Raw genomic sequence first — 72,089 nt, 5'->3', positions numbered from 1 at the left:
CCACACCCGACACAAGCCTTGTTTTGTGTTAAAAAAACATGTATATAATTATCCTTCTGTACAAAATACACGGGATTAATGGGGTCACACTGTCAGCGAGTCCGTTCGGCCGTTTGCCTTCTGTCCATCATGTCCCTGGGAAATTTAAAAAAATGGGTTCATTTAATTTTGCCTAAAAAAAAATGTTCGGGCACAACCCCAAATTCCAGGCCCAGGGCAGTATTTCTGTTGGAGGACAAAATCAAATAACTTTAATTGGCCGCTCCATATTGTCTTAACTGCAAAAGAAATTTGGGGAACATTTTTACGACTGCCCGCCCTTGGGGCACTGAAAACCCTTTCATTCAGGGTTAAAAATTGTATAGTTTCAAATCAGATTTTTTCTTAAATATGCCCCTAATTCTCAAACTTTACATTTGTTGATTGTGGTAAAACGCAGACATTATTTGTTAGGGGGAAGCACCAAAAAGTCAAAGAAAAATTCATATTTTGAATTTTCGGTTAAATCTTAGAATTTTTTCTTTTAACTTTCATTCACCCCCCCCCCTACCCCTATCTTACCCCCAAAAAGGAAAAGTCTTATTCATCACTCACGCTTATTATATCCTATAGCAGTAAAATATTTGGGCACATTTTCCCAAAGTCACCGGGCTTTCTTACAACAGTTCTTGAATAAAATTAGGATTAGTAAAAAGTGTAAGCCTCACAACCAGTCTTCGGTCAAAGGTCAAATCGACTTAAAAGACCGCACCATAGGGGCTAATCTAATAAATAACATAACTGTCAGTCCTCAGCCACTGGTTAAAAGGCAGTGTGAACATATGAGGTCAAAAGGGCAAATACTTTGTGCTGCACTATCTTTTAAACCCCCTTTTCCCTACACCATAAACTGCAAAAAATTTAAGAAAAACCCGTATAGAACCCAGATTATTAGATCCAAGGTCAGTCGCCCCTTTAATGCCAAAAAGATGTCAACATGACACTCTCATCAAAAAGGGGTCGGGGGGAACAATAGCTCTAGTTTATCATTTTTAGCGGGCTAAATTTTTAATTATATCAACCCTTGACAAATATTTTTCCCAAACTTTTGGAAAAATATTTTAAACAAAAATCGGAAAAATTTTTTGGTTTTTTTAACACTGATACAGTCGGCTATTTTTTTGACACAGCGAATATTTTTAGCTTATTTGGTTTCAGCTGATTTAGCAAAGGGATTTTTCTAAATAATTTTTATTACAAATACAAAAAGTAGCACTTTTAATTAATTTAAAAAGCAGGACAGGAATTTTTTAAGAAAAAAAAATTTGTTTGGTTAAATTTCAAAAAATTTTCTCAAACTTTTGCTCTTTTGAACATTTTCTTTTAATGGGCGGGGATTGTTTCAAAAAAAATACAATGTATGCGATTAGTTTATGTATAAAAAGCTACATTTGCAACTTTTCTTTTGGGAGTGGGGGCAAATTTTAAACCCCCACGTTTAAACAAAAAGGACATTCCTTTCTTCAGTGTAAGCTCGAAACAGAAAATTTTAGTGTTCCCACACGGAAAAATTTTTAAAAAAATAACAAAAATTTTATTCAATGATTTTATTTTTTTTATTTCTTTTTATTTTCTGCCAACGAACCCCATACCTAGTCAACGTTACCTACATTTATGGGAATCTTAGTTGGAAAAAATGACATAGTCAATTTCAATCTACAGTATTATGTTTTAGTTAAAAAGATATCCCCATTCTACTTTTTTTCATTTCTTGCGTTAAACTGTGGTTTCAACAAGTGAAAATTTTTTATTTTGATTTTCACCTTTTTTAAAAGCGGGTTTTTCAGGTAAAATGAATGCGCGAAATCTTCTCAAAATAGGGGATTAAATTTCCTATGCTAGTAACTGCAATGACCGATAAGACCTTATTCTTTCATTGAAATCCGATTCTAGTCCTTTTTTGGGTCATTTTAAGTTTTTTTAAAAACATTTTTGGCCCCCTTTTTTTCACTGAATTTTACACCTGTTTGGCATAATTTAACCAAAACCTAACTTGAGCCTAAACCCTTTAAACCCTTCGGGGCTGAAAGGGCTGTTTAAAACAACTTTTTCTTTTTTGGGAAAAGACTAGCATATCTTTTAAGAGGGTGAAAAATTGTTGGCAAACTTTTAGGTTTTTTTTCTACGTTTTTTGAAGTACTGAAAAAACGTTAGTTATAACTGAAAATTCATTGTTTTAAACAGAGAAAATTTGATGTTCACTAGAACGGAAATACCTTTCCAAAGATATGAATTGTAAGGGCGTGAAAATCTTAAAGTAACAAAACTGTTATAATGCTTTTAAAAAAACAAAAAAAACCCCCCAAATACACGAAAAAATCATTAAATATAAAAGATTTTTATCATCTTTTAAATCTTTGAACTGATTTTAAACATAAGCATTGTGAGTCAAAAAATATGCTTTAGTTCCCCCGGGACGAAATCCCTTTTCCTATGAAAAGTAAAGATAATAGGGAAAAATAATTAGTTTAACTCAACAAAATAAAGCAATTCAACATTTAGGGGTAAATTTGGTTAAAATTTTGTTAATTTTTAAGAATTGATATGAACGTTTCTTTAATAAAATTATTTTCACTTGGAACCCCAAATTTATGTTCCTCGGTGTGAAATAAACAAATGTCTTCTATCCTTTTACAATAGCAAAGTGACAGAAATAAGTAAAACCCCCTTCCCTTTTTTTAAATGACAAAATTTCATTTTTGGTGCAAATTTGTCTTTTATATGATTTTTAATTTATATTTTTTGTCCCTTGATTTTAGTAATAGATATTTTTAAAATAATTCCAACTTACCTTTTCTAAAAATTTGAATTTTAATGAATTTCGTACATATCTTTTTAAAATGAAATAATATTTTTTTAGAATTTTTTTATTTTTTTACACGGGTTTTTATGTTTTTTTTTAAAATGTTATTTGTGATTAGTTTTACATTTTATTTCTGCTTAAAAAAAGAAAAAAATGCCAACAGTGTGTTGATTATTTTTTTTTTAAGAATTAAAGGTCATTCAGTTGCTTGGTTTTGCTGTTTCAACCAAAATGATTTCTTTAATATCTCTAAGTATTTCATCCCCCGTACGCAAAAGCGGGTTTCAATTGGGTCAGCTTTACCAGAGATTTTCCTTATTGATATGCTTTTGTCAACCCCCAAATGATTTTTCCCCTTGACGCCATTTGCAAAAAAAACGATTATTAAGCACTATTTCGTCCTTCATTTACCCCCTAAAACCCCATCTCAAAATAAGGGTCAGTCGACTTTTCCCCCCAAAGGTATTGCCCCCCCCCCCTTTGGCGCCTTTTTAAAATACGGGGGGGAGGTCACTCTTACACCCTTTTATCACCCGTTATAGCCACTTCCCCTGACGAAATTTGAAATATAAAGGGGGGGTCATTTTTAATCTTCTTTCCAATCAGTTATTGCCCTTTCCCCCTTTGACCCCTTTTTTGAAATAAAGAGGGGGGGGCACTTTTACGACTTTCCCTTTTTTACGCCCCTTTCCCTTTTTGACGTCTTTGAAAAACGAAGGAAAGGTCACTCTTGCCACCTTTTAAAAACCCAGTTTTTGGCTTCCCCCTTTGACCCTTTTGCAATAAAAGGGGGAGGTTACTTACACCTCCTTTTCCCCATCGTTTTTGCCCAACCCTTTTGACCCATTTGCAAACAAAGGTCACCTTCCCCATTTTTTCCCCTACCCATTTTTTGCCCCCTTCCCTATACGCCATTTCCAAATACAAAAAGGGAGGTCAGTCAAACGCCCTTCCCCCTATTATTACCCCCCTTCCCCCTGGACGCGTTTTGCAATACAAGGGGGAGGTCACTAACCACCTTTTTCCCTACCATTTTTGCGCCTTCCCCCTTTTTACGCCATTGCAATACAAGAGGTTATTACTTTTTTCCCTGTCCAGTTATTCCCCATCCCCCTTTAAAGCCTTTTGCAATACGGGGGGGAGGTACTTAACAACCTTTTCCACCCGGTTATTCCCCTTTTCTCCCTTTGACGCCTTTTTGTATACGAAAGGGGGTCACTTGCATCCTTTTCCTCCCCCCCCTCAATAAAAATGCGTCGAGGCGGCAGGGGGGTAACCTTGGTAGCCCAAAAAAAAGGGTTTTGGTTAGAGTGCCCCCCCTAAAAAAGAAAAGGGCTCGAGGCGGCAAGGGGGGGTAATTTTGGATGGAAAAAAAGGGGTCGGTTGAGGACCTCCCCTGAAAATTGCAAAGGGCGTCAGGGGGGAAAGGGGGGTAACCTTAAAGGGAAAAAAGAACAAGGTGGGTTTGGGGGGGCCTTTTCCCCTGTAAATTGCAAAGGGCGTCAGGCGAAGGGGGGAATAACCTTTGGGAAGGGAAAAAAATTTTATCGGTTGGAGTGGCCCCCCCTGAAAATTAAAATGGCGTCGAGGCGGCAAGGGGGGGAAACCCCGGGATGGACAAAAAAAAAGGTCGGTTAGAGTGACCTCCCTAAAAATTGAAATGGCGTCGAAGGAAAGGGGGGAAACCCTTTGGGAAGGGAAAAAAAAACAAGGGGGTTAGAGTGACCGCCCCGAAAATTAAAAAGGGCGCGAGGGGGCAAGGGGGGTCCCCTTGGGAAAGGGAAAAAGATCGGTTAAAGTGGCCTCCCCTGGAATTGCAAATGGCTCGAGGCGGAAAGGGGGGGTAACCTGGAGGACAAAAAGGGTCGATTAGAGTGACCTCCCCTGGAAATTACAAAGGGCTCGGGGAGGCAAGGGGAGGTAACCTGGAAGGAAAAAAGAACAAGTGGGTTTGGAGTGGCCTTTCCCTGGAAATGAAAAGGGGCGTCAAAGGCGGAAAGAAGAAGAAACCTTTGGGAAAAGGGGGAAATTATCGGTTGGATGGCCTCCCCGGGAAAATTGCAAAGGGCGGGGGGCCAAGGGGGGGTAACCCGAATGGAAAAAAAAAGGGTGGGTTAGAGGCCCCCCCTAAAAATTGCAAATGGGTCAAAGGGGGCAAGGGGGGGTAACCTTTGGGAAAGGGGCAAAAAAAAAATCGGTTGAGGGGCCCTTTTCCCGTAAATTGCAATGGCGTCGAGGGGGGAAAAAGAAGTAACCTTGGGAAAGAAAAAGTTAGTCGGTTGGATGGCCTCCCCTGAAAATTGCAAAGGGCGTCGGGGCCCAAAGGGGGGGAACCCTGATGGAGAAAAAAGTGGGTTAGAGTGCCCTCCCTGAAAATGAAATGCGTCGAAGCGGAAAGGGGGAGGTAACCTGGAAGGACAAAAGACAAGGTGGGTTGGGAGTGCCTCCCCTGAAATTGCAAAGGGCGTCGGGCGGCAAGGGGGGGAAACCCTAAATGAAAAAAAAAGGGTCTTTTAGGGACCCCCCCTAAAAATTTTGAAAGGGCGTAACGGCAAGGGGGGGTAACCTTTAAAAGGGCAAAAAAAAAAAAAAAAAAAGAAAAACAAAGTCGGTTAGGGACCCCCCCTGAAAATTGCAAAGGGCGTCGAGGGGGCAAGGGGATCCTTGAAGGAAAAAAAGTCGTTAAAAAGTGGCCCCCCTGAAAATTGCAAATGGTGTGGGGCGGAAAGGGGGGTAACCTTTGGAAGAAAAAAAAGGCGGTTAGAGGATTTTCCCCTAAAATTGCAAATGGCGTCGGGGGCGGAAAGGGAAGTAAAAACCTTTGGAAGGGAAAGTTCGGCGGTTGGAGGGGCCTCCCGGGAAAAATTGCAATGGCGTCGGGGGCGGCAAGGGGGAGGTGACCTTGGAAGGAAAAAGGGGGTTAAAAGTGGCCCCCCCGGGAAATTGAAAATGGCGTCGTTTGGGTTGAAAAAAAGGGCGAACCTTTGGGAATAAAAAGGACGTGCCCCCGTGCACTGTGCAAAAGGGCGTTAAAGGAAAGAGGGGGTAACCAAACGGCTCAAAGGAAAGGGGGGGAACTTTGGACAGGAATAAGTTGTGTGTGTTTCGGGTTTAAGTCTTTTTCAACAATTTTTTTAGTCATTAAACGACGGGGGCGATTTGCAGTGGGACAATGCCCAACTTTTTGTGCTGCCTCACTGGGAAATTTTTCCCCCGTAACACTGGCATATCCCCCCCTCCATTTAAGACCCGGGGGGACCGTCCTACACTATCCTCTTAATGCGGGCCCCACGGGAAAGGCTAGTACCATTTTTTTTCTCTTTGTAGACGCGGCGGGGCGAACCCCCGACCCCCCGCACTCGAAGCGAACGCTCTACCACTAGGCTACCGAGGCGGTTTTGGACACGAATAAGGTCGGTTAGGGTGACCTCCCATTTTGGAAATGGCGTCTAGGAGAAGAGGTGAGTTTTGGATGGAAAAAGAAACCGAGTTGGTAAAGGTGACCTGCCCTGCATTTTCAAATGACGTCAAGGGTTTTGGATGGAGAAAGAAACAAGTTGATTTGGCTGACCTCCCCTTCCTCCTGCAAATGGCGTCAAGAGGAGAGGAGAGTAACTTTGAAAGGAAAAAAAATCGTGTCGGTTAGCCTGACCTTCACTGCATAGTGAAAATGGCACCAAGGAGGGGAAGGGAGGTAACTTGGGTGGAAATATATAGATTATATGATTTTTTATCTTCAAATAAAAATAATCAACAAAACTGTAATGCCTTTTATTCAATGTTCAAGGAGCAATAAATAGCAAAAATAGTCTTTATAACCATGGTCCTTTTAACATGCAAATAAAATGTTAATGTTCTGGATATATGAAAGATGACTATGTTCGAACTGAATATGATCTATAAATATCTCTAGTCCTGTCAATCCTAAAAGTGACCTGGCATTGAATTGTATCGTAAATGTTAAATGACAGTTCTGTTAAGCAGGGATGTGCCTAATTATTTTCAAAAATAATTAATTCCAATTACATTGAGAAAATTGCTAATTAAATTAAATTAAATTACAAGCCATTTTCAAAAAGTAATTAATTAATTACAATTATTTTGCCAAAAGTAATTAATTATAATTAATTATTTTATCTCTAACAATTCAGTTATTTGCAAAACAATTTTTCAGAATATTTTTCATGAATTAACTTTTGTGTTAATACTTTTCTTGATGGAATGCTGTACTTTGGATGGAGCTTCTCCAGAAGATTTTTGAAATTATCACTTTCAACGACAGAGAGTGATATCAAATCCCCGGCTATGAATGATACCAAAGCATCATTCAACTGAAGTTGTCTAGAATCTGACGGCATGTACTTCTGTGTACCAGTCATGTAACCATCCATGGAGGCCTGTCCAGAGCTTGATGGTGTGGTACATTCAACTAGTACCTCACGGTGCTTTTTCTGAAAATAAAATAAACCAGAAATAAACAAGTGCCATTAACCAAACAAATTAAGATCTTTAAGCATAAAACCTCTTATAAAGATGTTTCCTACATAACAATATTTATTGGTAATTATACTACAACATTTTGTAGTACAAATTTAAAAAATCTAGCTATCTTTGTCATAATAGAATCTGAACTTTCAAACTCAAGTGTTTATTTTGTAAATCTTAAAACAAAATTAATCAAATCAAATGTTAAAAACTTACCCTCAGATGAGTGATAAAATTTGAAGTGACTTGTAGACTGCCCTTGTATTTCCTTGAGCAGTGTCTGCATTTTGCTTGAAAATTTCCTCTAGTATCATTTGGAAAGATAAAATGTTTGAGAGCTGATGAATTCATGATGTGCACTATGTGTAATACCACGACAGAATGACAAGTTTCAATAACAGTTTTTCTGTACATTTCTAATTATTAGGTTTAGTGACTAAAATGTTCACCCAGTTATCACACTTAACAGAACTGAATAGGGATTAACACCTCTAACACCTGATTGTTGATACAACAATACCAATTCCAACAAAAACAATACCTGTCAGCTATTTACTGTCACTGTGAAGATTTCACACGCCCATTGATCAGTAAAAAAGCCAAAGTAATTGAAAGTAGTTAGATTTAATTGACAATTACAACCCAAATCTAAGTCAGTAATTCATTAATTTCAATTACTTTAATTTAGTTTGTCCTTAATTATTCATTATTTTCAATTAGATCAAAATTTGTAATTAATTATAATTAATTAAATTACAATTATAATTAGGCACAACCCTGCTGTTAAGGTATATGTTGTTATTGAAGAATCTGAATGATGCCCAGCTGGCATCATTAAACGTTTTGAGAAATTTAAGATGGCGTCCAACATGGCCGCCAAAATCAGATAAAATATATCAGTGGTGCAAGAAATGTTACAAATTGCTGTTTGCAGATTGATTGTACTTTAAATGTTTCAAACATATCTATATACATTTATTTATTAATTTAGTTAATCTAAGCTAAAATGGCAGCCACAATTGCCTTTTTGGCGTATTGTATTAACAAATCAAGTATGGTTATCAAATTTGTTGATATTAGTGTTGCATTATGTAAGAACTATTTAAATAAAATAACAATTTTAATCATTTAGCAGATCATAAATGTCTTCCAAAATGGCCGTCTAACTTTAAAGAAGTTTTGGAAACAATGCTGAATATTGGTATTATTTCATTGGTCTATTAGTATATAAGAAGAAAATCATCTATGTATATATAATTTTAAAAATTAATCATCAAGAACGTTTTAAAGACATGTTTTTATTTATACTAGCTTATTTTACAAAGAATATGTTTTACAATATGGCTGCTATTATTAAGGAACATTAAATGCAAACTCAAAAAAACGTATTTGTAAAGGTTATGCATAAAGGTATGTTAATGTGCGAAATGCAATAAAATTGCCAGAATAATTATATGACGTTCTTTTCACCTAACTACCTAACGTACTTTCTTTGCTCATTGTTGCATTGATCAGCTTGGCAAGATATTATGCCCATTAACATTGTCAACAAGTTTGGTTAAGATCGGATGAAAACTGTATAACTTAGAGGGCGGACAAGGCTAAATTTGCAGATTTTCAAGTAATTCAAGGGCCATAACTCAAGAGTGCATGGGGAATTTTGCTGGTTATCGAACTTGGCCAAGATATTATGCCCATAAACATTGTCACAAAGTTTGGTGACGATCAGATGAAAACTGATTGACTTTGAGGGCGGACAAGGCTAACATTGCAGATTTCGAGTAATTCAATGGTCATAACTGAAGAGTGCCTAGGGCGATTTTGCTGGTTATCAAATTTGGCCGAGATATTATGCCTACAAACATTGTTACCAAGTTTGGAGAAGATCAGATGAAAACTGTTTGACTTAGAGAGCGGACATAATTTTGGACGCCGACCGCCCGCCATGGGTGTTCGCATAATACGCCCCGCGCTTTCAGAGACGGGCGTATAAAAAGGTCATTCACAGCTAATGTTTGATCTCTTGTAAAGTTAAATGAATTTATCTCATTCAATCGCGCAGTTTAATGACGTCACAATACCTATGTTTATAAGTTTACAGATACATATGTTTCTCTTTGGTGTGTATTTTAGTGTTTTTTGCAAGCAATTATACAGCTCTGTCTTTCAATAAAATTATCCGCTTCTTACTAATTTATTATTCCGCTTAACCGTCTAAAGGTTAAACGCTTTATTCGGCAAAAATGACATCATTTATGGTCACGTGACCTGCTAAGTATAGCTCCTATATAAGCGGGTGATTCTCGCACCTTCGTTCTTTTCCACACTGATTCTCAGAGAGAGAGGTACAAAGCAGTTTCTTACTTTAATTCAAACATTTACCAAGAATTTCTTTAAATATTTCTTTAAAACAATTTCTAATAACTTCAAGATATCCTCACAATATTAGACGACAAAATTAGTTTATTAATAATGTATAAATTTTGCAGGTTTAAATAGAAATACTTTGAATTGTCTAAAAATATCTTACGTCCACGTGGCCAGCACCTGAAAGAATTTATGAATACACTGTATATTTTACATCTATTGATTTAGCATAAAGAAAATCATAACAAATTTGCTGATTTTAATCTTTAATTTTTAATTCAAATAAATTTGTAATGACGTTTTTCATTTTATTACGTCACCAACACGTGGATATCATAGTGCAAGTAAGTACATTTACATGTTATTTTGACAAGATGAAATGCTATATAAACTAGCCGCAAATAATGTGAATCATTTCGAACCTTTAGTGATGCTACATGTTTTGAAATAAGTTTATTGTATGTTGATCTTTGTGATATCTGCATATCTCATAAACATGGCTTTCTAGGATGTCATATCTGTCTTAAACAGCCAGTCACGAATATTTTAGAGGCCACTAATAAATAGCAGATGATTGATCCCGTCCGTTACTTCTGTATTCGGACAGTGCGCAATTCGGATGACCATTGCATATAAGTCAATATAGTATCTTTATAGCTTCTATACAACTAGATATATTTTCATTTGTAATTTAATCAAAGAAGGCACTGTGTGTACAAGTAGAGCTGTGGACTCCTAACCCGGAGTTGCGGATTTCGTATGCCGCTACTGTTTTTAAGGGTAATTTCAAATTTCCATATTACAGTAAAGTCTGTCCTATTATTGTTAAATGGTGACATTTCGAAACAAGTTTATAGCTGTGTCTTTATTCGGAGGTGGTTTTTAGCACAGGTTGATTATAAATCGCTATATTTCTTTGTTTTAGCGCGATTAATGGTTTTTATTTTATTGTAAACTGTATAAAAAGCAGGTAATTATATAAGCCCAAAATACGCAAAAATGACAACTTTTGAGGTTTTTCTTAAATTTGGATGCGGTGTAGGGTGAAATAGGTGGACATGGAAAAATGTGGACACCAGGTCATGTACGCATGCGCTAACCTAAATATAGTTTATGGGCGGAACGCGCTAAATATAATCTCAGGGTACATCTCTAAACCTAAAATCACTGGTTCGCCGATTGATAAAAATGGCCAGTAACAAATAGATATCCTATAGATTCAAGACATTTAAGTTTCCGTGTATAAACTGGGCTAATATACTATATATAGAGGATATTACATGAGTGTCTTTTCATACTGAATTTAAACGAGTTGAATAAATTAATAAAATGCGAGGCTCTGCCAAGCGTTTTATCAATTTTATTCAACGAGTTTAATAAATTCAATGTGGAAAGTCACAAATGTAATATTCTTTTTATCACATGTTAGCTTTTCTTGTCGAAACATAAAAAAAATCGACTTTCTTTTACCATATAAACAAGACAATTTGACCGACGTCGCCGTCAAAGCTTTATTACATAGAGGATATTACATAAGTGCCTTCTCATATTGAATTTATTAAACGAGTTGAATAAAATGATAAAATGCGAGGCTCTGCCGAGCATTTTATCAATTTTAATCAACGAGTTTAATAAATTCAATCTGGAAAGTCACAAATGTAATATTCGTTTTATCACATGTTATCCTTTCCTGTCGAAACATCAACAAATCTACTTTCGTTTACTATATAAACAAGTCAATTTGACCAACGTCTCCTATACTGTAAATGACGTCGACGTCAAAGCTTTATTACACTAGTGTATTATCATTTTTATTTAATGGCTTTATTACACTCCCGCGACGTCAAACATGTGATAAACTAGTGTATTATCATTTTTATTTAATGGCTTTATTACACTCCCGCGACGTCAAACATGTGATAAACTAGTGTATTATCATTTTTATTTAATGGCTTTATTACACTCCCGCGACGTCAAACATGTGATAAACTAGTGTATTATCATTTTTATTTAATGGCTTTATTACACTCCCGCGACGTCAAACATGTGATAAACTAGTGTATTATCATTTTTATTTAATGGCTTTATTACACTCCCGCGACGTCAAACATGTGATAAACTAGTGTATTATCATTTTTATTTAATGGCTTTATTACACTCCCGCGACGTCAAACATGTGATAAACTAGTGTATTATCATTTTTATTTAATGGCTTTATTACACTCCCGCGACGTCAAACATGTGATAAACTAGTGTATTATCATTTTTATTTAATGGCTTTATTACACTCCCGCGACGTCAAAAATGTGATAAAGCTGACTAATCTTAATACGATGGACATGGATATCATCATAAGGTCTAAAAACAGTTTCTGAGTTTTCCAGGTTATATTTTACCTATATATAATATGCAGCATGAAATCTCTAGCGAATAGCGATAGTTGTGGGTTCGAGTCCAGTCAGAGATTTATTTTTTCATTTTGTCTTTTACTTTGTAATTGTTTCATGGTTTTATAATAACCCAATTATGTAAAGAGTAGAGTTACAGCATATTCGGTTTAAAGCAAGAGTAATTTTGCCCAACGGGTATTTATATTTGAATGGCATTTCTCTTTATTGTTTGAAAAGTTTTAATGATATGGGCTTTAGATGAACAGAGTAATGTGAGAATGGCATGCCACTAGAATATAAGTGTAGAAATAATATACGTGTACATACATAAGATACACAGCTTAGGAATTAGTAGACATACTAACAATCCACTAGGAAATAGTTGGACGTGTGAGGTAGATATGAGGCATTAGTAGATATACTAGTTATTATTATTATTATTATTATTATTATTATTATTATACCAGATTTATATAACGCCCTTTTCATGATCAATTTCACGTTCAAAGGCGCTTTACATAGTTCAAATGCAGCCACACAGGGCGCATAATTCATCCTCTACTAGTACAGACAGAGAGCGATCTGACCAGAGGGACAGAGTGAGACAAAGCCCCCACGATAGAGAGACCCGAAATCTGATACAGGCTTGTCTAGCTAACTTAGCCTAGCTCGTTTCGAATAGACAGCCTGGTTCTTTAACGTGCCCAGTGTATAGCACTGATACACGCAAGGATTGCCTGGGTTCCTGACCAGTACACCTCTAGCTGGGTGGGAAACACTGAAAAGCGTTTCTGAAAATTCCCGAGTAGCTGCCGGGGATCGAACCGCCGACCTCAGGATTGGAAGGCCAGTGTGCAAACCACTGAGCTATCCACCCACCCCTGCGAAATATGTGGACACAACACATATGAGACATAGCTCACGAAATGGTAGACACAGTAAGAATCTCCTGGGAAATAAGCGGACATGACTTTGAAACACAGCTGAGTAACTTGTAGTCATAATAAGAATCTTCTGTAAGATAAGTGGACACGACATTTCGGAGACACAGCTGGGGAATTAGTAGACATACTAACAATCCACTGCTAAATAAGTGGACGTGTGTGGCAAAGATGAATAACTGGTAGATATACTAAAACTCTCCTAATAAGTGGACACAACATATATAAGACACAACTGAGTAACTGGTAGACGTTATAAGAATCTACTGTGATATAGGTGGACACGAAACATAGGAGACACAACTGAGGAATTTGTGGACATAATAAGAAAATACTGGTAAATAAGTGGAAACGATATATAGGAGAGACATCTGAGGAACTGGTAGACATAATAAAAAGATACTGGTGTATAAGTGGACACGGTACATGTATATAGGAGACACATCTGAGAAATTGGTAGACATAAATAGAAGATACTGGTAAATAAGTGGACACGAAATAGAGGAGACACATCTGAGGAATTGGTAGACATAATAAGAAGATACTGGTGATATATAGGAGACACATCTGAGGAATTGGTAGACATAATAAGAAGATACTGGGAAATAAGTGGGAAATAAGTATCTTCTTATACAGTTAAACAAAAATCCTACTTATTGTCATTGAAAACAATGCTCTGAAGTGTGCTGCATGATGTCAAGAATAGAAATTTCACAAGTAACAAAAGTAACAGGAGAATCTAGGATGCCGCCCAAGACGGTCGACATTCCGCCAAAAAAAAAAAAAAAAAATTACTGTTTAGTTCTTATGTTCCTCAACATTTTCATTATCAAACATTTCAGTTAAAACTAGGAAAGGCTAAACATATTTTATAGTCAATAAAGTCAAGTTTGAATTCAAATGTTATTGTTGCCTCAAATGCATTAAAGTATAAAAAAAAAAGTGCAGATTTGCAACTTTTTTTGTTAAAAAGTTGAAAAAAATCTGCAAAGAATAGTTTAGAGTGACATTCTGTCAGTTTGTAATGTGATGTGTGCGCTATGCATATCTAGACTTGTCAATATGTGTTTTTTGTCCTACCAAAATATTGATTTTGCACGTGAATCACGACAGAGCCGTGAAATTGACTATTCACTCGCGGAAGTATATTGTACAATTTAAGGCCCGTAAGAGTGGATAAAAACATCAATTGCTTAAGTTTCAAAACTAATAACTTCCTTATTACTGAACCGACTGGATATCTAAGTTATCAAATGAAGAAAATCATGCACGAGACTCTTAACGTGAAACTGTGCAGAAAGATGATGCAATATCATATCTTTCTATTATACATACTTTGAGGTATTTTGTTGTACATGATATAAGCTACTTAAACAATAAACACTTTGATTGAAAAGTATGCAGCTGTGTTACATACTTTCGTATAAAATTTTATCCAAAACTTATTAGATCTACGTTTCTTTTTCTACAAATGCTTCGAGAACATGGGCCTAGTCTAAAATTAGAGAAAGTTCTATACGGAATAATTTCATATAATAGCAAAAGCTCGATAATTTGACTTTATTGATAAATCTGCCAATATCACAACAATAAAAAGGTCATACCCGAAAAAAGTGACCATACCTTTTTATTTATATAAAATACAAAATTACATGTACACTTACTATTATCGGGTATACCAGTACGAGATAAAATCAAAGCCTCGTGTTTCATCTTAGAAGCTCACACTCGTCCATATAGTGTTGACAAAAATAGTTTAGGTCAATATATTCCGGTTTCTGGGATGGAAATGACCGTGCAATTAATCTCCGTGTACAAGGATAGATAACTCCAGATCTGTAACAATATATATTATCTTCTTTTCGTCGTAACTGAGCAGCAAGAATTCCGGATGGGCTCACGCCTATAACAAGTATTTCACACATTTTTAAAACTTGAATATCTATCAACTGCCGGATGAGTTTTGGATTATACATGTTATTCCGCACAACGCTATTATATATAGACTGGTTATTTATTTCAACTAGATTTTGCCTTATTTCTGAATTATAGGCCATTATAGGAGCTTGCTGGTTCAAAAAACCACTAAGATATATTTTGGAGTCATTAGAAAACCGTTTCAATAAAAGATTAATGAAAAAGTGCAATTTGTCATTATCTTTTTTGTTTCCATGGAAACAAACCAAATTATTTTCTCCAACTTTCTTGATTAACTCGTCATTGATCATATTTTCTATCGCCTTCGACCGAAATAACCCATTGTGAAGTAGACAAATAACGTCAGACGCGTGAGCTTTGGACAACCATGGTAATTTTTCTGCTGTCCTCCGATGCCGTCGCAAATCTAGAATCCAGTCTTTATTCCCGTAGAGATAGACAATTTCTTCCTTAAAATATAAATCAAAGTGCTGTTTAAACAGATATCTTTCAACCATATAAAGATTACTTTGGAATCTATGTTTGTTCCGTGAGTATGGTATTATGGACATTTTACCAACGCCTCGTATTTTTGTAGAGTTTACTTTCCATTCGTATACATTTTTCTCGTAAAAGGCGTAAAATTGTGTATCTTTATTTGGATAGATAGAAAACTTCCTTTCCGACAAGACTGCTAGAAGAAAGGCTGAAGACAGACCATACCCGTACAAGTTACTATTGATACAGTCCTTGTCACAAACATATATCAGTCTCTTTGAATAATACGCTGATTCGGTCGTGTAGTTTGCAAAAATGTTTTCAAACGTTTTCCTTAGACTCTTCTCCATTTGTTCTTGCATTGAAATCGCGCGTGAAATTTTTGTCTGGACAATCTTCTTGGTATTAGTAGACTCTGTTTGCAGAAACAGAACAACTGTCATGAGTGCCAATGTTCCAGGTTTCTGAAAATGTGACGGAATGTGTCAATAATTTACTATGGTTACCGACTTGAATCATTTTCCAGCTATACCATCAATCGATATGAGTCATTATATATTTTCGCAACATTTTATGTCCCGGAAAAATATCTCGAAGTAATTTAAAAGTATGGCATAAAAATCTTTTTTAAAATCTTTTAATATAATAATAATAATAATAATAATAATAATAATAACTTTATTTTCTGAAGGTGACATACTAAGTGTACAAATACAGATATTTTACAATTTATTTCCAGTATGGCCTTCAACTGATATACATTCACACATACACACAATCATACAGTCAATTTATAATTTAACATTTATACAAAAACATATCAGAATTACTTAAATTTTCTCGACAGACACGTCTCAAATTAAAGAAGTCTTAAATAAACGTAATGTAACAATAACTATGTTTTAAAAGATAGTATGAATATTATTATTATTGGAATAGAATACAGTAACATCAATTCAACAAAATTCTTGTAATTACAGGTAATTAATTGCTAAAAACTATTGTAACAAGAGAAAATTCTTTAAATCATGCTTGAAAGCAGTTATATTATTATTATGAAGTTTAATGTAAGAAGGAAGTGAATTCCATATGTGTGCAGCTTTGTAGCTAAATGTTTGTTTCAGGTAGTTCGTTTTAGGTTTAACAATAGAAAGATCCATGTTTTCGATTGAGCGCAGACTGTAATGATCATTATGAACAAAATGTACTAAATCTGAAATGTATATAGGACAATCTCATCTTTTACTTTTGTACACTAATAATGAAATATGGTATTTGCACCTGTTCTCAAAAGATAGAAGTTTTGAATTTCTTAATACTTCATCAAAGTTGCTACACTTTGATTTTGTAATTATTTTTATAGCGCGTCTCTGCAAAGATGTAATTTTATCAGTGTCCGATTTGTGACAAAGTCCCCAGACATTGCAACAATACTCCATGGTTGACATAATATATGCATTGTAATACAATAGTTTCTTTTATCCTACCCTCATATAAGACATAGCGCAATATCAGCCTGCCTAATAAACTTTGCTTTATCTAGTCAGTGTCAAGATATCACTTTTGCGGGAAATTTTGAAATCACTTATTTTATCAAAATTTTGCATTTAAATCATTACCATTGTATTGGAAATGTCTGAATTTGGAAAATGAGTGGTCAAATCAAAGGTTTTTATCCTGAAACAAAAAAGTTATTGCTATTTTTCACTTTTACGGCACTTCAGCCGGAAATTTTGAAAACAATTTTTTTCCGAATATTTCATTGAAACTGTTATCATTGTATTGGAAATGTTCTAACTAAGAAAATAAGTGGTAAAATCAAAAGTTTTTATCCAGAAACAAAAAAGTTATTACATTTTTTCAATTTTCCACAAACTGAATTAGGGTAAAATGGGGTAACTGGGACAATGGGGGAACTGGGACACTTTACACTTTTCAGTAAATTGGGGTAAATATGGGTTACGTTCCCTAAATAAGATCATATGTTGAAAAAGAACATTCAGTGTTAAAGCCTATTATGACAAAAGTTTTCTGCCGATGGAATTGGGAAATACTTTTAGAATCGATTTACTTAGACATATGTTGAGAGTATTACTAATTAAATAAAAATAAGAAAACATAGAATTACACGCTGTAAATAATTATGCCTATTTTTTCAGATGGTCCATTAAAATGTCCTCGTTATGTTCCTGTCTAGTGAAACGCACAGTAGAAATAGTCGTCTGACTTTATAGATATATTTGCTTATATGTGGTCGGTATATCGATAAGATCTTAAAGATATCTAATTTCGATACAACTTGGTCATAAATGTGACGTCATGATAATTTTTGACGCAAGAAGCTGGTTCTCGTATATATGTAATATCGGATTAAACTTGTTTGAAATATTGAAGCGTTATTATGAATCATTGTAAATAAAGGACATGGCATTATTCTTTTAAAATTCTATCAAAAAGTATAATAATTTTGTTTTAATGACTTTCATTTTGAATAATAAAGTGGCCTCTCATGAACCGTTGCGTTGACGTCAGACAACGACGTTATAAAACAGGTGCTCGTTTGTGAAATATGGCATGTCCAAAATATTTATCTTAGTATGTGTTTATACCTTAAGTTATTGGAAGAGTTGCAAAACTGTAGGTATCACATTACTATTTCATACAATGAGATTTGTTTTTGAGAAATTACAACATACTTTATTTTGAACGTTCCTTTTCAAAAGTGTCCCACTTACCCTAATGTATTAGGGCAAGTGGGACACTGTCGTTAAAAACAAAGTTCTCCATGATTTTATTTTTGAACAAACTGGATGCTGAAAGAAATAGGGGATATGCTCCAATGGACAGTACGTAAAATGGTGTACATAACTGGACATAACCACTATAAATTGTCAACTTTTAATCTTTTACCACAAATTAAATGAAAAAGGGAAAGAAAGTCTAGTAATGATGAAACTCTGATATTTTGTAAGTATACCACTAGTTCACAGGCGTGGTCATAATCTATATTAGCTTAATACATGTATATAACTTGGGTGCAATTACTGAACACTTTCTACCTGATACCAAGTTTACATGATCCAAGTCACTGTTCAGTCACATAGGTTTATTTAAAGGGCAATCGTATCGTGAACCCCTCCCACTCATTCCGCGTAAAATCAGGTGAGTGTTTGACAGCCTGATAGGCTAATACTGATATTTCTTTCATTTTTAAAGAAAATTTCGACAAATCTTATATAAATAAGTAGTATTTATACTAGGTGAAACAGAGGAACCGACAGTCAAACCAACTGGGTAGTTCTTTTCGTTAATTACTCCTTTAAAAGATGACGTTGTGTCAAATATTCAGGCTAAAGCAAACACTAAATATTGGTCGGACAACAATTTTAGGTACAGTTGTCAATAGTTTCCGAGAGCGTATGCCCATGTGTCCCTCTAGATCTCTACTCTCTTTAACCCTGCCTTCATTCCCCTCACATCTCACCCCCTCCTCCCCGAGTCTTCCTTTATGCAAAAAGCTAGTTAATGTCCTTATTTCTTTGTGAAAAAAGAAACTTATTTTAATTGTCCCGTAAATATTTGATAAAAGCTATGTTCTAAAACTGTTTTGATCAGTTTCAAGTGTAAAAATCACATAATATAAGTACATAATGGATTATGTCAAGTTTATGTTTAATTCACACATAGTTATTTACACTTATAACATTTTTATTTTATACGATTTATATAATAAGCATGTATTGAAACAAATAATGACATTATTTGGGCAAAAATTGGACATATTGATTTCTTGTTTTACAAAACAATGATAAATTGTAATTAATACTGAGCTATATTTTCAGTTTAGAATTCTTTTTTGATCTGTAGACATGAATGGTTTCATTTGTCATAAATGCGACTGTAATATACACAATTTCAATACAACTAAAATGTCCCAAGTTACCCCAACTTGGTGGGGTAACTTGGGACACTTGACCAATGTTTAATAAGTTTATTGTTAATCACAGGTTATCAGGTATTTGTATAAGTTTATATTCGTCCTATATTGTATAGGTTGCGCATACTGAAATATCAATAAATCCAGTTTATATTTTGTCTTTCTAAAATATTACTCAACAGCGTTTCTTTAAGTGTCCCAGTTACCCCATTTTACCCTACACTAGCAAACGTCATATTATATGACGTCAAGTCTGCACGCTGTTGCTCTTTCCAACGACTTTTCCCTAATTTTCTGAACAGGTAGGATAAATAGAATATTAGATTACTGTCTGAATAAATTTAAATTTATTAGGCTCGTCTACGAAAAAATATAAGGCTCGGCAGAGCCTCGCCTAATATATTTTCTTCGACTCGCCTAATAAATTTAAATTTATCAGACAGTAACCTAATATTCTCTATATATCTCATCTGTTAAGAAAAATGCAATTCTTCTAAGTAGAGCAAGTTTTGAGTTTAGTTTATTGACCACGGTACTAACGTGGGATTGCCAAGACAGAGTTTCATCGATATGTACACCTAGAACTTTCTGACACTTCACATTTTCAATGACCGAACCGTCTAAAATTAACTGAAGTTTTTTAGTATGTTTTATTTTGACTGTAGTGTACCTTTAAATAATAGTTACTCTGCTTGTTAGTGACAGAATATGGAATGTCCCTCCTGTATTCTGTCACCAACAAGCAGTGTAACGATTGTATCTTGCTGACTATCCTTTACTACCATGCTGCAATCAAAACATTTTGTAAATTGATAAATGCAATATTTGAGGATGTTGCAGTTTTTGGACCTTGTGCGTGAGACGCATCTTCAAATAAAATTACACGTTTTAAATTTCTTACATCATCAAGTAACTGATGAATAAGACATTTCATTATTTCCATAAACAGTATATTTTTCATGAAATATGTATTTTGTCCGTATACCAAGAATACAACTGTGAACAATTCGTTTTATGGGACCGTGTTTGGCCTTTTCTCAACCATATTAGCATTAGTGTACACAAGTAGACAGTATTAATCGAGCTATTATCACAGATAAACAGAACGGATTTATGTCCCATCATAACCGTATGACCTAATTTTTTCTCCCACAGGAACTTCTTGCAAACCATTCTGATAATACTGGTATAATACAGCTATTCTACAACATGACGTGTGGACTTTTCAGGCCCTCCCTGAATAGATATGTTTACACAATTTCATCTGCAAACTTTTTCAGTCAACCTCTTTATAGTATGATTTTTAAAAAAATAAATAATAATAAAACAACAAAATCTGAGGAAATATGTCATTGTCATGGATGTATGATATTTTTTTTGAACGGAATATTATTAGTGTAAGCTTTCAATTCATGTTTAAAGACTCGCCATAAAATAGTATTCATTTGTATTTCCATCATGACCACACTATGACCGAGGTGATAGATCGATGTGAATCAGCTCGGTCAGGCCTACAGACTTGGATATTCGCCGATATTAGTGTCCAGTGTTTTACTTTATGACTACACTTAAAAAGGGGCAGTGTAGTCAATGTCTTAGTCAGATTGTTCATATGGAAACAAAAATTAACAGACAGTCAAACAAGTATGTTATTTTATCGAAAGATAACGGGGCTGCTCGTTGGATTACACGTATATATGCCAAATGTGATTTGCTGGTCACGATAGACACATATGTCAATAGTATAGTCTGTGTTCAGACCATAGGTTTTGTTCACTGGAGATAACTCCTGAGGCTATTAAAATTTTGTATAATTATGTCCCTTTTCTTCCTAAAACACAAGAAAGATCAAGTCAAAATTGATAAGAGAAATGATTTTTTGAAAAAAAGAAGAAAAAAGAGTATCTAGTCGGTAGCCAGACAAATTTCTAAATAGTCGATTAATGCTTGCAGTGCAAGTTAGATTGGTGCTATTCAGATAATGAATTTTGATACAAAAAGTGATTCTTTGTGTTGCAATGTGAAATACTTAAAGACATTTCCATTAAGTATATTCCGATTAGACCAAATATGGTAGGCTGGAAACCGATCATGACTGAAACATTTCTGCACAAAATACTTTTACATTTACTTAAACTTTTTTTTTCAAAAAGGGGCTGCAATCTTAAATACTGATTTAGTTTCATGAAATGAAAGTGATTCAATCTCTTTACCCTATTACCATAATTTTCCATTACATTTTTCTTGATTCGAGTACGTTCTGTGAATGTCTGTATATATATATAGTGTTTTTTTTTCTTTTTGTTTTTTGAGGAGGGTGGGGGTGGAATTTAATGCCGTTTTTTCAACAGTATTTCTGTTGTAATGGCGGGCAGTTAACCTAACCAGTGAGCCTGGATTCTGTACCAGTACAAACCTGTTCTCCGCAAGTAGATGCCAACTTCCATATATGAATGAGAGTTGGAGGACGAACTATTTCAGACACAATGCCTTTTATCATATCGTAACAAAGAGCAAACGCCCCGTCCGGCATCGAACTCATGACTCTGAGATCCGTAGATTTGCACTTCCCCATTGTGCTAAGCGAGAGGGTTGTCATATAACCATTTCTTACATTACTGTTGTTGCAATGCTAGTATAATTGTTGGTTTACTAACTAAATTTTATGTTCTGGTCTGATAAATTAATATATATATCAGAAAGACAAATAACTTACTAATTACCTTGAAAATTAAACGTGCCATATTCCTGTGATATATATCTGTGTTAATATGTTAACTGCACCAGTACTAAAATGACCCATTCAAGCTATACACCCGCAGGCTGTTCAATTGAGAATATTAAAATGTCAATCAAACTTCACTTCTCTTCGGCATCTCGGTTTGCTCGGTACTTTTATCAAACTTTCCTTCTCTGATTTTGACAACGTATGGTATATGATATATCATAAATACAGGCTAACTTAATACTATATGTAAGTTACAGTGACCGCAGGCAATAACAGGAAGATGAGCAAAATCGTATGAAAAGTATTTAAAAACATGGAGTTTTCGAAGCATTTTAAAGCTGTTAAAGTCCGGTCTACAGGCTAATTCAAACGTATAGAAGGAAGCAAGAGGCGTATCTTCCGGTAGACGTGTATTTTCAGTGACACATGTGCGTGTCTTTTCAATGTCTCGATGTTTGTTAACATGTTAACTGTGTATTGATAAAGTTATATATAAAAAGAAAGGTAAACCTTATTTTAAGTTTCATTCATTTAAACTTCTTCACTCATTGAAGATCACTGGGATCATTTTCTGACTGGAATAAAACGGACAATAGAGACAGCTTAAGGTGACAGTGACGTCAATGACATATTTTATCTCATTTCTTGTGCGTATAGAAATTAAATGCAAAAGTTTATTTTCCTTCTTACAAAAACTGTCAGTGAAAACATCTGTTATTTTCAGCAAAAACATAAATTTCAGTCAATTTTAAACAACTTTTCTGTTTTTAACTTTTAACTACAAGACCATATATCGCTGCCCAGACTTACTTCTTCCTTTTGAAATTGACGTGGCTTTCAGACAGACTAACATTCTACAAAAAAAATGTTTCATAATAATCAGGTAGATCTACTTTTTTATCTTGTATGATTCAGTTTCTTACTTTCATAAAGACGTAAATTTTAACACAGTTTCAGTATCAGTTACAATCTATTGCCTGAAGAATCAAACCAGTGATAAAACGATACTAGCCCCGCTTCCACCAACGTTCTCAAAGTGAGAAAATTCTCAGCTCAAGATTTTCTCAACTGACTGTCTGAGATTTGTCTCAGCTGAAAAAATTCTCAAATTGGCTTTCACTTAATGTTTTCTCAATTCTTGAGATTTTTCTCAGCTGAGCCGTAGTTTTTATAACACATAAGCGGCCAAATCCTCCGTTTCCAAAGAGTTGCGCACAGCTGCTTCAGTATTTGCATGGATTTTTCCCGTACAGATATCACTCATCTGCAATCGAGGACACTGACTGCAAACAATATCGAATGAATTTTAACTTAATGTTCTTTTGTTTTGTACACTCTTGAATTACTATGCATGTTTAAGTATATTTTGTTCTTATAACGATGAACTGCACATGCCAAGTTGTATCAATAAATTACTGTTCTGTTCTGTTCTGTTCTGTTCTGTTCTAAAGTGATCCGCAGAGCTCCACGGCCAGATAAATGCAAACTTCTTGCCATGGAGAAATACATAGAACACCAAGACGTCTTAAATGATAAATTTAAAGGTTGAGGGGCTGGAGGCGTTTCGGCAGAGGAAAAAGAAAGATGTTGGCAAGGTATTGTCGAGTCCGTTAAAGCGTAAGTTCCCAATCTTGCTCTAGTTATATATAGTTCATTTTCCCTTTTGCCTACATTTGTGCATTGATCCATTCCTGCACAATATATTTTTTTTTCTATAAGAAAAATAGATGTAGTCGCAGATACCTAACAGCTGGAAGGTCTAATACGTCAGTTGTTCCAGCAAACAGGCACATGTACATAATAGATCTATACAATAAATAACGTGTTGTCATTTTCATATCATAAAATATCAACGAGGACAGTACTGAAGATTCTGGACTATCTGTTGTTTTTTTTTAATTAAAAAATCTACGCCGTTCTTTTTAGGTATAGATCTAGATAGAAATTACACAACCAAACACCTGGTAAACACAAATGACAGACGTAAAGTGCAAACAATTTCGGAAAAAAATGGGCTATTCCAGAAAATATCAACACCACCCCCCTGAGGAAGCCGTTTTTTTTTTTTTTTTTTTTTTTTTGGTTTTTTGGGTGGGGGAGGGGACAGTGGATAATTCACAGATAAAGGGAACAGGGAGTGTATTTTGTTTTGTGTAGTGTGGAAGCAGTTTTCAAGCCGGGGAAGGTTGGTATTTTACATATGGATGGAAAGGGGGATGTATTTGGAGGGACCCGATATGGAGGGGGTATTTTTATTTTTGAGGTAACGAGATGTGGAAGGGGGAAAGGGGGTAAAATGTCTCGGAGAGATGGGTTGTAATATTCTTTAAAAAAAACAGCTTCCACTAGGAGTGTATTTTATGGAATAGCCCAATAAAAGGAGACGAGGGTGTGTACTATATTTAGATTGATTCAAAGGGTGATGCTTATCGGATGGTATGGATTATGAGCGCAGTTACACCAGCAACTTGCAAGCAGGAAATTTGATACATATCAAATATCAACCACAAGTGATGTTGTGAACTGCAAAATCAGATGAAATAGGGCACGGGGATGCATGATATTTGCTTAGTTATTTCTGGTATTTTGATGAACAGATAATTGTACAATTTCATGACTTGTTATCTGCAGGCTATTAGAAAATGACATTAAAAGTAGTTCATTTCTATCAAATTCAAACCAATTTGACATTTAGGACAGCATTATAATATTTGGATAGTCGATTCACTTACAGCGATGGCAATTGTAACATATAATAATAATATGAACCATCTTGATCAACCATGTGAATCACAACTCAAATTATCAACTCCAATTTTCACTAAAGAAAAAAATATAAGTTTCTGTTATTTTTAGTTATACCGCGGCATCACAGTATCTCTTAATCAAAGCGCTCAAAGCGCTGATGGTGGCTGCTAATCAATGTTTAAAATATTACAAAGAAAGCGACAACTGAGTAATTGTTAATATAAACCATAAGAACTTTTTTTTGCATTTTTTTTAATATTCGGCTTTGGTTTCAAAATTAATCCTTTTTCACTGCCAGTCATTGTTTACATACACATTGATTCAGTCTTTAACGAATAGTTTTGATCCTTTTTGATTATTTGTGACGAAAAATAACAACATAAATTACATCGAAGATGTTTTACTATGAATAAATAGTATAAGCTTTTTCTCCAAATCATTCAGCTTTTAAGATTTCTTTTTAAAGCTTTTGGGCAGTACGTGTCTGTCATGAATTATTATACACACTGATTTAGTCCGTATCAGATAGCTGTGGTTTTCATGAGACTTTTGTGAAAGAAAACAACACAAACAAGCACCACAAATGCATCTCAGAATGTCAGCTCTGCAGCCAGTGTATTTTAGAGGTGCATTAATTATCACTCCATCTGTTATACTCAAAAGTTCGCTAGACATGACAGCAGGCTTCACAAAAATGCTGGACATTAAGTCAGACAAACTTACAACTTTAGACAGACCGAGAAAAAAGTCGAAAAATATGTAACTGGCGAAACGAAACCGTTTTAATTTTTATACATATATTTGTATCAATCCAGATATATTGAGACACACCATGAGAAAACCAACATAGTGCGTTTGCGACCAGCATGGATCCAGACCAGCCTGTGCATCCGCGCAGTCTGGTCAGAATCCATGCTGTTAGCTTTCAAAGCCTATTACAACTAGAGAAACCGTTAGCGAACAGCAAGGATCCTGACCAGAGTGTGTGGATCCGCAGTTTGATCTGGGTTCATGCTGGTCACAAATGCACTAATATGTTGTTTTTCTCATGGTGCGACTCGAATGAATGTAGCTGAAGTGAGCAGAATCTGTCTTGAAACAATTCAATTTTTAAGTTGGTCAAATCTGTTATCCGACGACTTGCAGTCTGACAGATTGCCGTTTCAAAAAGGCGAGTATTAGTATCATCGCTGCGCCCACTTTCACGGGCTTACAAGTTGATTAAATCGTGATATAGTAGCACAACTTAGTCAAAGCGAGCTTGCAACATTTGTCACCTTGGGCGACCAACGTTTCCACGTTGATAATTCGTGTTTTGTCAGACGAAATTGTACCGGAATACATGTGTATCTATGCATACATATAGTATCTTATATTGTACATTTGCTGAAGGAAGATTATCCGTAAAGGAATATTATTTAGAAAACATACATGTCTTTGATTCTCACGGCAGGTCACACTGCAAACAATATCGAATGAATTTTGACTGAATGTTCTTTTATTTTTGTTCACTCTCGTATTGCTAAGCATGTTTTAGTATATTTTGTTCTTGATATAACGATGAATGTACATGTTCAAGTTATATCAATAATTACTGTCCTGTTCATAAAGCATCTCACTAAATTTGCGCTAATTAGTGTTAATTGGCAGTACCAACGCCTGAGGAAATCCATATCACTGCTGATTATCGATTTTCTATAAATAGCCTAATTAACATGTGGTCATATTTTTGCGTGCTTGAAACGAAAACGGGACAATGCAGTCGAAAATTCGGTAACATTCTTAGATCACTTGGTTTAATATAACTTGCATTAATATAATATCTTACAATTTGATAGCTATGACGAACATTTAAGTTTGTTCTGACATATTTGAAAAGTGTTACAACTTGCTGGAAAAGCTATCAGAGGTACAAACTGGTATTGTCTATGGACCGGAAATGTTTCGAAACTTTTCCGTTGAAATTCCGTTTCTATTTTTAGCTGCGGATTATTGCTAGCAGAAGTAATTGTTCTTTATCAAATAAAGCCTTAAATTTCTAATTCTCATATTTGTTTACACCCCCCCCCCCCACCACCACCACCACTACCACTATAAGAGAACAGCAAATAATAGTAAATAAATTTACAATTGATATAATGTGTCTGACTAGCTGACATATTAACTTGAATGTCTTTTGTCAAAACACAGGGCTGATAAGACCGATCTATCTCATACAAATTTTCCTCTGGCTGCCTAGCCTTAAGGATCCGTGTCCAATGTGAACTGTAATCAATATGTTCGGCTTAATCTACTATAGGCTGAAACTACTATACTCAACTGGCCTTTTTGTTGCGTTTCCGTAGACGATTTCTATGAATCATCAACATGCGAGACCTATCGTATGAATGTTCAGCCTACAATATTTTATTTAAAATTGCAACTAAACATATATGCCCCTAACTCCTTGATGTATTATCATATATAACATTCAGCTACCACAATGTCTTGCTGTACCAGCAAATCCAAGACTCGTCTGTATATAAGCTGGACGTGTCCTACTACCAAAATGATCCTGTTCACATTACATATGCTATCGTCCATAGTTTTCGACTACCATCTATAACTACGACACCATCTCAATGGGTTTATAACACAAAATGTATTAATAGCCGCAACAATCGTGATCAAAAACAAAGTTTGACATGAACACGGACAGGGTCCTGAATTATTCCAGGTATCAAGTTTCTATCGTACTCAATATTACATCCAAACTTACCGCCTATGATAGATCAAGAATCCAAAACAATATTCTATTCAAATAGCTTAACTTATTGTCTTTCCAAAGTTGATGATTTTAACTTGCAAGGTAGGTTCACATTTCTTTGTTATGACCTCGTCGCTGTAGACAGAATTCCGACTGAATCACCCGTGTAAATGTGTAGCCCTTATGAGCTATACTTTCTCTATTAATTGATTGGTTCCATTCAAAAAGTATATAGTCTAATGCATGATACTGGGACCCAGCAACGGCAGCTATCAACACATAGCGACCATAAATATATGTTGTATATATAAACATATAAATTACGTAAAATCTTATTATATACAGCAAATAATAAAACATTAAAGAAATGCTATCAGAAAAAACATACAAATTAGTCCGACAGTAATAAACTGAGATTACAACTGAACATGTTTGACGATGTATTCTTATGACGAATAAAACAGATAATAATTTCCCGGCATCAATACCAGATTTTATTAGTTTATACCAAAAACATTTCCTATCAATTAATGTCTTGTAATCTAAAGTTAAATATGAATATAGTGTCGACAGTACCTGTAATTGACCCGGAATTCAATCTGAGTGTCAGTCTATGTTTTTGCCTAATTGTAATTTATGATAGATGTAAAAAAGCTTAGCAAAACAATTAACTTTTAAAAGGTAAGTTACTGTTTAAATTTTAATGATTTCTATATTTTTGGCAAATAAAAAAATGATAGTTATCGTCAACATGGTGGCCATTGTAATTTAACGTAGTCATGTTTAAAAGTTCAGCGGGGCGTTATGACAAAATGATACCGGGTACGCGCCTGCAAAATGCATTATCGCTGGACGTTGCTCGTGATGCCGACTAAACGGGATCACTTCCATTTTTACTATATATAGTTACACAGGTATTAAGGTAATAATTATATATCTAGTGACATATTTCTTTCGCAAGTTTCAGGAACACATTAAACACCGAGAACGTTATCTGGTTATCTAGTTAATGTTTTCAAACAAAAATCAGTAAGAAAAATATCTTAACATAAATACTAGCCGTGAGCGTGCACAGAAGCACTAGCGCATGCTTAAAGAATTAAAAATGTCAGTTTCAAAAATCCGACACAACCTTAATCAGACCATAGATGACCTAATCAAAAAATACACGTATGTATGAAACATTCTTCTTTTTTGAAATACTAAAGCGGTTTTGGCTTTTATCATTACTAATCTTGAATCAGTGAGTAATATTTCCAATTTATCCACATTGTTTTTTTCAATACTCTGGTCCAAAGTCTACTTCTTTTAAACAAACAACAGGTAAGCAGAACACGAGTTCACCTTCCGAACTCTATTCGCGGTGGAGCTACGCAACAACGGCGTATTTACAAATACCTAGGAGGAAAACTCCCGTGACACGGTGATGTATGGCACTGATACACGGCTACAAGATGTGAAACAGAAATTCATTGCTTAATGTAGGTTTCAAAACTTACACACTGACCGGACAACAAAGATGTGATGGAGGTAGAAATGTTAATTGTTCAATGAAAACAATGATTATGCTGATCTAGAAAATCAGGAATGGTTACTAGTAATAGTCAGTATATATCATGGCACTCTCGTTAAATAAAATCACAGGTAATACTCTACTTATGTTATAGCACAACTTTGACAGACTTCAGTTATGTTGCTAGGGAATAGATAAATGGTATAGCTTGTCCTGACAAGCGAGTTAAAAGCTGTTCACAGTTTATTCCCATCAACCTATCTCTTAACTAATCAGAAAGTATGCTCAGTGTACATTTTTATTTTTCTTTGCTTTTTGTGACTGGACCTTCAAAGCTGGATTGTTTGTCGGAAATTTTCTTACAGCTGGAAGAGTAGTGACTGCTTTCCTTTCTGTCCTTCGAATACCTGACACTTTTCCTGTATTTTGTAGCGCTTGAACAACACTTGCATCCCCCAAACTGAAATGCAGTTAAATTCAATAAAATTGTTTATCAATTGCACGTTCCTTTGGTTTATTTCTTACACGGGTATGGGGAAGTTGTTTTGAACTTAAAGATAGCTTGAGGTCAAAGGTAAACGTATCATAGAGTTTGTCAATGCTGCCGAGGAAAATAAACACATGTCAGTATCCGGAAGAAGAAAAAAATAGTTCGGATAATTTATGTTCAATAATCAGGTCAGATTTTAACTTGTGAGTAAGTAAGTAACGACTTTTTTCAAAATAAATAAATGATGACATATTTGTTAAACCACTTTTCAGTACGGTGGGTTTTGAAATATATTACTGTTTCCTTACTACCGTAAAATAATCTATTAATACATGCCATCGTGTTTATCAATATCTAACTGAATGAAAGCACACTAACTATATCTGAATTTCATAGATTCTATCATCGCCGTAAGAGTGTACTGCGCGCTGACCATTATCCCAACGAACCTGAAAATAAGGCAACAAGTCTATGATATGTATAACGCTGTTGTACATTAATTAACATTCTAGTCCAATCAAACAAAATATTAATTTCATGAAGGAAGTACAACGGAAAGATATGTCCCAAAGAGATGTACACCGACCTACTAATATTAATTACACTTCAAAGGAATTGAACAAAGACATATATAAATACAAGGAAACACTATCTAAAGGCACACAACAATAACTAATTCGTTTGTAATTTTATTCATATTACATGCAAGCGGGTTATTTTGCGATGATCAACGGTACTGAATTTTTTGAGAAATATAAACTTCAGTTTTTATGGCACTGTTGCGTCTAGCTCCGCGTGAGAGGTGTTTGCACATTTCATTATCTCTCATGAACAGACTCGGTCAAACCGAGTCTGCTATTATTCTCTTGGTTGCATTCTTTGCTTCCAAAGGATCTTTTTACAGATTTTATTATTCATTTTATCAGATTTCCGCAAAAGGCGATGGTAGGGGAGCGCGAGGAGTGTTGTACACTTCTTTATCCCTTGTGAACTATCTCTTGTGAACATGAACAATTTCCAATCATTTGTTATTAAGAATCTTTGTTGACAATTTTTTTCTGAAAATGCATTCCTACATATGAAAGTCACGTTATTACAAGAACGAGTTAACATACATTTTACACAGTATATTCACCCAAAATAGACTCCAAGAAAATATTATTCAAATCCTTAGATTAAATATAACTGTTTATATTTGTACATACGTGTATTTGAATTATGAATTAAATTCTGTTTAAACCAAACCGAGTCTACAATTATTTTTCTTGGCATGCTTTTAAAGGATTTTCATGAAGATTTTCTTTACAATGACTCAGTAATGCATCTGGTCACTCGACTTCGGCTTAGGTACAACATGTTCCATGTCGCATTTAAGTGTCCGACTACGGATACATATATTTACCACAGCTTTTCTGATGCCATCTTCATTCACCTGCATCCTATACACTACGCCAGTACTGCCTGGTTCTGTAACGTCACTTTGCCAGTCTTTCCCTTAACAACAATAGGTGAAAAGATACAATTAACCTGTCCTCGTAGTGATATCAAAGTACTCAGAAAGTTTACAACTTGAAACGATCAGTCCTAAGCCTTGCTTTAAATCCTACTTATATAGAAGATATGATAATTTTTGCCCATAAAGGGAAACATCAAATTTATAAATCTTCAGTACTAACCAGGACATACGACACAGCCTACATCGAGTGGTTGCCCGGGTAAAGGTATCCGTGGCTCTTCCACTTGAAACACGGTATACTGGTCCAAGTGACCATAATTGTATTGTCTGATTTCATCATTTTCGTCCCAGTGTACCCACACCATGTCTCCTATGAGATTGAATTATATACAATTACAAAGTAAACACAATTGTATGACTAATTCATTTTTATATCTTTACTTATGCTGATTTTTCTACTGGTTACCTCCTCGGAAAACGACTAAAGGAAACGAGGCATTATTGGAAAATGGTCAGTATTGCGAAAGTGGCTATCAGACAAATACAACACAATTAAAGCCTTCCGAATATCAATATGACACAAATTCCTTGATGGTTTGCTTTTAATATTTTGACACTGAAATTTAATGACTCAAATGAGGAAAAAAATAATATCATTATGCAATTTTCGCATTGGTACATATTTACGGTAGAGATGATGTCCAACGACGGTTCCCGGCCCGTTCCCATCATGGTCTTCGCCGTTCCAATCCGGTCCCCGCCGAACCCTTGTACCAATAGGTAACACTCTTTCATTCCGGCTTTCTTCATATGGGTTTTGGTCTTGTCTGAGCATTGCGTCGTATATTTTACTTCTGTCGTCATCTAGTATTTCTTGCATATGTGCCTTAAAAATCGTTCAATTTATATTATATTCGCAGTTACCAATTATAGTTACAAATTGTGAAACATACTCAATGCAACTTGCTAGATACAACTAATGTTAAAACATGACTGACCGCCTTGTAAACGTAAATCGTATATTTACACTGGCAAATATGAACGCTTTTAAGTTTTAAATGAATATCAAATTTTAAACTAAAACGTTAAATTTCGGTGACACTTAAAGAACATACACACGCACGCACGCATGTGTGCACACAATTGTACATTTGACAGAAATCACTATCATCTTCAAAACAATAGAAATATTGCATGTAAGAGTATGCAGATATCATGCAGTAATGAGCATGTACATATGATAATCAATTTTACAAAGTTATGTAACTTTCCAAAAGCAGCTTGGAAAATATACTTACAAAATCTCTCCCAGTAATTTCTGGGTCTCCGCGAGGTACAGCAAAACGACCCCCTCCAAACAATGCAAAAGATGGCAGAAATTTATTCTAAAAGTATAAATAAACATATCTGGAACTTTATGTGCAAATCTCACTATATAGTTTCAGTTTTCCTTATTCAGCTTTTATTCTACGTTTCTGGTTCCCTTTGTCACAAAAGAAGCAAATCAATGAAATTTGCATTTCAGCAAATATTCAGGAATTGGATATCATTCTAAATAATATTATACTGTCTTTTGACATAGAGTCTTTACAATAAACTAATATTGCTTAGGTAATTTACAGTAAGTGTCATTCATTGCTTGCACAGTTGCAGAGTTAATAACGATATCCGTCTATATAACAGCTACACGGAAAATGGCATTATATACTTGTGTTGAATATGCATCCATGCCTCCTGAACACAAGGTAAGTCAGGTATAAGAATGTTACTTACAGAGAGGAACAGCCTCCTAGAGAAATGAACACCATCTCTGAAGTTTAACACCCGACGTCCTTGTTCTTTACTTAAGATTAAGTTCAAAAACTCCTGCAAATAACATACAGTTCCGTATCAAAATTTTGTTATTTAAGTAAATGTCATACAACAGTATTACTACGCTGGATTTTGTCTCTACACAGATGCATTTGTGAAATAGAAGGCTCAGATAATTGCTTTAGATACAACTATTACTTTCAAAGCAGCGGAGAATTAGGCAAAGCACATTTGTGTTTCTGGTTTCATAGCCAAAAATAAGGTTGGAAGGTAGGCCAGTTGACGAGAGATTGTTAAGATGACTGGTATCTGATGCATTATGATCAAAGCTGTTGTTTGTAAGTGAAATTGATAATGAATTAAAAGTAATATAGCATGGTTCAATACATAAACAGAAACATTGTACAAACTCAATGCATGCATTATTCATTTGAGATTTTGACAGCATTTAAATAAAAACATATTATACATCGTTTGTTTATGTTGGTAAAGTGTAAGATCTATGACTGTTTTGTTCAGCGTTTTATAATTTTCACGTACTGGTATTTCTAAACTAAGTACGTTTTACACACCGGTATTACCAGCATATTAATACTGCAAAATACTGAACAAAGCAGCTGTCTACAGATGCTGTCTTCCTGTATTGTACAGTGGCAGGAAAAATCGAAACATTTTAGAAGTCCGATTAATGTCCCAAGACTGCGGCCCATGTAATTTAATACGCGGTTGATTTTTATTGCTAATTAATCTAAAGTTTTACATTCATAGGCTACCTGGTCTCCTGAAACTTCATGAGCCTCAGGTCCAAATCTATTTAGACAGTAAATAATGTATACTGTAACATGACAGGCTTTCTCTCTTGCCAGTTATTAAATTACACAATCGTATTAAGTAGCCCTGCCAGTTAGACGGACTTAGTAAATGTATCTGGGTTTTTTTTACATTTTTTCTAACCGGAAAGTAAAATTCTTATTCCGGGGTATCCGGCTACTGTGAATTAATTTGGCTGTTTCAACCACTTCTGGCCACTGGGCTCCTTCTTTAATTCAGTATATCTTCGTTCAACTGTCCGTGATTAAGCTGTTATTTAAGCTGATTAATGTCCAAGGCAATGAATTGTTTCACCACTCACCCCCCCCCCCCCCCCCGCCACCCTTCCCCCAGCACCAGCTTTAACGGAACTCTACAGTGCACTGCTGAATGATCGCCATAGTTTCAAAAGAGCAGAAAAGTTAAGAACTCTGAGTCCTAGTAAGGAACAAATTCTAAGGGCCGCTATATATCACGCAGTCTAAAGAATTAAAAATGCAAACATATATTTTCAGCTTATATCTTTATTCAGACAAAATGAACGTTTTAGAGAAACGATATTTACCATGTTTGCATTTCCTACTGGAACACAGAAAAGATCAATGTCGCGCTTATGTAGTCCTCCAACCTCGTTTATCAATGACGCCTTTGTCTGAAGAATACATTCTCTAATTACAGTACTGTACAAATGTTTCATGTTTGTGATAGAAATGTTAACTATTATAAAAGCCGTCATATTCAATGAAACAGAAAATAAAATCTTTAACTGGGCTATTCGCAAATTTGAGGCTAAAACGTATTCGAATTTTTGATAATCGAGTTAAAAATTCCTTCTAAAAAAATATTTGGTTAGCTGAGGAAATAGAGGTCGGAAAAGGCAATTGTCTCAGACTGGTTAGTGTCCGGTGCTTGAATATGTAGTATATGTACACGATATCCCGTTAGCTTTCTACTGTAAAAATACAAATATCAAAACTACCTCGTCCATTTTATCCTGATCTGCTATATCAGAACCTCTGTGAAGGCAAAGTTCTGTTGGTTCCCCGTCAGTTATTAGTACTATTTTCGTGTTAACCTGCATTCCATTTATTAACTTAAATTCCTCATCTGAAATTTGAGGTGAATTGAGAAAGCGCTAAACAAAAGAGAAGAGCAAAAAATTCAGATTCTGTAATTTACCTGTTCACTACAGGAAACTGCCAATTTCTCAGTATGAACAAACTTTGGAGGACGAATAATATAAGAAATAATGTCTTTGATCAAATCGTCACGGAGAATATACAGAGATATTAAACCCTTGTCTTAGAATGGTTAAAGGTCATTTTTGGGGAAGTAGGTGAGGAATTTAGCTCCGTTCTGTATACAATTACATAGTTCAATAAAGTGATGGTACGATTATGATAAGGGATTAAATAATTATATACTGTGAATTTCTGTTCATTAATATACAAAAATCAAATTCTTTATGTTATAAATGTTGATATATACAAGCATAGACAAACCAATCTAATAAAATGAAAAGTTTATGTACATTTATTTTATTAGTCTTGGGAGACAAAAGCGAAACGCCACGTCATAGTGTGCTAAATAAATGTGCACTAAACAGCTTGCGTTTTGATATCAGAAAATCTGTATCCATATCAGTCCATCTGTAATATGGGTCATGTTCTAAATGTGTGTTAGTACTATAAACCATCGCTGTACAATATGGGTCATGTTCTAAATGTGTGTTAGTACTATAAACCATCGCTGTACAATATGGGTCATGTTCTAAATGTGTGTTAGTACTATAAACCATCGCTGTACAATATGGGTCATGTTCTAAATGTGTGTTAGTACTATAAACCATCGCTGTACAATATGGGTCATGTTCTAAATGTGTGTAAGTACTATAAACTATCGCTGTACAATATGGGACATGTTCTAAATGTGTGTAAGTACTATAAACCATCGCTGTACAATATGGGTCATGTTCTAAATGTGTGCAAGTACTATAAACTATCGCTGTACAATATGGGACATGTTCTAAATGTGTGTAAGTACTATCGCTGTACAATATGGGTCATGTTCTAAATGTGTGTTAGTACTATAAACGATCGCTGTACAAAGATCCTTTGGAAGCACAGAACGCAACCAAGGGAAATAACAAAGACCCAGTTTGACTGAATCCATTAATAAGAGGTAGAGAAAAGTGCAACACCAAACGTCCCTTTACACTTTAGCGGAAATCTATTATAAATTAAGATTGAGTCAATTCTATAGCCACCCCAATGACCTATAGATACATACCTAAAAACTGCAAGTCTACGAACGAGGCGACATACATACACATAAACGTTTAATGAAAACTGTTTTGGTGTGGTCATCATTAGAGAAGAGATTTTCGTGATATATCATATCAAATACATCACAAACATAAATAAAAAGAAATGAGATATAAACGAGATATTTACTTTTTGGTGATACAGCAACAGCATGTGCCATCAAAAGACCTCCATAAAGTGGACTTGGTCCCCCTAGCTGTACACTCTCTGTAAAATTGTTTGTTAAAGTTTACTGTAGATAATCCGTTTATATTACATAGATTATTAGGGCTACTTTACAAGAAAACATACTTAACTTCAATAGGACCACATTGTATTCTTTTCGGTTATAGACCTTTCCTTAAATTTAAATTTTTGATGTCACTTATCCACGAAGAAATAAATATCAGAAAATAATTTAAAAAAAAAAAGAAATACCCGTTGATCATCATTTTTTTTTTTTTTTTACCTTAAACTGATACCCTACAGTACAGTAGTATAATTTTCACTTACTTAATTGGTAAAAATACACGGTTCTCACACAAAATGCACCATTCAATTACATCTTAATTCTATAAAATAAGATAGAAATATTTTTTACACCAGGATCACATTACATGTTCAATATTCACCTCGGAAACCCCTAGACACTTTCAACCAATCAGAAGCCGTATGAGTTACTTCCCACTGATCAAAAACCATTATAACCGAAATGTGACGCGTATAAATATTGAAACTGTGGTTAAATTGCATTTGTATTATTGTTTCTTTATTTGATATTTTTTGTTTACTTGAAAAAAATATACTCATTAAAGCACCCATTAAAATATGCATGCATACTTTGTACCATAAACGTAGTTCTAGTAGATATAAAGAAGTATTTGAATTACCGACTGCAGCTCGTAATGAGGCAAAGTCATTCGTGTAACGCTGAAGACATCTTGTCTGTGAACCATAGGTAACGATGCTAACATACTCTTTGTTACTGACTCTTGGGGCAATCTGCTCTAAACCTGGTGAACACAGTTATTAAACACATGTGTTTATTAACATAATAAATTAAACAAAACATAGAAATGACTTTTAACATAAATACATAAGATAAAGCAAACCACGTACTATTTTTTATTTATATACAGATGTTTTCAATGTTAAGGTTTTGAACTGGCTATATTAGGCAGGAAAACAAAAACCTTTAAGATAATCCATGACGAAAGTATGCGCTTCTACCCAAGCATCGCCATTTGCCATACTAGCAGATGTATCCAGAAGTAAAATTGTCTTTGCGCCTTCGAGCTCACTGATCTCTGTTTTTCTTGCTAGCAATAAATAATATCACATTTATCTTAATTAAAATGTACGACCTGACCAGCCAAAAAGAAGCATTTTCCTTCCAATTTATTGATGTTAAAATCAGATATATATACCATAGCATCAGAGGTAACGAATTGTTATGGAAAAATACACAGCTGTCTTGAGAAGAAGTCCACGGCTAATCTGGAGACGTTCAAAATAATTCAAAATCATGATGCAAATAAAGTATTATTCAAAACTTCGTATTATATAATATATGTTTATTTTGTAACACAAATCTGGAGGATGAATAACATTTTATTATTGAAAGTTTTCTTTATACTGCATTAAGACGTCAGCACATTAGAAGATAATAATTATAGGTTTCATCCTAATTCTATCATATTTACTAGCCTGATTAAAACTGAAAACCTCTAATAAATGTTACAAAAAGCATCTTTCATGTTGTAACATAGCATATAGATTGCTGTCTCTCCGTCTATCACAGATGCAACACATATTTGGTATGAAGTTTGCATACATTTTTGTATTTACTGCTATCTCGTTACACATTCTGCACAATTACATTGTATATCTTTTGTGATTCTGTAATATTGTTGCATGTACATGGACAAAAATGGCTTAATACATGAAAAAGTTATATATACATGTAGCTGAAATTTTGACGACGATTTTTGCATTTCATTGCTCGACAGAAAAAAAAAATCAAAATCTCGGACAGTCATTTCAGACAAAATTGATAGGCTAGTCAATACAAAAAAAAAAAAAAAAAAAAAAAACAAAAAAAAAAAAAACAAACAATAATTTAGGCTAGTCAAAATTTTCACTCAAATTTTCAATAGATTTTTTTTTGTTCTCAGTTACAGCATCAGGCACTAGATGTAGATATAGTTCTATCCGTATAAGATGCTGAATAGTATTAGAGAAACAATCATTGGAAAGAGTATATTCATTACAGGAAATGGTAGAAAATAAGTTAAAAACATTAAGAATGTCTAAGTCCGTCTTTGACACATATATGCAACATTCACCATTTCATTATCGTACAGCTACAGGTGTGGTATAGCATCAATAAGACTAGTCACTAGGAGGTGTGAAACGTATCAATAAAATCTGTGAAAAGATCCTTTGGAAGCATAGAACGCAACCAATGCAAGACAGTAGCTGTTTTAACAGTTGTCACACTGTCCACTCTGTATATAATTCAGGGAAGCAACCTGTCAGAATCCTTATCTTATCTATTGACAGTGATTCTAATCATTTATCTGATGATAAGAAACTAAATACTCTTTTTCAAATCACTGTACAGCTAAGTTTACAGACAAATCCAGCTTTAACATTTTAAGACATAGAAGAATTTTAATTTACTGTAGATAATAAGATGTATAGTAGGACTATCATATTTTATATGTAGTAAAAGGACATTGTGAATATGACAGCTTATGTCAAATCTGATTTGATGTGATAAATATTTTAAACTGTTTTAAATGTATTATTCTAAATCATATTAAAAAGGTAAAAGCAAACGAGCACCTTTTGGATCTTGACGTATTTATATATCTGTATCATACTTAGCAATATATTTAGGATGTAAAGATAAATGAAGTTAAATTAAGCCATATTTTATTAATTAAATGTTATATTTCTCTGGTTTCTTTATAGAACCTGTATAAAACTTACCATTCAGAACTTCGGCTTTAGCTTCTACTTCCCAAACCACTTTAGACAAGTAAAACTCCTTCTTGGTCTGTTGTTCTCCTAGCTCAGATAAACTAGCAGAAATCGGAACCAATGTGGCATCAGCTACCGGAACTAATGCGGTACACATACCTGGCAAAAACATAGATACTATAACGCTCTATTTAGGTGTGTTAAAATTGTTTTTTGTCTTGGAATGTGAAAAGAAGTGTTTGAAAAAAATGATTTATTTTTAGTGTTCAGTCATTTTTAATAACAGTAGAAGAAGTATTGATAGTATTATTATTATAATTATTACATTGTATTATTATTATTATTATTATTATTATTACGGTACTTTTTTAGACTCAGAGTCAGATATTAATAAAGACTTATACTTATAAAATACAAATATTTTTTTCGTAATTAAATGTATAAATCTTACTATTTTGAGGAATCCGTTCGTTTGTCCGTGTAAAGTTAACTTTCCTAGAAAAATTGCCCCTGAAATTGTACAGTATTAAAATAACTTTGATTTACCCCCATCAAGCTTAACTTCTGTTAAATTACTTCCAGTTGGATAGCGGGGTCATGTCCGTATAACTAAGGTTGATTTACCCCCATCAAGCTTAACTTCTGTTAAATTACTTCCAGTTGGATAGCGGGTCATTGTCCGTATAACTAAGGTTGATTTACCCCATCAAGCTTAACTTCTGATAAATTACTTCCAGTTGGATAGCGGGGTCATGTCCGTAGAACTAAGGTTGATTTACTCCATCAAGCTTAACTTCTGTTAAATTACTTCCAGTTGGATAGCGGGGCCATGTCCGTATAACTAAGGTTCGTTGCATAGTTTTCACTGTACACCGCACACAGTTTTCACTGTACACCGCACACTATCTTATTGTAGTATCATTCACTAGCGAAAAACACTTTTTAATCTATGTAGGTGAATCCTACATTTCCGTAAGCTTCGGCGAAATGTTTGAAAGTTCATAATAAATACTTACGTTTTTTATTGGGGTGGTTTAAGATGAATACACTATGATTTGAAGTATGACATGAATTGCTGTTTATTATGATCATGGCATTTGATAAGCTTTAAATCGCTTATCACATGCATACCGCTCCCAAAAACCTCGTTCCTTAATAGATGTATAGCAATGCTCAAGTGGACATTGAAAAGGAGTTTCGAAGGGCTGTACTTAAGGTTAATTACTATATTCGAGTTCGTTTTATCAGAGTTTAACTGTATTGGTATTGATGATGTAGAAAAAAAAATAGAATATTCAAATTAGAAAGCTTCTTTTCCCTCCATAACGTCTCTTTAGTATACTTAAATTAGATTTAACTAACTCTTCCTAACGTCTCTAGGTACATTATCTCAATCAGATACATTGTATTTTCAATTGTTTGCACTGACCTTCCAGTAATTGATGTTTCGTTATTTTCGGGTAGGTGGAAGTTTTTCTCATGTCCATCGTCTCCATCGTCAATTACAGGATATTCAGCACCTCGATCTCTTGTTGCCCTTCTTTTATCTGACTTTTGTGGTGCCCTATCCTTATTCCTTTTCAATGATTTTGGCGTAGGTTCAATACTCTCTGTTGACGCACCAATTTGAGCTTGCATAGAATCTTGCTTTCTTTTCATGGAATTTAATTCTTGAAACAATGTGTTTATATTTTCATCACGTTCTCTGTCCTTTTCTTCGATATGTTTCACTCTTCTTTTCATATCTCTGATGTCTTTAAACACAATATCTCAATAAAATAAATGAATACGTTTGTAAAAGGGCAGCAAATATACTGTAATAAACATGTATCGAGTTATTATAGCCAAGTAAATCAAAGTAAGCATTTTCCTCCTATCGGTTTAACTTAATATGTTTCTACATAGTTTAGTGAGTGGTTCTCGTTTTAATAGGTTTCATACAGGTATAAAGTGCACAGAGATGGAAACCGAATAAAACTTGTTAAACTAGCTTGTACTGGCCTGTTGGGGTTTTAAAAATGGTTGTACAAAAATATTACCATCTCGGTCAGACCTTAGATGTACTGATTACCAGATAGGTTCTACGTTTTAGAAAATTTGAAAAACGATCATTTCAATAAAAGAACTTTAATTAATAGCATTACCTGCAAAGGTCACATCATCGAAAATAGTTTTATTAGGTAAGGTAAAATGGACATATATTGTATGACAAAGTGCAAACAGGTATTGTAGAAGCATCCATGGAAGCGCATTTGGATTGTAAATGTTTGGAAGTGGTTTGTGTACATGTTGTTTTCATTTAATGTTTAAGATCTTTAGAATGCAGTCTTACTTACTGGTATCTATGTTTTCGGCGAGTGTCAAACTGAAATAAACAATGCTTGTGAGAATAAGAACGGGATATCGTGTTTTAAAATCAGACTGAAAAGTTTGCACAACTGGAATACGACCTGGAATATCTTAATTCAAATGGTTTGTAAATATATATTGTTGTTTGTAAATTGTTTGTAGTCCTGTTTGGCGCCATATAACCTATACTGTGTTGGTGCGCCGTAAAACCCAAATAAATAAATAGTAAGACATAAAAGTACCATTTAATAAAATATCAAATTACCTTGAGAAAGGAACTGAATAGGAAATCCTCCCTTATACAAGCTAACCTGGATGTATCACATGCCAATATCAAAACACTTATAAGATACAGATATATTTACAATCCATTTGAATTCAGATATTCCAGGTCGTATTCCAGTTTATAAGAGGTATGTGTGCTATCTCTCTTTGGTTTAATCTTATCGATCTCTTCATTTTAGTATAGAATTGTACACAACTGAAGTATAAGATTTAGGGTGATGATAAGAACTCCTCTAGTCTCGTTTACCGTTGTCTCTTAGTGGTAATGTACTCAATGATTAAAATAGGCAATTGTTCATGTAGATGTCATTTTTGTACATTGATGAGACAAAAATAAACTATACATACATACATTATTAGTAACATTGATCGTTAATTCAGTTCAAACCTGTAACCTTGTCTTGAACATTGAACACTTTCAACGATTTTAATGTTACATTTTGGAAATTTTGAAAAATCAAAAAAAAAATCAATGATGTGTAAACAGTGTCTTTAACAACTGGCTTTTCGATTACACCTAGATTTTGATAATAAACATATTTTGCTAATCTTGCGATTTTTCTTTAAAACCCTTGAGTTTACGTTGAAAAATCGATGAAAACGAACTTACCAGTTACACAATTCTGAACACCCAGACCACTCGCTCATCTGAGTGATCCTTTTCAGCATAGATCTGCAGGCATTTCGAGTCTCTTCGATTTTTATATGGATAGCGTTTATCTGAAAATCCGATTTGTAGAGTTATGCAATGCAAGAGATCATCATTCGTGATAATTATATTTCTAAATATTTAATTGTGACAGATGTTTCAATTTTCGATGTCATAAAATGCTTAATGTATGTCTTTGGTTGTTTCCAACTGAGTGTTAATAAAAATATAGGTCTCTGCACAACTCTATAGTATTATCAATGTAAAATGCTCATTTACACATAATCGATAAAAACACGTATCTTTCAAAATAGAACTTCAAAATAGGTATTTGGGTACATACACGCAAATTTAAACCTTTATAATTATGTTTTAAATCTAAATCTATATTATTCATAATATTGTATACTTACTTGCTCTTCCATTTTAGATGTCTAACACAAACATAATATAATATTTGTATTCTGACTTAAACGAATTTCAAGTATAAATTCACAAAACCAGGAAGTAGACAAAAATCCATGGAAATTGTATATCTTTATCTTTAAAATTCTCCATACCGACTGTTTAATATTTGGTTGATATGTGCAATTAAAGTAAAACAAGCTTGATAATGTTTTCCGCAGGATTTTCCAATAAAAATCCATACACTGACTTTTTACAGGTAAAAAGAAAGTACACTATTAATTGTAAAATCCAAAGGGTATACCAGTGTTAGTTTAAATAGGACACGAAATCTAAAAATAACTTTATCGATAACGATTTTTTATTTATGTGAAACAATTAAAGAATCGTTCACACCATGCATAAAATTATGGTAATTGTAATGAACAGAAACTTGTCCTGGGATCGAGAGGATTTCGTCACCTAGATCACCCGAGGCTGACAATATTCCATATCGCCTGATTTATAACATAACAGTACTTAAACATATACTTAGATCCAATATTATATAAGCACACCCCAACTCCACCATTCCACACAAACACACATCCCTCCTCTACCACGCCAATGCACAATCCAATAAATGACTCCAGTCGTCAACGACTATGTTATAGGATAATAAGCACAGCAGGGGGTCCTCACAAGATCACGAAAACGTGTGAAATATTTATTTTATTTATGTTATTTGGTATAATGTCGCACCGCGCCGATACAGTTATAATTCATATGGCGACTTTCCAGCAAAAGACCCCAGGTACCCCTCTGTGCATTATTTCATCAAGAGCGGGCAATTGAGAACAACCATCGGCCTTCCGAAAGCCAGTTGGAAGGCTTCCTCACATGAAGAGTTCAACGCCCCGAGTGAGCCTTGAACCCACATCGATGAGGGGCAAGTGATTCGGCGAACTTAACCACTAAGCCACAGAGGTCCCGATGTGTGAATTAAAAGGAATAATAATGATAATAAAGAACAGGTAGTGTCCGTAATTATTGATCTGGCACTCATAAGTCTTCCCCAATATTTTTGGACGTTTTCGTTAATTTACACAATATTTGTGGTGTTACGGAATTCGTGTTGTCGTATAAAAAACATTTAGGTTTCGATTTCCTTTTACTTGAAACTTTCCGCCATAAAACAGAATAAACATTCAGAGTATTATATTCATATTATATACGAAATTTTTCGAAAATAAAATGTTAAGTCATATTAATCTAATATGACAATGTAATATTATAAACAAAGTCAAAACAGGAAAACACTTAAAAAGGTCTTGCACAAACCAGTCCTGCGATAAGCAAGATCAGTTCTTCGTAGGGTGGTCAAACGTGCCTTCACTATCAGACATAGTTTGATGCATTGAGAAAGGAGAGGAGGCATGTCAAATTGATATTGATGATTTACATCAACTTAATGAGAATTGTAAAAATAGCTGAAAGCAAACGCAAGTTATTGTTATTAAAACCAAGTGTACTGTTCCCCAATTGTAAATTTACAATAGAATACGTGCGATTATATTTACACTATAACACAAAACAGAACGTAAAACAGCTGTTTCCTGGTCAATATAATTTATTCAATACACATATACATACGTTGTTTCGCATACATGCTGTGTATGAATTAACAGAACCTATTTGATTTTCCTCATACAAACAGGTATGTCATTTTAGTGATATTTGGCTTTGTTAAACTGTTGATAAGATAGATGAAAATGTAAATAATGATTTAAAGGGTACTTATTTGTTTTAGTGTCAAAACACTTTCACCGAGTCAACATCAGATGCAGTATTGTAAGATACAATTTACATGTGTGAAAAAAACATGTTTTATTTTTATTTCATGTTTTAACAACATTTAGATAGGTTTAGCTCACTAGAACCTAGGGTTTAGGGTGAGCTATTCGCATAGTTGAATAGCCCGGCGTCCATCATCAGTCGTCCATTGCCAGTCGTCAGAATTACATCAGACATTGTCTATAGCCTCCTAGCAAGGTTTTCTCTCAGTTTGTTTTAATGAGAGCACTTGGCACCTTCTAGGGGCCGCTGGAGCAAAAATAGAAGGAAAAAACATCTTTAAACAATTTCTTTACATGGACCATTCGATGGATATTTAATAGGTTTTATCTATAGCATCACTTTAAAGTCTCCTGTTTTTATTTTTTTTTAAATTGGGACTCCTTGCTCCTTTTAGTGGCCATCGTCATTGATTAATTCTGTTATAACTAAATCTAAACTGTTTCCACCCATTCTGACATTAACCCATGACAAAGATCTGATATTGCTCTTGTGCCGTCATGGATGTTGAATAAGTCCCCTATTAGGTGGAAATATTCCTTCGGGAAAGCTGCAACAAATTGACCACTGGTAGATAAAGCTGGAGGTCTATAAACATCAAACTACATATACAGTAATATTTTTGAAAATCATTTTCCATATTCCATAGAGAAAACATCGAGATGTGCCATAAGTAATCTTGTGCTCGTTTTTATTTCATTTCTACACATTATAGCCATGTCTCCACCAACTTTATTCTTACCATTTGCGACAATAATTCTGTAGCTTAACTAATTTAGAACGAATGTTTTATACTGATGTTGCTTGTCTCCGGAGTACCATCTCTCTCTCTCTCTCTCTCTCTCTCTCTCTCTCTCTCTCTCGTTTCGTTTTTTTTTTCTCTCTCTCTAATACTTCTTGCCTATAAACGAGTCCTTCTTTACAGCAGACCGACAATATTAAGTGTCACCTTCTTATCAAACTGACAATTTGAATTGTGTATTTTATGATAAATAATATTATACAGATTTGCATAATTTGATTTTGATATTTCAGCTTTTTGAACCACGTTTCCACCTCTGATATTTCTTTAGGTAACTCCGATATTCAATCAGTGAACAGGTCGATAATAGTTTGAACTTCCACCTGCAGTTTAGTCATGCTCTGTTGCAACAAGATAAAAGTTACACAGTCACATTTTTTATTTATTTATTTTGTGATATAAAGATCTACAAAAATATTATAAATATCTGTGAGCTCTAAATACACACGTCTGTATCATATAGCGACTAGAAATTGTCTTTCTTTCACAGTTTTCAACTGATTTTCTTTGAAACCTAGGTGATATATTTGCTTAAGCAGTACACTTTTCCGTACCCCTGGGCTCACATGTGAGCAGCACCGCCAACTGCATCAGACGAAGGCACCAAGACACATTTAAAACCTTCAACTGATTTTCTCAAAAAAAACTAAACCTTTACTGATATTCAATTGAATGATAGATACGTACTTAAACTATGGTTTACGAATGGGAACATTATAATATATGAGAAGCCAGGTAAGACACAGAACAAGAATACAAGTACGGATTACAATAAGGACTTTACAAAACATACATAGAATAATTAGACAATAATTAGACAAACTGATACTGTGACATATAGACCGCATATGTAATTACAGAATAAAGTAAAGGATGGATGCAGAGGTACAGTACAATTATCTAGGAAAGACCGGTGTCAAGGTCTCAAATATTTGTCTTGGTACGATGACCTTTGGAAAGCAAGAAGGCGGTCCATTCAATGTAAGACATACCATATTTTTTGCAATTCACTTATACAGAAATATATATTCATATATCATGTTGATCAAAAACAGTTAAAACTTTCTGAAGACTTTAAATTAAAGAATTTCCCAAAAATCTAAAGGGAAATAACCTGTTAATAAAATGGAAAATGATGAAGGCACACCGTTTGCCAACCTTTATTCTATCCGAGGTATTTGGAAATGAAATCCATCAATATATAATAAAATTATATATATTTATATTTTTTTTTTTTTGAAAAAAGGAGAACACAATCGCCAATCTACTGCATCTAACAGTCCTTAAATTGATTTCTTTGATATTCTCATATTTTTGACATTTGTCGAATGCTAAAAAATGACTTTTATAATTTACAAGGGGCTCAAATAACTCCTTCTTTCGTGATTCTGTTCAGATTGCATTATGAACTGTGATGGAGGAGACATATTGTTTTTGCCTTCGCCGTCTGCCTGTCCATCCGTCCGTCTGTTCACTTATAAAGCATAAAGCTTTTCCGGCCTTCACAGGTCAAAATGCTGACCGAATTTCGACGAAACTGCACAGGCGTGATCAGGACCAAGCCTAGTTATGCATATCACTAAAACGTTCCGCTTCGCTGCACCAAATGGCCGCAAGAGCTAAAAATAGATAAATATTGTCCGTCCGTCTTTCACAGGTCAAACTGCTGAAAAGATTTCGACGAAACTTCACAGGGGGATAAGTACCAAGCCTAGTTGTGCATATCGCCGACACGTTCCGCTTTGCTGCACAAAATGGCCGTCATAGCTAAATGTATACATGGTGGGGGAGGGGGGGGGGGGAGACATATGTTTTTGCGATCAAAACACCTTCTAGTTACAGTTCAAGTATACATAAACAGTGAGATTACAGTAATAGGGCTGAGCTACAATGCAATTTCTGTTCCTTGTTTACTTCTGTAAGATTTGTCACTTGAAGTGACAACTAATTCAGATTAAATCTTTTATCCCGAAAAATAAAATATTTTATGATCCGTATAATTTATTCATTTTTTAGAAATTGTTCAAATAATCACGGCGTTTTCATGTAATCAGGTGTCTCAGAAACTGCTAGGCCAAATGCTTTCAAACTTCACACATGTCTTAAGCATAATAAGATGACCTCTCATGACGAGTTACATAACTCTAGCTTTTATTTTGTCAAACGTATGCCCCTTTTAAACTTAGAATTTCAGTTAAAGTTTTGCATGTTTGCAGGTATTCACGATTTCCACTTCATGAATTCACGATTTCACGAGTTCCACTTCATGAATTCACGATTTCACGAATTCACGATTTCACGAAAAAACACGATTTCTTGATTTCTTGATTTCATGATTTCACGATTTCTTGATTTCACGATTTCCACTTCATGAATTCACGATTTCACGATTTCTGCTTCCTGAATTCACGATTTCCACTTCATGAATTCACGATTTTACTTCATGAATTCACGATTTCACAATCGTGAATTCGTGAAGTGGAAATCGTGAAATCGTGAATTCGTGAAGTGGAAATCGTGAATTCATGAAGTGGAAATCGTGAAATTGTGAATTCGTGAAGTGGAAATCATGAATTCAGGAAGCAGAAATCGTGAAATCGTGAATTCATGAAGTGGAAATCGTGAAATCAAGAAATCGTGAAGTCTTTTCGTGAAATCATGAATTCGTGAAATCGTGAATTCATGAAGTGGAAATCGTGAAATCGTGAATTCAAGAAGTGGAAATCGTGAATTCAGGAAGCAGAAATAGTGAAATCGTGAATTCATGAAGTGGAAATCGTGAAATCAAGAAATCGTGAAATCGTGAAATCAAGAAATCGTGAAGTGTTTTCGTGAAATCGTGAATTCGTGAATTTATGAAGTGGAAATCGTGAAATCGTGAATTCATGAAGTGGAAATCGTGAAATCAGGAAGCAGAAATTGTGAATTCGTGAATTCATGAAGTAGAAATCGTGAAATCAGGAATCAGAAATCGTGAAATAATGAAGTTGAAATGTCACCACGGGTCTTTCGTACAAATGCTTTCACACTTCACACATGTCGTAGGCATTATGAGACCTCCATGGACAAGTAACATAAGTGTAGTTGTTCTGTTTTTTTTTGGCAAAAATTATGTCTGTTTTTAACTAAGTATTTCATTTTGACGTTTTGCATGTAAGCAGATGTCTGGCCAAATGCTTTCACATTTCACACATGTCTTCGGCATTGTCAGATGACCTCATGTGGCAAATTATGTAACTTAAGCTTTTATTTTGTCAAAATTATGCCCAACAACTAATTAAGACTGGATCTTTTATCGCCTGAAAAAATATACCTTTATGATCCTTGTAATCTATTCCTTTTTTAACTTGACTATTTCATTTCTTTTCAAATAGTAGAGCTATTGTAATCACCCTTTCGTCGGCGTCGGCGTTTGTGTCCGCGTTCGCGAAAGGTTAAAGTTTTTCATGTAAGCAGGTGTCTTAGAAACTACTAGGCCAAATACTTTCAAACTTCACACATGTCTTAAGCATTATGAGATGACCTTCCATGACAAGTTAAATTAAGCGTAAAAATGTTTGTTTCTCGACATACCCTAAATTTTTGGCCCGACCCTAAATGTTTTTATGGCACTGGAGATTTTTTTTTTCAACCTTTTAACAAAACTGCGCTTTCTATGCTTTAAACATGGTCAGTGATGTTAGAAATCAACTTACTGATGCTCTAAAGGCATAATCCTTTATTTGTATTCATGTTTTGACACAAAAATAATTTCCGAAAAGTCTCATTTAATAAAAAAAAAGATGTTTCCGGACTACCTACCCTAATATTTTTGAGCATGTTACGAGAAAGAAAGAATTCTTTTATATTTTTCTTACTTTTTAACTTATAATTTCAGTTAAAGTTTTGCATGTAAGCAGGTTTCTCAGAAACTACTGGGCCAAATGCTTTCAAACTTCACACATGTCTTCGGCATTATGAGCTAATTTTATTTTGTTAAAATGACAAGTTCAATTGTGCCCCTGTTTAACTTAGAATTTCATATTGAAGTTTTGCATGTAAGCAGATGTCTCAGAAACTACTGGACCAAATGCTTTCACACTTCACATATATCTACAGCATTATGAGATGACCCCGCATGGCAAATAACATAACACTAGCTTTTATTTTGTCAAAGTTTTGCCCCTTTTTAACATAGAAATTTTGTGACAGTTTTGCATGTAAGTATGTTTTTGAGGAATTACTTGATCAAATGTTTTTAGACACTCCACGCGTCTTTGGTATCATGAGACGGCTTCAAATTGCAAGTTTCATAACTCTGGCTTACATTTTAGTAAAATTACAATTATTCTATAACATTATTAATGATGTTCTTTCAAAACATGCGCCTTTAAAAACAAAAAGGGTTAAGCGTGATACTCAGCCAGCATGGTTTAACGAAAAAATAAAACATGCGATTTTTCAAAGAGACCAACTGCATAAGAATAAAGAATTTTAAAAGTATAAAATTCTGCGTAATAATATTTCATCAATGATTAAGAAAAGTAATTATATTGCACTACTATGGTGGCCATATTACAACGTCGATGGCTTTTATGATAAATACAAGCATTGTAAATGGTTTATTTCCTGATGCTCTCAAAGAGGCTTACGTTCTCCCAATATTCAAAGGTGGTGATAAAGAAGACCCAAATAATTACATGCCTATATCTATTTTGCCTACAACTTCCAAAATATTTGAGAGACACATAGCAAATAGATCCATTCATTCTTTAAGAAAACTAACAACATTCACAAAACTCAATCAGGATTTAGACAGTATCATTCATGTCATATAGCACTAACTAGACTAATAGAAGTATGGCTTTCAGATATAGATTCTGGTAAATATGTCGGAACTGTATTTTTAGATCTATGGAAAGCTTTTGATCTTGTTAATCATAACATTTTATTGCATAAATTGAAATGTATCATTTTTCAGATAAAAGTGTTGATTTTTTCAAATCATATCTATCAAACAGAACCCAAATGGTAAAAGTGGGAAACACCAAATCTAAAAGTATGCTTGTAACCTCTGGAGTTCCTCAAGGTTCTATTCTTGGCCCTCTTTTATTCTTATTATATATCAATGATATCGCTTTAGCTTTAAAGAGTGGCAGAATAGACCTCTATGCTGACGACTCTACTATGTATGAATCAGATTATGATTTAGATAAAGTGCAAACTAAACTCCAGCAAAATTTAGATGTTGTGCAACAATGGTGCAATTTAAACAATATGTCACTTAATCCAAACAAAACAAAATACATGGTTTTGTGTACTAAACAAAAAAGTAACAGTTGTAAAGAACTATTTTAAGTATTTCCAAGCAAGTAATAGAAAATGTCAAGGTTAAAAAATTATTAGGTATTTATATAGACAACACATTGTCGTGGAATGTTCAAATTGAAATTTGCACTAAACTTAACTAAAAATAGTGTTGTTGAGACGTATATCGTACTATTTGACAGTTGAAATGAAAAAGTCATTCTATAATGCATATTTAATGTCAATATTTGATTATTGTTGTACTGTATGGTGTCAAGGAAATAAGAGTTCTTTAAAGAAAATAATGAAAATCCAAGGTAGAGCTGCAAGAATAATTTTTCAAAATAAGAATAATCTCTTTGTTTATATCAGCTGAATTATAACTATGCCATTATAATTGATTATTATAACTAATTGATTGCCTAAACGAAAATAGTATAAATGGAGACTTAAAGGCAATATCTATTTTTAGGGATATTTGTCTAAGGATGAATGTGATATTAATTAGGTTATGTGATAGTGTAAATTGTATTTGAATGTTGTTGTTTTTCAGAAGGCCGCATTTAAAATTAAGATGTATTACTTGTACTTTGTACTGGTCTATATCTTCATGTGCTACCTTCTATAAATAAAGATGTTATTATTATTATTCCCCCTTTTCTACTTAGACAATCTTGCTAAAGCTTTTGAATGTAAGCCGGTATTAGGTGGAAGGGAACAGCTCTTATTGTATGTAAGCCGGTATTAGGTGGAAGGGAACAGCTCTTATTGTATGTAAGCTGGTATTAGGTGGAAGGGAACAGCTCTTATTGTATGTAAGCCGGTATTAGGTGGAAGGGAACAGCTCTTATTGTATGTAAGCCGGTATTAGGTGGAAGGGAACAGCTCTTATTGTATGTAAGCTGGTATTAGGTGGAAGGGAACAGCTCTTATTGTATGTAAGCTGGTATTAGGTGGAAGGGAACAGCTCTTACGTCACTTAAAGGTGTCGGGTTTGAACTATTAAGGCCAGTAAAGGCTACAGCACCCCACCCCGACAATGTTTCATAGATACCGTATGGTTTGGTAAATTCAACTGAACAAAAAATGAAAAATGTCCCCACGAAAAAAAAAACTTTTGTACTATTAATGTTTATTCCATGTGGTTGCTTGGTACTATAAGGTAAATAAATCGTTCTGGTTTGAAAAATGCAGGGTTCATTTTGTCCATGTAAAAGGCAATTGAAGTGTAGTCTTCTTACGAGTTTGAATCATTTTTATGTTTCCTATCAACCCTCGTTCTTGAGTATGAACTTTGACATCTGTGTTATGTATTCTTAAGTTTTATGATTCACCAACACGTTCAACTGAGGAGATAGCACACCAACTGATGGACCGTTTTTTGGAGCTAGGTGGAAATTTTGTAGACACTGCTGACATGTACTGCGCAGGAACGTCTGAAACTATTATAGGAAATTGGTTTCAAAGGTAACCAAACAATTTTCAATTATTGCTGTAGGAAACCGAGCAAATAACATTCAACATTTAGCGAAACTTAATAGCATACAGTAGAAACACGGGGCTAAATTAAACATTTTAAACATGGGGTCCGCTGTAACAGATGTTATTACATACTCGTTTCTATTCCCCGTTAAGTTACACCGGTACCGGAAACGTCAATATTTTTCCATACACTGACGCCTGAATTTCATATCGGGTGCGTGACGTAATTCAGTGTGTGTTGTTGCACTATTTTTTTCTATTAGTTCAGTACTGTCAATCTTATTCAGGCTATTGCACATATTTATGATATTTACATTATATTTATACGTGTAGATGCGTATGTAATAAAAAGGTTATTATCTTTGCATCGGGAAATATGCACTCGTTCTTCAGCGGAAGAATATTGCGCTCCTAAAGTCGCGCAATATTTCCGCTGAAGAACTCGTGCATATTTCCCGATACAAAGCTAATAACCTATAATTATTTCAATGTATTTTGAACTCTGTGACATGAAAATGTGTTTCTTATATCCGATAATTTTGCTATAAACATTTCATTTTACATATAATAAACAATAACTAAAATTTGTTCCGTATAACCGGAAATTCGTAAAAGCGGCATTCGTTATAACTTATATACGTATGTCCTATTTAGATAGAATGATACCTCATACGATCTTCTAATAAGTTTATTTTGGGCATACTGTGCAGGCTACTGTCCATTGTTAAGGTAGAGGTGATGATAAATGATGGGCAGATGTATATTAGTTACTAACTATACTAACATTTGCTATTAGACTAATATCTTAAGAATTAATCAAAATATTTTTTTGTAATTTATCATATCCTTAGAACAATGAAATTGTTAATAATCTATTAAATTTTCAAAAATAACTAATCATGCACTCTGACTTTACTACTTCACCCCATTTGTAATAAGTCACAAAATACATATAAAATGTGGTATTTTTAGATAACGAGTAGATACCATTCTTAAGAAAACAGAATAATTAACAATGGATTTTATGCGACGGCAGATTTTGATTTTGTTGAAATGTTCTGAGCCTATGTTATTTCTAAAAGCGCTTGATTTTTAAGATATAGACAAAATAATGGAGGATAAGCAGTTTTGTTCAGGACAGTAACTTCTTTACATTGTGCGTTGGAGTATATCTGTCAGTAAATTACATATATAATGGAGGTATATCTGTCGGTAAATTACATAAATGATAAATTAACGTATATCTCACGGTACATTACATGTATAGTCAATTGAGGTATATCTGTCGATGAATTACATATACCGTCATCTGGGGTGTAGGTAAATTACATATATAGTCAGTCGAGATATATCTGTATGTAAATCACACATATAGTCAGTCGAGGTATATCTCTTGATGAGACACATATCTAGTCTGTTGGAATATATGTGTCGGTACATTACATATATAGTCAATTGAGGTATATCTGTCGATAAATTACATATGTATCGTCATCTGGGAATATCTGTAGGTAAATTACATATATAGTCAGTTGAGGTATATCTCTTGATAAATTACATATCTAGTCTGTTGAGTATATCTGTTGGTAAATTACATATCTAGTCAGTTGTGGTATATCTGTAGGTAAACTACATATATAATCAGTTGAGGTGTATCTGTTGGTAAATTACTTATATAGTCGATTGATGTATATCTGTTGGTAAATTACTTATACAGTATGTTGAGGTATATCTGTCGAAAAATTACATATATCGTCATCTGGGGTATACCTGTAGGTAAATTACATATATAGTCCGTTGAGGCATATCTGTATGTAAATCACACATATAGTCAGTTGATGAATTACATATCTAGTCTGTTGGAATATATCTGTCGGTAAATTACATATATAATGGGTTATATCTGTCGGTACATTACATATTTAGTCAATTGAGGTATATATGTCGATAAATTACATATATCGTCATCTGGGGAATATCTGTAGGTAAATTTCATGTATAGTCAGTTGAGGTATATCTCTTGATAAATTACATATCTAGGCTGTTGAGTATATCTGTTGGTAAATTACATATCTTGTCTGTTGGAGTAATATCTGTTAGTAAGTTACATATCTAGTCAGTTGGGGTATATCTGTAGGTAAACTACATATATAGCCAGTTGAGGTTTATCTGTTGGTAAATTACTTATATAAGTCAATTGATGTATATCTGTTGGTAAATTACTTATACAGCCTGTTGAGGTATATCTGTTAGTAAATTACATATATCGTCTGTTGGAGTATATCTGTAAGTAAATTACATATATGGTCAATTGTGTCAGAGAATTTTATATCTAGGCTGTTGGAGTATATCTGTCGCTTAATAACATTTACAGCAATCACAAGAGAAATCGTGTAATCTTGGCGACAAAAGTATACAATCCAAAAGACAAAGAATTAAACAATATTGGTTTAAGCAGGCGACATATCGTACAGGCTCTAGAAGGAAGTCAACAAAGACTGCAGACAGATTATATTGACCTGTATCAGGTAAGCCATTGAAAAACCTATACCAAATGATAATAATTTAGCGATGAGTTGTATCTGAGAAAATGTAAAATGACTCTCAACCAATTTTATTAGGCTCCTTTAACTGTTTTAAAAGCGTCGACACACAGTCTATGACAGCTGTCAGTAAAGCATTAACCAACTAATTTATCGGTATATCGCTGACAGAAACAAATTAAAAGAACAGAATAGGTCCTATATCTTACACATTTGCTGTCAGCTCCGATTAAGCGCAGGCATTTACAAGTATTTAAGATCAGTGGTTCCAGAAGAGAGTTCACAAAGCAATAAGTAAATGTAAAACATTAAAAAGTCAGATGTGGCCATAATTCTTGCAAAAAGCAGGATCGAGTTATGTTTCTTGCTGTACAGAGTCAGTTTTTGATGGTGAACAACTGTTGCAAGTTTTAAAGCAATAGCTTTGACAGTTTAGGAGAAAAGCTGACCTAAAAACAAAACTTAACCAAGAAATCTGATTGTCTAAGTCCAAAAGGGGGCCATAATTCTCGCAAAAAGCAATGTAGCGTTATGTTCCTTGCTGTACAGAGTCAGCTTTTAATGGCGAATAACTTCTTCAAAATTTAAAGTAATAGCTTTGACCGTTAAGGAGAAAATTTGACCTAAACGCAAAACTTAACCAAGAAATCTGATATTTTCTAAGTCCAAATGGGGCCAAAAAGCAGGATGGAGTTATGTTTCTTGCTGTACAGAGTCAGCTATTGGTGATGAACAAGTGTTGCAAGTTTTAAAGCAATAGCTTTGATGGTAAAGTATGAAGTCAATAGCTTACATAGTTTTAAACTTATGCCCCGGACAAGATTTTCAAAAAAGGAGATAATTCAAAAATTGTACCATTTATAGTTATGGTTCCTTGCCAATGAGCTCCCTCTCACTGACGTTTGTCAATATATACGGTATGAAGAAATACCTTACATAGTATTCGAGTTATGCCCCAGGCAAGGCTTTCAAAAAAGGGAGATGATTAACAAATGGGATCACCTAGAGTTATGATTCCTTGTCATTGCACTCACTCTCAATGTATAATTTAAAAAAGTTACAACTTAGTAACTTCAATACTTTTTGAGTTATCCTCCGGAAAAGAAGTACAACGGAGGGCCAGGCGGACGGAAGGGTAAGGCGACGACTATATGCTCCCCCTTTTCGGAGAACATAAAAACTTTATCTAGTACTGAAAATGTTACGGCACTGGAATGTATAAGACACTAGACAAAAATCGATGCCAAAGACTGCTGTATACTTACATGAATGCGGTATTTACAGCTGTAGACCAGCAGAATGAATATTGTATATTGCATTACAATATTCAATACATGCATATTATTTACAACAACAGTGAGTCAGATATAATGTACTTTTGTCTGGGCGGCCATAAAGTTTGTTTGTTTTTGAGTTTAACGCCGTTATTCAACAGTATTTCAGTTATGCAACGGCAGGCAGTTAATCTAACCAGTGTTCCTGTACAAACCTGTTCTCCGCAAGTAACTACCTACTTCCCCGCATGAATCAGAGGTGGGGGACGAATGATGTCAGACAAAGTGCCTTTTATCAAATCGTCACGGAGAACATATGCCTCACTCAGGGATCGGACTCACGACCCCGCGATCCGTAGATCTGTGCTTTTCCTCAGTGGGCGGGCTGGGCTGGCTGGGCGGGCTAGGCGGGCGGGCTGGCTGGGCGGGCTGGGCGGCCATACAGGCCTGGTCTTAGGCGGGGTCTTCATGTTGTGGCGGAATCGTATTTCCTAGATAAAACAAAATTCATTTGATCTGTATTACTAGTTCTAGTCAACAAACTAAATGAGTTTGATATTTTGTACTGTATTTCATGTTTTTGATACCGGCTTAAATAAAAGCCCACTTACAACTTATATATGTCTTGTTCATATTTTGTCTTACAAGCTACACAAACTCTCGAACCAGCTGATGGCCATAATATGTACTACATGAGTGTAATGGCAGATACGCTTTAACAAAGGCAAACGCCAAAGATTTGCTCTAAGCACATAGCAGCTTTTTCATATAATTCATTCTCCATGAGGGCAAAATGTAAGACATTCATGGACAGCCTATTACTTACAGACAAAACTATATACAGAACAAATGTCACAACACAACACTAAATTATCATTGTTGTAATTTCCATGCCCCGAGAGCACTGCAATAGTATACAGTTGATATAAGAGTGATGCATGCAACATCTATTGAAATATCTTTCAGGCCCATGGTTGGGATAATGCTACCCCTATTGAGGAAACATTGCGCACTTTTGACGACCTTGTTCGCTGTGGTAAAATTCACTACTACGGTTATAGCAACCTGTGTGGCTGGCAGATGCAACAGGTAGTTGATTCATCCAAAAGTCTCGGACTCCAGCCTTGTGTCACATTGCAGGTATAAATTAAACATTCTAGAACTCTAGGACTACAGTCTGTAGCACGGTATACACTGCAGGTGTACGTTTACTATTCTAAAACTCTCGGGTTAGAGCCTTGTGTTACACTGCAGTTATGAGTTTACCATGTTAAAACTCTCGGACTACAGCCTTTTGTCACACTACAGGTATGCGTTCACCATTCTAAAACTCTCAGACTACAGCGTTGTGTCACACTGCAGGTATGCGTTAACTATTCTAAACCTCTAGGACAACGGCCTTGTGTTACACTGCAGGTATGAGTTAACCATGTTAAAACTCTCGGACTACAGCGTTGTGTCACACTGCAGGTATGCGTTAACTACTAAACCTCAAGGACAACGGCCTTGTGTCAAACTGCAGGTACACGTTCACCATTCTAAAACTTCATATTACAGCCTTGTGTCACACTGCGGGTATGCGTTATATATCCTAAATCTCAAGGACAACTGCCTTGTGTCACTCTGTAGGTACTTGTTCACCATTCTAAAACTTTCAGATTACAGCCTTGTGTCACACTGGAAGTATGCGTTAACTATTATAAAACTCTAGGACAACTGCCTTGTGTCATACTGCATGTACACGTTCACCTTTCTAAAACTTTCAGATTACAGCCTTGTGTCACACTGCAGGTATGCGTTCACCATTCTAAAACTTTCAGACTACAGCCTTGTGTCACACTGCAGGTGTGCATTAACTATAGTAAAACTCTAGGACTACAGCCTTGTGTAACACTGCAGGTACACAATCACCATTCTAAAACTTTCAGACTACAGCCTTGTGACACACTACAGGTATGCATTACCTATATTAAAACTCTAGGTCTACAGCCCTGTGTCACACTGCAGGTATGCATTAGCTATAATAAAACTCTAGGACTACAGCCTTGTGTCACACTGCAGGTATGCGTTAGCTATAATAAAACTCTAGGAGTACAGACTTTTGTCACACTGCAGGTATGCATTAGCTATAATAAAACTCTAGGACTACAGCCTTGTGTCACACTGCAGGTATGCATTAGCTATAATAAAACTCTAGGACTACAGCCTTGTGTCACACTGCAGGTATGCATTAGCTATAATAAAACTCTAGGACTACAGCCTTGTGTCACACTGCAGGTATGCATTAGCTATAATAAAACTGTAGGACTACAGCCTTGTGTCACACTGCAGGTATGCATTACCGATAATAAAACACAAGGACTACAGCCTTGTGTCACACGCGATCTTTTCAAGGAAGGTAGCAGGTGATCCTTTAAAAGAAGAAAGCGGGTGATCTTTTCAAGGAAGGTAGCAGGTGATCCTTTAAAGGAAGAAAGCGGGCGATCTTTTCAAGGAAGGTAGCAGGTGATGCTTTAAAGGAAGAAAGCGGGCGATCTTTTCAAGGAAGGTAGCAGGTGATCCTTTAAAAGAAGAAAGCGGGTGATCTTTCAAGGAAGGTAGCAGGTGATACTTTAAAGGAAGAAAGCGAGCGATCTTTTCAAGGAAGGTAGCAAGTGATCCTTTAAAAGAAGAAAGCGGGCGATCTTTTCAAAGAAGGTAGCAGGTGATCCTTTAAAAAAAGAAAGCGGGTGATCTTTTCAAGGAAGGTAGCAGGTGATCCTTTAAAAGAAGAAAGCGGGTGATCTTTTCAAGGAAGGTAGCAGGTGATGCTTTAAAGGAAGAATGCGGGCGATCTTTTCAAGGAAGGTAGCAGGTGATCCTTTAAAAGAAGAAAGCGGGCGATCTTTTCAAGAAAGGTAGCAGGTGATCCTTTAAAAGAAGAAAGCGGGCGATCTTTTCAAGGAAGATAGCAGGTGATCCTTTAAAAGAAGAAAGCGGGCGATCTTTTCAAGGAAGGTAGCAGGTGATCCTTTAAAAGAAGAAAGCGGGCGATCTTTTCAGGAAATTAGGTTTCAGGTGATCCTTTAAAAAAAGAAAGCGGGCGATCTTTTCAAGAAAGGTAGCAGGTGATCCTTTAAAAGAAGAAAGCGGGCGATCTTTTCAAGGAAGGTAGCAGGTGATCCTTTAAAAGAAGAAAGTGGGCGATCTTTTCAAGGAAGGTAGCAGGTGATCCTTTAAAAGAAGAAAGCGGGGGATCTTTTCAAGGAAGGTAGCAGGTGATCCTTTAAAAGAAGAAAGTAGGCGATCTTTTCAAGGAAGGTAGCAGGTGATCCTTTAAAAGAAGAAAGCGGGCGATCTTTTCAAGGAAGGTAGCAGGTGATATTTTTTAGGAAGAATGTTCGTGATCTTTTTATATAAGTCGATCATTTATAGGAAGAAAGCGATCATCTTTTTACGGAAGAAAGCGGGCGATCTTTTCAAGGAAGGTAACAGGTGATCCTTTAAAAGAAGAAAGTAGGCGATCTTTTCAAGGAAGGTAGCAGGTGATCCTTTAAAAGAAGAAAGTGGGCGATCTTTTCAAGGAAGGTAGCAGGTGATATTTTTTAGGAAGAATGTTCGTGATCTTTTTATATAAGTCGATCATTTATAGGAAGAAAGCGATCATCTTTTTACGGAAGAAAGCGGGCGATCTTTTCAAGGAAGGTAACAGGTGATGCTTTAAAGGAAGAAAGCGGGCGATCTTTTCAAGGAAGGTAGCAGGTGATCCTTTAAAAGAAGAAAGCGGGTGATCTTTTCAAGGAAGGTAGCAGGTGATATTTTTTTAGGAAGAATGTTCGTGATCTTTTTTTATAAGTTGATCATTTAAAGGAAGAAAGCGATTATCTTTTTACGGAAGAAAGCGGGCGATCTTTTCAAGGAAGGTAACAGGTGATGCTTTAAAGGAAGAAAGCGGGGATCTTTTCAAGGAAGGTAGCAGGTGATCCTTTAAAGGAAGAAAGCGGGTGATCTTTTCAAGGAAGGTAGCTGGTGTTATTTTTTAGGAGGAAAGCAGGTGACCTCTTAAAGAAAGAAAGTTTATGATGTTATCCTTAAAGAAAGAAAGCAGGTAATCTTTTTAAGGCAGAAAGCGGTGATCTTTCTACAGAAAAAAACGATTGATCTGATTTGTTTTAGGAAGAAAGTGGTTGATCTTTCTACGAAGGAAAGCGGGTGATCTTATTTTTTAACGGGAGACAGCGGGTGGTCTTTTTATGGAGAAAAGCGTGTGATCATATCTTTTAACGGGAGACAGCGGGTGGTCCTTTTACGGAGGAAAGCGGGTGATCGTTATAAGGAAACAAGAGGATCATTATGACCCTGGATCGCTCACCTGAGTAATATGAGCTACATGTTTCAAATGTCAAACTGATGATTTTTAGAATTTTTTTGGAAGATTTTCCGATGTACAATCAAGTAACCCCTGGGGTGGGGCCAATTTTACCCCGGGGGTCATGATTTGAACAAAGTTTGTAGAAGACTACTAGGCAATTTAACATATCAAATATCTAAGCTCTAGGCCTTCTGGTTTATTTTTAGCAAATTTATGAAGATTTCCCTATGTACAATCAAGTAACCCCTGGGGCTGGGTCAATTTGATCCTGAACAAATTTTGTAGAAGTCCACTAGGCAATGCTACATGTCAAGTATCTAAGCTCTAGGCCTTCTGATTTATTTTTAGAAAATTTTGAGGATTTTTCTATGTACAATCAAGTAACCCCATGGGGCGGGTTCAATTTGATTCCGGGGGTCATTATTTGAACAAATTTTGTAGAAGTCTACTAGGCAATGCTACAAGTCAAATATCTAAGATGTAGGCCTTCTGGTTTATTTTTAGAAAAATTTTGCAGATTTTCCTATGTAAAATCAAGTGACCCCTTGGGGGGTCAATTTTGCACCGGAGGTCATGATTTGAAATTTTTTTGTAGAGGTCTACTAGGCAATGCTACATGTGAAATATCTAAGTTCTAGGCCTTCTGGTTTATTTTTATATATTTTTTGAAGATTGTCCTATGTAAACTCAAATGACCCCTCGGATGGGGTCAGTTTTGATCCCGGGGGTCATGTTTGAATAAATTTTGTAGAGATCTACTAGGCAATGCTACAAGTCAAATATCTAAGCTCTAGGCCTTCTGGTTTATTTTTTAGAAAATTTTGAAGATTTTTCTATGTACAATCAAGTAACCCAATAGGGCGAGGTCAATTTTACCCCGGGGGTCATGATTTGAACAAACTTTGTAGAAGTCTACTAGGCAATGCTACATGTCAAATATCTAAGATCTATGCCTTCTAGTTTTTTTTTTAGAAAAATTTTGAATATTTTCCTATGTAAAATCAAGTGACCCCTGGTGCAGGGTCAATTTTGACCCCGGGTGTCATTATTTGAACAAATTTTGTAGAGGTCTAGTAGGCAATGCTACATGTGAAATATCTAATTTCTAGGCCTTCTGGTTTATTTTTAGAATTTTTTTGAAGATTTTTCTATGTACAATCAAGTATACCCATAGGGCGGGGTCAATTTTGACCCCGGAGGTCATGATTTGAACAAATTTTGTAGAGGTCCACTAGGCAATGCTACATGTGAAATATCTTAGCTCTAGTTCTTCTGGTTTATTTTTAGATTTTTTTTGAAGATTTTCCTAAGTAAAATCAAGTGACCCCTGGGGCGGGGTCAATTTTGACCCCGGGGTCATGATTTGAACAAACTTGGTAGAGGTCCACTAGGCAATGCTATACATGTCAAATATCTAAGCTCTAGGGCTTCTGGTTTTTGAGAAGAAGATTTTTTAAGATTTTCCTAAGTAAAATCAAGTGGCCCCAGGGGCGGGGTCAATTTTGACCCCGGGGTCATGATTTGAACAAATTTGGTAGAGGTCCACTAGGCAATGCTTCACACCAAACATCTAAGCTCTAGGGCTTTTTGTTTTTGAGAAGAAGATTTTTAAAGTTTTTCCTTTCGGTTGCCATGGCAACCAGAGTTCAGCAAGGAATTCAATTCTTTGAATAATTTTTGTAGGGCTTCACCCAAGGAACATTCCTGTGAAGTTTGGATGAAATTGGCCTAGTGGTTTATGAGGAGATGTCGTTTAAAGTAAAAGTTTACTGACGACGGACGACGGACGCCGGACGGTGAAAAATTAAAATAGCTCACCCTGAGTTTTTGGCTCTGGTGAGCTAAAAAGTGGGTGATCTTTTTTAAGGAAGAAAGCTGGTTACCTTAGTAAGGAAAGCGGGTCATCTTTTTAGGGAAGAAAGCTGGTGCATGATTTTCTTAAACGAGTGTCTTGATATGTATGCAATAAAGTTATTGGATTTTTTTTTATATTTTGCAAAGCTGACATTGAAATGAAGGCCTTCAGTTCGAATACTGTTTTACACAGAAAATCATCACATCAGAAATAGTATTTTTAAATTTTTTAAACTATTTAAATGATAGGGTATTCAAGCCTATATCACATACATTTTAGCAACAGTATAGTTTGTTACATCGGGATTCAGAGTGGGAACCGTTTATGGTGTGTCAGAATGAAGGCATTGCTGTTCTACCATGGAGCCCACTTAAAGGGTAAAGGTATTTCTTTGACTGATTAATTGCTTTATTTAAGTAGAATATTTTATTTCACACCTATGTATTTTACCAGTTGAAAGCTCTTCTTGATTTCACGTGACGATACAAAAGATATTAGTATTGAACTGAGTTATTTAAAATGCTATCACAATTTCTTTAGTATATAAATTAGCATCCGTACCCTACAGTCTAAATACTCCATATTTCTTCGTGTTGAACTAGAATCCAAAATCTCAACATTTCTTCGCGTTACACTCAGTCCAGATCTCCATATCTCTTCACATTGAACTCGAGTCCAAAATCTCTATATTTCTTCGCGTTGGACTCTAGTCCAAAATCTCCATATTTCTTCGCATTGAACTCGAGTCCAAAATCTCCATACTTCTTCGCGTTAAACTCAAGTCCAAAATCTCTATATTTCTTCGGGTAGGTCTCGAGTCCAAAATATCAATATTTTTGCATTGAACTAGAGTCCAAAATCTCCATATTTCTTCGTGCTGAACTAGTCCAAATACTAGTACTCCATATTCCTTCGCTTTGAACTAGAGTCCAAAATCTCAGTATTTCTTCGCGTTGCACACAGTCCAAAATCTCCATATTTCTTCGTGTTTAACTAAAGTCCAAAATCTTCATATTTCGGCATTCGCCCAGTCCAAATGTAGATTATTACTAGAAATCAGTATTGTACTCACACTGGTGAAAAACCTCATGACAATTGCACATTTAAACGAGACAATAATGAATTATTGAACATGATCGAAGGTGTAATGAATTAACATTAAAGGGGGCTGTTGACCGGAAAATTTAAAAAAGGAGAAACGCCGGATGCTAGCAACAGTAGACTGGGATATATGTACTCACAGAAGGCAGTAGGTCAGCTGGGTGCCTGGTCAGAATATTCCAACAATGAAAAGTACTGGCAAATCATTGAGATTCTCCGAGACATCTCTGTGAAACATAGTAAGACTTACTTATTGTGTATACAATGTCTTTCCTATAGTTTCATCGTTTATGTTGACAGTATGCTAAATAACGGTTCAATAAACACAATATCTGTCACAACACACATTATTTTGTTACTAGTATCACTTCAGTTACCTAATTAATAAATAGATAGTTTTATTCTAAAAACTCGCTCACATTTTTATAATAAATTGGAGTTACATAAAAAATTATAGAGCGAGTGAGTATTCGTAACTCGTCCCAAAACACATGTAAAAAAAATAATAAATGTTGACAAGTGTTTATAGTTGAATTTCACTTTTTTTTCCACACAAGACACTGATATATAAATTTAATAATGCGATGTCAAATATTTAAAAAAAAAAAAAAACAAAAAAAAAAAAACCAGCTGCCTTCGCGACTTTTACAATGTCCTGAAACCAAGCTGACTTTAATTTCGTTTACAATAAAAAGCTTTATCAAGACTTTCATAATTTTTCAATGCAACCGTGCTCAGTTTCCGTTTAACCATTGCTCAAGTTCTGCCGAAACGTCATTATCTATATCTTTATATCTCTACAATATCGACGATTGTAATTACACTCTAAATTCAGATAAGACAGTGGCACAGATTGCATTGAAATGGTTGCTACAGAAGGATTGTGTGGCCTCGGTTGTCATAGGTGCAACGTCCATAAATCAACTTGAAGAAAACATGAAAGCTGGTGGTAAATGGCAACTAACTGTTGAAGAGGCATGTGGCATTTAAAATTAATTATTATATAGATCAATTTGCTGTCATTTTTTAAATATTTGATACCTCAAGCATTCAAATAATCGGTACTGTTTTGTTGTAAGTAATTAAGGTGGCATTAACAATGTATGAAATTGAATTTGTATGGTAGCATATTTCTGCCAACCACATATCCACTTATTTATGTAGACAGTTTTCTCTAAAAATGTCACATATCCAGTTATTATCTAGCAACTGGCAAAACTGCGTGTTATCCAGATAATTATGTTAACTGGACAAAACTGTCTGTTAGTGCCCACTTCTTCTATCCACATATTCACATAAATAAGTGGTTATTGTGAAAGTTTTCTTGATATCCAGTTAATATTCGTACCGGAATTGGCGATTAACGGTTCGACTTTTCGTCCCTTATACGGAATTGTCACGGTATAGAAGTTGAATATTGAAACCGGGAGAAAATGTATAGGCGGCCGCATAGCTAAGACGGTACGGCATAGGAACGGTATTCCGAGGCCTCGGGTTCGAGTTCCGGTCTGGCTGCACATTTTTCTCATCTTGTAATATTTGGCGCCCAACGTGGGGCCTTGACGGCAATTGACACTGGTTAGTCTCCGACGCCTGTAATTGCTTAATTTATAAAGTAGGCCCTACCCGCTGAAATTCGAAGACGAATTTCAAAATGGTGGGGAAATATATATCTAGGCGGTCGGGTAGCTCAGTCCGTAATCGGAATGGTATTCCGAGGTCCCGGGTTCAAGTTTCGGTCTGGCTTCACATTTTTCTCACCCTGTGACAGAATGAATGAGTGTATATCCACCTCATCCCCTACCACCGCTCCTAATGGTTTGCGCCTATAGTTAGGATTTGGAATGATAAATTTGCATAATTGTTATGCTCCTTTATGTATTTTCATTTATTCCGTAATGATAGCGGACGATAACGGGATATTGCCAATCATAACTGACTAACTGACATAGTTAACGTAAGTGAATATGTGTATGGCTGTAGTGGGCACTAACAGACTGTTTTGTCCTGTTAAGATACTTAAGTGGATAACAAACAGTTTTGTCACTTGCCAGATAATAACTGAATAAGTGACATTTTACGGAAAAATAAGTGGATATGTTGTTGGCAGAAATACGCCACCATAAATTCGCTAAAATTGTAAAAAGGTCTACGTTTTTACAATTTACATATACTGGACAAAAAGTTACCCGCCATTTTTTACTTAGCCCGTAGCTTAAATGGTGTTGAAATTTATTTGGCGTTCAAAACAACATGTTGTTGATATTGTTTCCAAATTTCAACAATTCAGACAATGCTATCATATAAATTTACTATTTTTTCGGCTTTAACCCATTCTCACTAAAGACTCTAAAAATGTAATGGTCTATTATTATGTTTGGTTGGTTTGGTTGCATTCTATGCCTCCTAACGATATATCTTTTCCCCACTTTTCGAAAACCATAAAGGTAGTGTTTGAACTGTCCGTCCGCCTGTTCGTCTGTCAGTCCGTATATCGCACCTTTTTGTGTACGTGACTGCTGTAAATTCCATCCAGTTGAAAATGAAAATTTGGTTAACATCATTAACATAAAGCAGAGATGCGCATATTGTTGGGACTTTCATGTCCGATTACCTTTTTTTTGAGAACTGTGGCCCGTGTTTTTTTTACTTCAAAATAATACAATAGAACATTGTGTACCCAACTCCTCCTTATGTTTCCGTCCAATTGAAATAAATATTGGTAGGCATCATCAACATGAAGTGGACATGCGAATATTATTCGGACTTTCATGTCTATTTTTGGGGAAGTTATGTCCCTTTCTGGACTTTGAAATATTAGTTACATCTGAACATTATGTACTCGACTCCTCCTAGTTTCATTCGGATTGAAATGAGACTTGGTGTACACCATTTTCATGAAGTGGACGTTCGGATATCGTCGGAACTTTCATGTCCGATTATCTTTTGTGAGTTATGGCCTTTTTTTTACCTCGTTATATTACAACTTCGTCAGAACATGGTGTACAAAACTTCTTCATTTTCAGTCTAACAGAAATAAAACTTAAAATACGTCACGAGTTAGACATTTATAGCATATTGTTGAAACTCTCATGTCTGATTGTATTTCCTGGGTTGTAGCCTTTTTTGGGACTTTGAAATATTACAGAACATTGTGTACTCAACTCCTCCTACAGATTCCATCCAGCTGAAATGAAATCTTCGAAATAATACAGCTACATGAGAACATTGTATTCTAGACTTCTACTACACACGGTGGCCAACCCATGTGACGTTTTGATTCACGGGTAACTTTTCTGTTTGTAAATTTCTTGTAACCTGGTGGATTTTAGAAGCATAAGGAGCGTCAAAGACAGAGAAACAAGTGCTTTCCTTAGTAGAGTTAAAACGTCTGCAGGACTTTATCAACTCTTCTCCCTAAATTCCAGTGTGTACCTTACCTAGACATTATGTTACCTAGACATTTGGCCCGTGAAAAAGCATTTGGGATGTTTGAGAAAAATGTCAAGAATGTCTGACAGTTGCTTTGCAGCGAGGAAAGCACCAATTTACCTGTTTTCGACGCTTTTTATTTTATTAACACCTGCCTGGTAATAAGGACATTACAAGCAAAAAACACGCGAGCGAATTTCACTTAGAGTAAGATACCGCGAAAAGTCACGTAGGTTTGCCATCCTGCTACAGTTATGTAATCAACATGATGTGGGTGGGATGTTATGTCCGATTACTTTACCCGAGTTATGACTGTGTTGTTGACTGTATCGATTCATAATTTTCAGGAGGCGTGTGTCATGCATGTCATACTGGTTATTCTATTTCTAGATGGAGGAACTTGATAAAGCAAGTCCTAACTACAAGCCGTATCCTTACGATATGATATGGAATGCCAGAAATGCAGGACGATATAACCAGTTTCACGACAAGTCGGTTAAAGTTCCAAACACTTCCTTATAAATGCATGCCGGATAAATATACTGACAGTCTGTACGTTTGATATGCATTGCATTTACCCGGCACATGAGTCCACTTCACCGATGTATGAGCATTCTGGAGATATGCATGAACGCTTAATTTTGTAATCTTTATGTAAGCATATATATACGAGTTGCAAAATCCCTGACTTTCAGTGTACACAGGCATGATGTACTCGTTACAAAGTCTAAACGACCCTTAACAGCACCATATCTGGGCCGCAAGCATTTTAAAGTTTTCTCCGCTTGTTAGCTTTATTTATTGTCAATTAAAGTTGTTATTCAGCTTTGATATATAAGTTATAATCACTTAGTTTAGCTTGACCCTTTAATCTTGACATCTCGTCATCCTAGTTCAGCGACAAGAGCTTTATCCGTTAGTCACCCGCTCAACTTTCTTCAGATCTCATTTCTGGTGCAAACCTTTATGAAAATCTGATGTAGATTAAGAAAACGGCTGTTCATTTTTAAAATTACAATCTTGTACATATAAATAGGAGGGTCTGGAATAAAGGTATGATAATAAAAATACGTAAAGTGTATTTAATATATTTCATTACACCAGATTTATGTTATACCAGATTTAGCTCCCTTTTCATGATAAACATGTCCACTCAAAGGCGCTTTACGTACCGTGGCAGCCACTCAGGGCACCAAAATCACCCTCTTTTTGGACGCCAGAGGGACAGAGCGAGAGAAACCCTACTGTATAGCACCGATACACACGAAGCCGTCTTTTATGTATTTCCAGAGGCGCGAGACACTCGAAGCATCTCGGAAATTTCTAGTACCTGAACTGAACTCAGACCTCTAGCTGGATTGAAATCCAAGTGTGTACAGACTGTTACTCTTACGAGGTAAATCTATTAAGAATTCTAACTGTTTGGAAGAAAAATATCTGCCATATAGAGGGGACTGTTGTACTTGTAGTATCTATTTACTAAGAATTCTGTTTGATGGTAGAGAAACAAGAGCTCGTAGTTCTAACACGAAATGCCCCCTTGATGCATTCAGTAATTTCACAAGGAACATAAATTATTTGGTCACTGTATACAAACGTTCTACTGTTCTGGGTCAATGTGACCTTGACTTTTGACCTACTGACCTCAAAATCAATAGGGGTCATCTGCTGGTCATGATCAACCTCCCTATTCAGGTTCGTGATCCTAGGCCCAAGCATTCTCAAGTTGTAGTCCGGAAACTGACCTCAAAATCAATAGGGGTCATCTGCTGGTCATGATTAACCTACTTATCAACTTTCATGATCCTAGGCCCAAGCAATCTTGAGTTATCATCCGGAAACAGTTTAACTGTTCCGTGTCACTGTGACCTTGACCTTTGACCTACTGATCTCAAAATCAATAGGGGTCATTTGCTGGTCATAATCAACCTCCCTATCAACTTTCCTGATCCTAGACCAAACCGTTCTTGAGTAATCACCCAGAAACTGTTCAACCGTTCTGGATACTGTGACCTTGACCTACAGATCTCAATATCAATAGGGGTCATCTGCTGGTCATGACCAACCTCCCTATCAACTTTCATGATCCTAGGCCAAAGTGTTCTTGAGTTACCATCCAGAAAGGGATTGGTCTACATACCGACCGACAGACCGACCCACATCTGCAAAATAATACACCCCTCCTTCTTCGAAGTGGGGCATAAATATCTGCCCAGAGATTGTTGTGCTTCTCAGATCTACTTCCATCTAATGGAGAGAAAAATATATGTCCTTTATAGAGACTGTAGTTCTTGTGAGATCAATTGACTTGTACTAAGAATTCTATGTAATTGGAAAAAACCATATGTTCATGTACACACTGGCCATAGCTTTATCAGATCAAGTGGTTCCTACGTTGTTTGAGCGGTGAATTTTACGCCGATCAGATGGAGAAATATGGCCAATACTACAAATTTCTGGAATTGTAAGTATGAGTTAAATGAATTTCTACCCGTTAGATAACGAATCAAATGAAAACGATGGGTGCACCTGGAGCGCAAATGTGTCTATATTTTAGCACATGTGTCTATTTAGCTGAGATTTGTGCCGTTTATTCAAACACTTCTGTACAGTCCGGCGGGGGAAGGAGATTTTTGACAGTTTTTGACAATATCGCCTCAAATTTAGTGTTTTTCGGGAGCAAGTAACTGTTAAAACACTTTTTATGTAAAGGGCTACTCTTAAAACAAAGCGTGTGTATTTTCATAGAATTATTCAGGGTTGTTTCTGAACAATCGGCCGAAAACCTTATACAACGCCGTTTCGAGTGGGTTCGCTATGCAACGCAATCAGTGGATACCGTTCTGTGTCTTACTTGCGAAGTCTTATTCGTCTTAAAAACAGTCATTATTTTCAAAGCCTAACAATGAATAAATTAATTTGGAGAGTTTTATATCATCATAATGATCCCGCCATTTCTAATATATTGTACCTTTACATTTTTTATGCTCACTTAACAGTTCACATATTTTTGCGGACATTGTCAAAAAACATCAACACATTTATAAACATAAAGCAAGGATGAACATCGAACAATATCATTAAGTAAATAATAGTATTAGTTCGTTAAAACAAGAACCAGTTCACGGATATTTTTCTCCTCCACGAATGGTACTGAACAGCATGCCGAAATCGGGTTGACTCTTTAAATCAGTATAGTTACAGTTGGTACTTTTAATCCCTTAAAAACCAATACATTGTGATTTCATTACTGATTTGTTGTGCATTTAAGCTGTTCATACAAAATAAATAAAGTTTGGTCCATGATAAAAGTATTGATCAGTTGTTTGTATATATTTTCATTCATATTCCTGGTGAAACGTTCATTTATTTTCAGAGAGATAAATCACAGAGACCGTTAAAATTGGCCAGGGGAAAGGCAAGATTTTATTTGTCCTCCATAAAACAGAAACGATGTAATAAAACTCTATGGCCGCCGTTTAAAAATGAAAATACAAATGAAATACAGACACCAATGAAAAAAAAAAGTTTTGTTGGGAGACAGTTAAATAGTACAACTGTAACACGTCTCTCTTAGTATTGCTAGTCCGTTTATTTTCTTTCATTGGTGTCTGTATTTCATTTGTACATTTATACATTGATACCACACCCATTAAAATCCGTTCACTTTAGCTGTGTCTATCCCTCATTAACATTGCCTACTCGTGTATACTAATACAAAAATGGTTGGAAGAAGGTCAGCGTACGCCGTTGAAATACGGTCCTATATTAAGAATCGTTGTACTCTTGACATAGAGTGTAGACATTTTTGATGATATATGTTCTGTTTATGGGCATAATGAAATATCTTTTTCGACAGTTATTCGTTGGTTTTAGAAATTCAAATGTGGGTTAGTTTCAACAGAAGATGAACCACATGGCCGTCGGCCGAAAACAGCAACGTTTGCCAAAATGGTTGCTAGAGTGAAAGAAATAGTTGCTACTGATGCAAGATACTCCGCTAGGCAAATAGCTAGTATGATTGGCATCTCATAAGAGCAGCTCATACAATTCTGAAACGTAATTTGAAAATGAGGAAGATTCCTATCTGTTGACAGATGAGCAGAAAAAAGGCACGCGTGCAATGCACAAACTTGTTGCTTAAATAGTTTCCAAATTACAATGCACGATCTTTCGCAAATGTCGTCACTGGTGACGAGACATGAATTCACTTTTTCGAGCCCAAACGAAAGATCCAGAACAAAAAATATGGGCAACAAAGTCTGGCAAAAGACCACGCATTGCAAAGCGGACCATGAGTGTCAAGAAGGTAATGTATGCCATATTTTTTACAACTCTGGGTCCTGCCATTCAGGTTGCTGTTCCTAAAGGCAAATCCGTAAAGTTTAACAAGACTAAAGTTTTCCGAAAACTGAAGAAATATTTCAAAACTCGAAGACCTGCAACTGGTTTGGCCAATGTCAGATTGCTACATGAAAATGCGTCATCGCACAAGGCGTCTATTGTACAAGACTTTCTGAAGCAGGAAAAGGTTGTTGTGCTCCTTCATCACCCTCCTTATTCGCCTGACCTTGCCCCGTGTGGCTTCTTTTTGTTCCTAAGGCACAAGAATACCTTTCTGGTAGAAACTTTGTGCAGCGCAAACACCTCGGTTCTGCAATATTCCAGTGTCTTCATACTATACCTAGAAAATACTACGAGAAAGGCTTCAGGGATTGGATTAGAAGACTGAAATTTTGCAAATCTGTTGAGTGAATACTTCGAGGGGACCAAATAAAATTGTCATTGAAATCTATCAAGGATACATTTTTATGTGCTCAGATGCATTCATATTTGAACAATCCTCATAAAGAGTCAACCCGCTTTTGGCATGCTGTTCAGTATACCATTCGTGGAGGAGATAAATGTCCTTGAACTGGTTCTTGTTTTTACAAACTATTACTGTCATTTACTTAATGATATTGTTCGATGTTCACCCTTGCTTTATGTTTTTGTGTTGATTTTTTTGACAATGTCCGCAAAAATATGTTAAATGTTAAGCGAGCATAAAAATGTATTATATATATTTAGTACAAGATATTAGAAATGGCGGGATCATTATAATGATGTAAAACTCACTAAATTTATTCATTGTTAGGCTTTAATGACTGTTTTTAAGACGGATAAGACTTCGCAAGTAAGACACAGAACGGTATCCACTTGATTGCGTTGCATAACGACCCACTCGAAACGGCGTTGCATTAGGTTTTCGGCCAATTGTTCAGAAACAACCCTGAAAAATTCTATGAAAATACACACGCTTTGTTTTAAGAGGTAGCCCTTTACATAAAAAGTGTTTTAACAGTTACTTGCTCCCGATAAACACTATATTTGAGGCGATATTGTCAAAAACTGTCAAAAATCTCCTTCCCCCGCCGGACTGTACAGAAGTGTTTGAATAAACGGCACAAAACTCAGCTAAATAGACATATGTG

General features: G+C 35.2%; 2 protein-coding genes across 3 annotated transcripts; one reads left to right on the top strand and one right to left on the bottom strand.

The window, feature by feature from the left end:
* Positions 1-28,079: 28,079 nt before the first annotated feature.
* On the bottom strand, positions 28,080-43,216 carry LOC123540965 (uncharacterized). 2 transcript variants are annotated; one of them, XM_053526366.1, is made up of 18 exons: positions 42,665-43,216; positions 42,213-42,322; positions 41,305-41,333; positions 40,398-40,737; positions 39,420-39,478; positions 38,978-39,127; positions 37,177-37,302; positions 36,874-36,996; positions 36,134-36,211; positions 34,660-34,787; positions 34,246-34,332; positions 32,832-32,924; positions 32,357-32,443; positions 31,746-31,944; positions 31,279-31,428; positions 31,005-31,096; positions 29,981-30,051; positions 28,080-29,572 (listed from the first exon to the last, which is right to left on the bottom strand). In XM_053526366.1, exons 1-18 carry the CDS (start codon positions 42,674-42,676, stop codon positions 29,398-29,400), a joined length of 2,109 nt encoding a protein of 702 aa, XP_053382341.1. In that variant the 5' UTR covers positions 42,677-43,216; the 3' UTR covers positions 28,080-29,397. The 2 variants fall into 2 exon arrangements, with proteins under 2 accessions (XP_053382341.1, XP_053382342.1); XM_053526367.1 differs by having other exon boundaries at positions 40,398-40,722; positions 42,665-43,215.
* Positions 43,217-44,268: 1,052 nt separating this feature from the next.
* LOC123540634 (1-deoxyxylulose-5-phosphate synthase YajO-like) lies at positions 44,269-67,685 on the top strand. Its single transcript, XM_053526368.1, has 9 exons — positions 44,269-44,352; positions 46,152-46,272; positions 51,899-52,044; positions 54,434-54,587; positions 56,843-57,016; positions 62,362-62,459; positions 63,247-63,422; positions 64,019-64,158; positions 67,006-67,685. Exons 2-9 carry the CDS (start codon positions 46,165-46,167, stop codon positions 67,135-67,137), a joined length of 1,128 nt encoding a protein of 375 aa, XP_053382343.1. The 5' UTR covers positions 44,269-44,352; positions 46,152-46,164; the 3' UTR covers positions 67,138-67,685.
* The last annotated feature ends 4,404 nt before the right edge of the window (positions 67,686-72,089 follow it).

This window comes from Mercenaria mercenaria, chromosome 16 (assembly GCF_021730395.1).
Source record: "Mercenaria mercenaria strain notata chromosome 16, MADL_Memer_1, whole genome shotgun sequence".
Taxonomy (NCBI): Eukaryota; Metazoa; Mollusca; class Bivalvia; order Venerida; family Veneridae; genus Mercenaria; species Mercenaria mercenaria.
This window is presented reverse-complemented; position numbering and strand designations above follow the sequence as displayed.

Coding starts and splice junctions, on each gene's coding strand:
- LOC123540634 (XM_053526368.1), top strand. CDS start 46,165: ATGGATGCAGAGGTACAGTACAATTATCTAGGAAAGACCGGTGTCAAG. Junction 52,045..54,433: donor ATAGGAAATTGGTTTCAAAG/GTAACCAAACAA, acceptor TAACATTTACAG/CAATCACAAGAGAAATCGTG. Junction 57,017..62,361: donor AGCCTTGTGTCACATTGCAG/GTATAAATTAAA, acceptor CATACATTTTAG/CAACAGTATAGTTTGTTACA.
- LOC123540965 (XM_053526366.1), bottom strand. Junction 32,925..34,245: donor CAGTAGGAAATGCAAACATG/GTAAATATCGTT, acceptor TGTTATTTGCAG/GAGTTTTTGAACTTAATCTT. Junction 31,429..31,745: donor CGTTGGACATCATCTCTACC/GTAAATATGTAC, acceptor TCAATCTCATAG/GAGACATGGTGTGGGTACAC.